Below are 71183 nucleotides of genomic sequence, written 5' to 3' on the forward strand. Positions count from 1 at the left end.
AACAGCATCATGGCTTATCTGGACACTTGCTTTCTTTAGAGCCTGAAAGGTAAACAGGTGCCAACACAGCCAGCCCCAGTAACAACCCCGGGTATGATTCTGCTGAGTTTCCTGGGCAGACAACATCTCCATGTGTTGGCACAACTTGTGGTGGGGAGAGGAAAGCATGGCCTGTGACTCTGGGAAGAGACTCTAGGCTTCCCCCAGACTTGGCTCCATGAGGTTTGTCCCTTTGCTGATTTTTTTTTTTTGTGTCCTTTCACTGTCATAAGTGATAGCTTGGATCTGAGAGTACTGCTGAGCACTATGAGTGTTCCTCATGAAACACTGGGTGATCTTGGATCCCTCCAATGTAGGCTGTCTTGGTGATATTCAGGAAGTGAATGTCAAAATTACCAAAGAAAGTTGATGGTTTTTACCATAGAATGTATGAAACTCCTTTTTCTTTATAGTACAAAGTTATTCTTTATTTGATTTTTATTATTATCATTTTATGACACAGTTCCATGGGCCCTAGGATTCATAACACTCTTGACAAGTGTATTTTCTTTCCCTTCCCAGTCAGTCATAAGGGACTCCTGCAATGTGGCTAGCATCCGATGTGCATACAGTGTTGGAGACGACTGAGTCCTTAACTTGTAGGGCCTGCGTTAAAGCTGGGTGGTTAATGCTGGAGTGAAATGGTGGGACACAATTTGGTGTTATCTATTTGAATCTTCCAATGGCTTCTTACCCCAAGGTGTAAGCAAACCCGAGGATCTCATGAAATACTGAATTTGGAATACAAATATTAGCAGAGACTCCTTAAAGGCCCTATAGAATTACAGCTCTGTTTCATGCCTTTTCTTACTAAAGGACTAAACCTTTTTAATTTTTTAAAAATTTTTATTGCAGAGGTAGATTTACAGAGAGGAGTGACAGAAGGATCTTCCATTCACTGATTCACTCCCCAAATGGCTGCAACAGTCAGAGCTGAGCCGATCAGAAGCTAGGAACAAGAAGTTTCTTCCAGATCTCCCACACAGGTGTAGGGTCCAAGATCTTGGGCCATCCTCCACTACTTTCCCAGGTCACAAAGAGGGAGCTGGATGGGAAGAGGAGGAGCCAGAACACAAACCAGTACCCATGTGGGGTGCCAGGACTTGGAGGTAGAGGATTAGTTCATTGAGCCATGACCCTGCCCCCAAAGAACTATTCTTTAGAAGCGATGGTGACACTGGACGTGATATGAGAAAATCTCTATTTACAGATTTTGATGCATAGGTATTGTAAAGTGAGTTGTGGGGGTGATGACAAGTTTTATGTAAAGGTCTTGTTTCTTTTAAACCCTGATCATTATCAAAGACTAAACTCTTAAGGGAAAAGCCCATAGGAACAAAATAAAGCATCAGCGGAAAATACTGAAAGTGACAGCTTGAGAACACAAAGCAGAGATACTGACACAGCGACACATAGCAACGTGCTCACGAGAACTGGGAGAAGTCTGCTTTGGTTGATTGATGTCATAATGAAGCCTGGCTCTGCTGATTAACTTTGAAGTGAGATTTTTACATATATTGAATGAGACAGATGTGTAGTTCCGAAGTTTTGACAAAAATATGATTAAAGCTCATGAGAAGGATAAAAACGCTTAGATGAAAAATATTATATTGGCAACAGGTTCATAGAACTCGTCACATTTTTTCAACTTTGAGTTTAAAAACAAGATGATTTAAGATTGAAAGAGTTAGACTTTTATAAAAACTTGGAAAAATCTTTTATAAGTCATTTTGGTATACTCCTAGGAACTGAGAAAGTGACTAACTCAAATAATGGAGGACCTAAGTAAGGTGTCTAATGAAAGAGTACAAAAAGCAACTCTTGTTGAGAGAGTCCTAAGCGGTTCTCAGCACTTTTTTGGAGGACAATCAAAGATTTGAGTGACATTATCACTTCCAAATGGTTACCATAGCCATCCATTTTCAGACACATTTTCTTGATGTTTACATCTATAAAACTAAAACTAGAAGTACATCCAATACTGAACCATGCCTCATCTAGCAACAAATAATATTTCTTTCCTAATACATGAGCCACACAGCAAAATATATCAATATTCATTTCACTGAAAGATACATTTTCAGTAAGTTATGTCATAGGAGAGTATATTAGACTAACCCATCATTATGGATAAAAATGACTTTGAAGAAATTCAAGAAATTAATTTTTGATACTGGAAAATAATCAAAAACAATTGAAGGGATGATTGTTATTTCCACAAAGAAAGTACAACGGGTGCTTTTTATGCGTATGTGTTTTTTCAGCTGAGGACTCTTCCCAATATGTAGGGGAGGTGAAACTCCACTGGAAGGGTACAGTCTTTTTATTTATTTAGTTAGGATGTATTTATTTTTATTGGGAAGGCAGATTTAAAAAGAGAAGGAGAAACAAAGATTTTCCGTCCACTGGTTCACTCCCCAAGTGGCCACAATGGCCAGAGCTGACCTTATCTGAAACCAGGAGCCATTGGCTTCTTCCAGGTCTCCCATGCAAGTGCAGAGTCCCAAGGCTTTGGGCCGTCCTCTACTACTTTCCCAGGCCAAAATCAGGGAGCTTGACTGAACTGGAGCAGTCAGAACACAAACCAGTGCTCACATGGGATCCTGACATGTACAATGCAAAGATTTAGCTACTGAGTCATCACACTGAGCCCAGGGTACAGCCTTCATAGTTTCAGGAATTAAAGGATGCAGTTGGGTTTCTCAGAAGAGCTGGAGCTAGAGCAGAGAAATTCTGGAAAGGAACAAATAACAAAGAGAACACCAGGAAATGCACATAGACCCTGTCAGAATCCTTGGTTGTTTTTCCTTACCTGTGTGCACATGGTGGGAGCCACAGGGAGCCCAGCAGAAAGTAGCAGCTGAAGTGCTGTAAGCAACCATCAGAAACTTCAGGTGTTCCATTTCAGCCAAGTTAACTACATTAGAGGAAGACATCAGAATTTAGTGGCTCCACAATGTAACATCCACAATGCTTAGAATACAGCAAACAACTAACAGATTTCTAAGAGAGACAGGAAAGTTTGGCCCACAGTCAAGAGAAAAATCAAAGAAGAGAAGCTGACCCCAAGATGATGAAGATGTAACAATTAGCAAAGACAGAAAGTTTTATATCTATATATGAAAACTTATAAATATATACACTTATGGTTATTATGCTTATAATTATTAAACATTTGTGTATAGTCATGATGAACTAATACATAGAAAATATCAGTGGAGAAAAAGAACAAAAAATAAATGATAAAATCCTAGATTGAAAGTATAGGATCAGGCCTGGTGGCGTGGCCTAGTGGCTAAAGTCCTCGCCTTGAATCCACTGGGATCCCATATGGGTGCCGGTTCTAATCCCCGCAGCTCCACTTCCCATCCAGCTCCCTGCTTGTGGCCTGGGAAAGCAGTGGAGGACAGCCCAAAGCTTTGGGACCCTGCACCCGTGTGGAATATCTGGAGGAAGTTCCTGGTTCCTGGCTTCGGATCAGCATAGCATTGGCCATTGCGGTCACTTGGGGAGTGAATCATCAGACGGAAGATCTTCCTCTCTGTCTCTCCTCCTCTCTGTATATCTGCCTTTCCAATAAATAAATAAATCTTTAAAAAAAGAAGAAGAAAGTATAGGATTGTAAATAAAAAATCATTAGAAGAGCTTAGCAAGTGAATTAGTCTTAGTGAATTTAAAACAGATTATTAGAAAATATACAATGTGAAAACAGAGCTAAAAGATATTTTAAAAAGAATAGGTAAGTTGAGCTCTATTAACTTTTGGGGACAATCTCAACAAGAATACCATATATGCTTAAGGAAACTAGAAGAAAGAAAGAATGGAATTAGGAAATATTTGAAAAAATAATGACTGAGATTTCCTCAAATTTTGTGTAAAATATAAATACATATATTCAAGAAGCTCGGAAAATCCAGGAAGGTCATGTATAAAATTATACCCAAAATACCATAGTCAAACTATCAAAACCAAAAGATAGAGAAAATCCTAAAGGCAGCTTGAGAAAATGACACAGTATTGTTTGGGTGGGTCAGGGCCAGCATCATGGCATATTAAGTTAAGCTGCCACCTGCAACCCCAGTTTCCCACAGGACGACTGGTTCAAGTCCAAGTTGGCTCTGCTTCCATCTGACTTCCTACTAATGTGCCTAGGAAAGTAGTGAACAACTGCTGGGTCACCACCACCAAGCACTTGAGAGATCCAGATGGAGTTCCTGGCTACTGGCTTCAAATTGGCCTAGCTGCAGCTGTTGTAACCTTTGGGGAAATGACTAGTAGTTGGAAAATCTGTCTTTCAAGCAAATAAAAAAATTTTTTTTTAATTTGTGCTGAGTGAGTGGATAGAGAGACATGTCTCTTAAATAATGAAGATTTTAGAACATTGGACTGACTTTGATACAGTTGAGCTTGAACAGATGAGAGTATAAATTAGCCCAATTTCACCTCCACACAAAAATATTTTACAATGATGGTGAAATAAGGATAAGTTCAGATAAGTAAAAACTTAGAATTTATCAATAACATAACTGCATTACTAAAATGTATTATTTATTTTTCCTATCTGAAAGGCAGAGAGAGACAGAGACCTCCTATTCTTTGGTTACCTCTCCTAATTCCTGTAACAAGTGGAGCTGGGTCAGGCCAAATTCAAGTGCCAAGAACTCAAACCAGGTCTCCCATGTGGTTAGCAAGGGCCCAATATGAAGGCCGTCACCTGCTGCCTCTTTGGGCATACACTAGCAGGAAGTCATAATTAGGAGCAAAGCCATGATTCCAACTCAGGCATTCTGAGATGGTGTGCCAGTACACTAAGCAATGTCTTAACTGCTGCATCAAATGCTCACCCCAACATTTTTTTTTTAAATAAAATAAGTAACCTAAGTGACACCTGCATTGTGGCATAGTGGGTTGAACCAATGACTGCAATGACTGGCACCAATTCATGTCCTGCCTGCTCCACTTCCAATCCAGTCCACTGCTAATTTCCTGGGAAAGCAGTAGAAGATGGCCCAAGTGATTGGCCCCCTGCCTCACACAGTAGAGATTCAGATGAAGCCCCTGGCTCCTGGCTTCATAATAGGCAAGCCCTAGCTGCAGAGGCCATCTAGGGAGTGAACCGATGGATGGATTATCTCTCCGTCACTCTGTCTCTCCGAGGCAACCAGCTCATTTGGGCCAGCAGAGGACGTCAAATTCCTCATTCGAGGATGGAAAGCTGAATAGGTTGGCCACTCTCCTGGCCAAGCTTTACAACATGTTCCTGGGTCTGTGAATGCACTAAAGTGAACCTGGTCAACCAACAGACCTTGGAAAGATTTCCTCAACTCTGGTGCATAGAAGCCAACGACATCAGAACTATCAAAACTGCTCAAGTAACACTCTGAGAACACTCTTCCCCACAACAGGGTATCTAAAGCTTCATCAAAGGACCATTAACTATTTCTGGATGCCGATGTAGTCTGACAGCAAAGGGTGGTCCCCTCTCCTTTCTGTCCTGCAGACACAGGGAAAAAAATGAAGCATTTGTCCTATCCACCTTCTTCCATTCCTCAACCCTCCCCACTCTAACTGAAGACTCACATGGGTGTGCATCTATCTCAACTATGTACACAATATTAAAAATTAAATTAAAAAAACAAAAGTTCATAAATATAAGACTACAAGTCGTTTTCCTAATTTATTTAAAAGACATCAAAACAAGAATGACTGTATGTATGTCTAAAGATATGTATATATAAAGATACTTCAAAAGTCTGTGCATAGCACATCTAAAGTTTATTTCACTGCAAAAAGAATTTAGAATTTATGTGTAAGGGGTTTTGAAAAAGTATGTGAAAATATGCCATTTATAAAAGATGGTATTATGTGACACCAATCGCATACATGAAAGAGGATAAATGGAACTAAAATTTTGCAAGATTTTTGCAGTTTATGTTAAGCAGCATACGGTTTCTCAGAACACTGAGATAATATAAAGATACATATTGAAAACACTAGTAGACCACTAAAATTAAAGTAGCATAGCACAAATCCAACGATCAAATTCAGATGAAATAGTCAGATACATTAGATTAACCTCAAAGAACATGGAAAAAGAGAAATAGAAGGCAAATTTTGAAATGATGTATCTAAATACAACCATACTAAATGCAGATGGACTAAAACTTCCGATTAAAAGACAGACATTATCACAATAAATTCTTTTAAAAATCGAGAATAAACTACAAGCTATCTGAAAGTCACATGTACTTTACTAAAACACATGTAGGCTAAAATGAATGGGAAAAGTTTTACTAGGCAACTGGAAGAATAGAGTGGTTGTATCAACACCAGACAAAATAGACTCCAAGCCGTTAGTATCAACAAAGATAAGATACATTCAGGACAACAATTTTTAAAGAACCCTAAGCTGTGAAAATCCTATGTACACACTGAACCTCAACATACACAGAGCAAAAACTCAACTGACAGAAGTCAAAGACAGATTAACCATAATTACAAAGACTGTCATAATTTCCTCTCAGTAAGTAACAGGATTGGACAAGAAAACTCATAAGAATACAAGCAATTTGAGCAACAGTATCAATACTTGATATTTATGTGAGCACTCAATGGCAAAATATACATCTGTCTTGAAGTGTACACAGGATGCTCATCGTGATATTGTGGACTTTGAAATAAACAGGTATGAATTTTTTTAAAGATTTATTTTATTTTTATTGGAAAGGCGAATATACAGAGAGGAGAGACAGAGACGAAGATCTTCCATCCGGTGATTCATTCCCCAAGCGGCCACAACGGCTGGAGCGAGGACTTCAACCACTACACCATCGCTCCAGGCCCAATAGGTATGAATTTTAAAAGACTGAAATCCTGGAGACCTCTTTGGACCACCACAGGCTTAAGTAACACCCGAAAATAAGTCCTTACGTGTGAACTGGGCATTAAACACAATTCAAAGTAGGTCAAAGAAGCCGTCACAAAGGAAGTTAAAATTATTCTAATTAAGTGAGAATGAAAACGTAACATATCAAAAATGGCAAAAGCCAGCTATAGCAATATGTGTAGGACAACTCATAGCCTTACATGTTTATATGCAAACAAAAGGGTATCCACAGTCAATCATTTTCTGCTCCAAGCAATCAGAAAAAGAGGAAATCAAACAACAGGTGAGTTAATAAAGAACAAAACTCCTTGGACTAGGAAGCAAAGCCAATGGAATCAAAAGATGACCTTTGGAAAAGATTGCTTAAACTGATACACGTCCAAACACATTGTGGCGTAGGAGGGTTGCCAAACAAAGATAACTACCTGCTTTCAGGAATGCCCGAAGCCAAGGTTCCTGTTCTCACTGAGCTTCAGCGGAAGAATTAGTTACATAGATTAGGTGCTCGTACAGCTAGTGGCAAACTGTGCATTCTGTAGTGAAGGGAGGGGCCTACTAAGGTGAGAAGATGTGCCCACCCCGTTGCCCTCCCCACTCGCGCAGAAGGTCCTCGGGACCCCGCCATGCTGCGGAGGTGATCCAGGTAACCTTCCTGCTTCCGGGATCCGGGAGACAGGTGACGCCCCCCGCCGCGCCCACGCCCCGCCCCGCCGCCGAGCCCCGCCCCGCCCCGCGCCGCCCGGCCCTTGTGCGCAGGCGCAGGGTTGCCCGCCGAGCCTGGAGGTGTGGCGCCGCTGTGTGGCCGCCGGGCCGGAGCCGAGCGCTGGTGAGGTGGCGTAGGCTGGACCCAGCCGCTCCTGCTGCCCGCGATGCCGAGGCCGGATCCGGGACCCTGGGCACTCCGGTCGGTTCTCGGCGTGTAAGGCGCAGAGGGAGCCCATGGCGGAGGCCTGTGAGGCGGAAGGCGGCAGCCTGGCGGCGGAGGAGGAGGATGAGGAGCGGGAGCCGCTCCTGCCGCGGGTCGCCTGGGCCCAGCCGCGGAAAGGCGCCCCGGGCAGCGCCGTGCGGCTGCTGGAGGCTGCGGGGGACGCGGGGGACGCGGGCGAGGCCGGCGACGGAGAAGAGCTGCTGCTTCCCGGGGACTCGGCCGGCTGCGCCTCCCGGGACGTGGGGGTCCCGCGGACGTCACCCACCGACCTGGACCGGAGCCGCCTCTCGGGTGCAGGTGCGAGCAGCAGCCCCCTTCTCTCGGCCCGTGGCCCCAGCGCTCAGCCCATGGCTTCTGCACTCAGCCCCTCTGTCCACGCCCTCCCTGGGCGCGCTTGCCCCTACCTGGTGGATACACTGCCCGCCCGCCTGCCCGGGACACCTCGCCTCTCTCCCTCTCTGTCGCTCCCGGGTTCCCTCGCCGCGGTTCCTTCACCCAAAGCCCAGGGTTGTCATTAAACTTGGCTTCCCTGGGCCTCCACCCAAAGTCATTCTGAACTTGGGGGAATCTGACTCGGCGGGAAACTTTAACACTGGCAGGTGACGTCAGTTGTTCGTTCATTTTTGGCTAGAAGGGCTCTGGAGTGTCATAAACGTCCTGCGAATTGCCAAGGTGGATGGCAGGAGGAGGTGTCTACAGTAGCAGTATCCTACTAAATATTATTGTGACGTTGGCTGGAGGGCACAGAGGCCGTTCCTGCTTTCTGTCGGCCAAAGTTTTGGTGTCTTGAGTAGCCTGTGCTGAAAAGAGGGGGGCGAGATTTCTCATTGTTCACTAGACGTATAGCCTCAGGTGGAACAGATTAAATGGAAAGCTATGGAGGCTTGGTACATTTGCAAATATGGATACTTGTTGATGAAATGAAGTGGGTTTTGTTTTGTTTTTTGGTAACATTTATTTGTATTTATTTGAAAGAAGAGAGAGAGAGAGAGAGAGGCATTTTCCATCCTCTGGCTCACTCCACAAATGCAGTGGACACGCCCCGGCTGATCCAGGCCAGAGCCACAAGCCTGGAACTTTAGCCTGGTCTCACTGTGGGTTCCAAGACCCCAGCACAGGAACCATCTGCTGCAGCACCCCGGGCTCCCTAGCAGGAAGTAGGATCAGGATCAGACATGGTGCCAGAGGGCTGCCGGCTTCCCATGCGGCTTCACTCTGTGCCACAACACGGGAGAATTCATGGAGAAATGGAGTTAGGCAGTTTGGTGAAACTAGAGTGGACCTGGAGGAGCCCCATTTGGAGATGAAGAAGTGCGATGTTAGCCGGCCTTGTGGTAGATTTGACTGCTCACGTGACAGCTTAAAGCCACAGTAAAGGGAGTTGGCATTAGTACTGCGGAGTTGTTCTGGAGCTGTTTGATTTTACATGTCCTGCCTCAGTGCACTAATATACCTTCTACAACTGAAAGAATTTTGGATAGATGATTCATATTATGGTTGAATTTGCATTCACATATAGAGTAGGCCCATGGGAATTCATGTATCCAGCTGTTAAACTGCAGTAAGTGTGGCTGACATACAGTTTGCAGTGTTGCATGGCTGCTCCAACAAGTAGCAGAGTGGTACTTAAACAGCTGTGAAGTCAGAACCAAGTTCCCACACAGGCCTACACTGGCAGTTGGGATGTGCGCTGCCTGGACTGCAGGCTCTGGAGTAACTCAGATCCCTGCCCACCAGCTTGCCTTTTTTTTTTTTCTCCAAGTTGCCATGGGTAACTAGATTTTAAAATAACCTACAATCTGGGAAGTGTGTGTGCTCTGTGAAAATGAGGTCTTTTGTAAACAAATAACCTGCAGACCAGAAGGTGACAATGTGAGGACACAGTATATTAGAGCACAAATGGATTAAAGAGAATTGCTACTTGAAAGGATTGCTTCTTGAGTGTCACAGGTTACAGTTTGCTGAGATCTGGTTTTGTGAGCATTAATTCTTACAGCAGCACAGCCAGCTGTTACTGACTCTCATCTTTGTGAAGAGAGAAATCTACTAAAGCCTTGACCACTGGCAGTTCAGAGAATTTCACCGGTAGACGGTTTGCCTGAAGTCAAACCTCCAGGAAGTGGTAAAGGCGGGCCTGAGCCTAGTTCTTCCTTTTTCATGTCCTGCATTTTTTTCCATTTTGCTGTAGATCCCTAAGTATTATAAAAAAATTTTGCATGGGATTTAAAAAAATATTTAGTTATTAGCTAGTTAAAATGCAGATATTATAGAGAGACAAGGGGAGAGAGAGAAGGTCTTCCATCTGCTTGTGTACTCCCCAAATGGCCATGACAGCCAGAGCTGAGCTGATCCAAAGTCAGGAGTCAGGAGCCAGAACCTTCTTCCAGGTCTCCCAGGTTAGGAGACCTGCTGTCCCAGGCCATAAGCAAGGAACTGGATCAGAAATGAAGCAGTGGAGACAGGAACCAGCCCATGTGGTGCTGGCACTACAGTCAAAACCCTAGCCCATTGCACCACAGTGTCAGCCCCAAGTTTAGTTGCCTTTCAAATGAGCTCCTTAATTTCCTTTGTCCTTTACCAAGCAATTACCATAAAAATTCTCTAGTTCCAAAAAATTCTTGCCTTTAGATTAATTTTAACTTCATTGATGATGCTTAACTGTTTTGTTTATGTAAGCAGGAGCTCTATGTACTTTAACCAGTGAAAGAATGTCATACGTCTGTTATCTTTATTTTAATAAGACATGTGACAAAGTCTGGAAACATTCAGTTGTTGGGTCAGTGCCACAGTCAAAGGACTAATGTCATTCCTTAGGCTATTGATCACTTTAATCAGTACGTTGGGTAGTAATGAAGATGATAATAGCCACAGTGTATATCGCATTTAGTATCTGTTAAATGAAAACCGTCTGTCTCATTAATATAATACAGTGAAGTGAGTCCCAGAGAAGTGAACACTTCTGCATTTTCATTTTAGAAAGCACAGAGAGGCTAGTGCTATGGCATTGCAGGCTCATTCTCTGCCTGTCACAGCCACACCCCATATGGGCATCAGTTAGAGTCCCAACTGTTCTACTTCCGGTCCATCTCTCAGCTAATGTGCTTGAGAAAGCAGCAGAGGGTGTCCCAGTGCTTGGGTGCCCATACTCTCATGGGAGACCCAAGAGAACTTCCGGCTCCCAGCTTTAGACCAGCCCAACTCTGGTTGTTGGAGCCATGTGGAGAGTGAAGCAGCAGATGGAAGATCTCTCTGTCTCTCTCTGTGTAACTCTGCTTTTCAAATAAAAAGATATTTCCAAAGCAAAAAGCAAGCAGGCAAGCACAGAGAGGTGACGTAATTTCCCTGAGGTCCCAGTTCATACACACAGGAGCACCTGTCCTCCCAGACAGTGTGACAGCCAGTTAGAATTTGCATGGCCTCCAGAGTAAAGGAAAAGTGTGTGTGTCATTTCATTATTTAAGTACTAATGGCTCAAAAACGTATGAACAAAGTTGGAAAATCCTTTAAAAGTGAGAAGAAAGATAAGAGTGGGAAAGGATGGTGAACTAAACCAGATGGAGACTGGAACAAGAGTACACAAAGTGTGTATGAGATAGCTAATGCAGGCTGCACAGGTGGAAGATCACTGAGCAGTTAATGAGAGCACAGCAACCATATTCCCAGGAAGCAAGGACTGTGTACCGTGCAAGGTATTTGTAAGCAAAGTGGCTAATTTCATGGGTGCACGTGTTGCAACTTCCCTTAAGGTCATTTTAGAAGAAGTGACTAAAAATAAATAAAATAAAATAAAGCCTTATTTATTTGAAAGTATGGAGAGAGAGAAATGTTCCATTTGCTGGTTCACTGGCTAAATGGCCACAACAGCTAGGGTGAGGCTAGGCTGGAACCAGGAACCAGGAACTCTGTGCTGGCCTCCCAGTAGGTGGCAGGGACCCAGGGACTCTGGCCAGTTTCCACTGCCTTCACAGTGCAGCCACACTTGAAAGTGGCCCTCTGGCATGAGATGCTGGCATCATTGCAAGGGTTTGATCTAGGTGGAAGACACTGAGAGTGTAGAATAACTAAGAAGAAAGTTTCTAGAAGAGTACATGTTCACTGTGTTTTGACAATCCTCCGTAACTGGAATTTTGAAAGTGACACATTGGAGGTGATGCCACAACCACTGCTCAAAGTGCAGCTACTCTTTGTTTTCCGTTTATACGTCAGTGATCAAATGTTTGCTTGCCAATGGAAATCAAAGTCTAGAGGAAACAATATGAACTATATCAAATGGATGCCTGGTTTCCTACCCTATCTCCATATATATTTATTAACCTAATGGATGTGACAGTTAAACACTTTAACCTGCTGCTAAGGTGTGAGGGAGCTGAGGGTTTAGGAACCAGAAAGACTTAGTGGCAGAGGTGGCATCCGGTCTGAGACCTGAAGGACAAATAGCACTGGAACCTTTCAGGAAGGAAATGAAAGAAAGGGAAGGAGGAAGGAAGAAGAGAAAGAAAAGAGAATAGAGAAGGGAAAAAAATTTTAAGGGAAAGTATTCAGGATGGTTGTTAGTTCCATGAAGGCAGCAAAAGCAGGTTCCCTAATGGACTCATAAAATGTTACTCAAAAACCAAGTAGATAAAATTTAATAATGATAATGTCATGGCCTGTACACATTAAAAGCCCTGCAAAAATTTCATGGAGGGACTGGCACTGTGGCTCACAGGCTAATCTTCCACCCTCAAGTGCCACCCTCGTACAGCCTAGGCACAAGCACCCTAATCATATGGGTGCAGTTTGTGTCCCAGCTGCTCCTCTTCCAGTCCAGTTCTCTGCTTGTGACATGAGAAAGCAGCAGAGCATGTCCCAAGTCCTTGGAACCCTGCATGCACATGAGGGAGACCCGGAAGAGGAGCCTGGCTTTGGCTCAGCTCAGCTCTGGCTGTTGCAGCCATTTGTGGAGTGGTGTGGAGGCTGAAAGATCTTTCTGTCTCCTTCACTCTGTAATCTGCCTTTATAATAAAAATAGATGAATCTTTTTAAAAACTTCATGGGAAATGAAATTAAAAGATTATTTTGGTGCAAAAGATTTTTAAATCCATGCATAATTTTTCATTTTCTATGAACTTTCTCAAGAAAGTTTTTTTTTTTCCCCACCAAAATAAGCTTACCTTTTAATTCCATTTTTCTAAAAACTTTTGACTTGGTATCCAAAAAGATCTGCTCAGCTACTGAATGGGAACTAGCAGTGTGTCGCTAGTGCAGCGTTAGAGGGCTTCTTGTTCTGGGTTAGTGTCGAAGCTGGGTCTCTGTTCCCTGCGGTGGCTCTCAGTTCTGGAGACTACTTTAAGGATGCACAGTGAACTACTGAGGCTTGAGACAGGAGGACTTGGGAACACTCCCATTTGAAGGAGACAGGAAAGAGAAGAGACCTAGGGGAACATGAGATGGTGTTAACTGTTTGGCAGGAAGGAGTACATCGACAATTATTTCTACCTAAGTAGCGATTCTAGGACAGAGGGAGAAACTGCTGAAGACTTAGTTCTAGAAAAGAAGTTTATTAAATTGCCACTTCCAGGGCCCAGCGCGGTGGCACAGTGGTTAAGGTCCTTGCCTTGCACGCCTGGGATCCCATGTGGGCGCCGGTTCTATCCCGGCAGCCCCGCTTCCCTTCCAGCTCCCTGCCTGTGGCCCGGGAAAGCAGTCCAGGACGGCCCAAAGCTTTGGGACCCTGCACCCGCGTGGGAGACCCGGAAGAGGCTCCTGGCTTTGGATTGGCATAGCATCGGCTGTTGCGCTCACTTGGAGAGTGAATCATCGGACGGAAGATCTTGCTCTCTGTCTCTCCTCTGTGTATATCTGCCTTTCCAATAAAAAAAATAATAATAAAAATAAATCTTTAAAAAAAATACCACTTCCATACAAACAGAAACAGTTTTAAGAAGCGATCTCTCTGAATGGTTTGAACATTGGTCCAAACACCGCTTGCCAGTGATGTGTTCTGGCGGTTATTGCCCTGGTCCTAGGAGCAGGGTTGAAGCATAGCTGTCTAGATTCATTCTTTTGTTCTGAGCCCACGAATGCTTGATGTACAAGAAAAATCATTTGGCTGGTAGTAACGGTTACTGGCATGTTCATGTATTCTGAGTGCCCGCTGAGTACTGTTCCCTCTTCCAAGTGACCAGGAAAAACGGAATGTTGAAAAGATAAGCAAGGGTAATTTTGTTTTTGCATACCAGTTTTATGTATATGACCAAAATACTTTCATTTTTTAGTAAGTTAAATATTCTCAGTAGCCCTTTTTGTAGTAACTTTCTCATCCTGAACTTTAAAAAATTAGTAAATGACAGCTTTATTTATTTCAAACTAAATCAATTTAAAATAAGTTTTATATCAAGCAAAATGTTGAAATGCCTTCCAAATTAAAACGTGAAAAGTTTTTTGGCCTGTCTGCCACTTGAGATGAATGATGATAATCCATCCAGCAACTACTCATTGAGTTCTTATGTTGCAGGAGTTACATAAGCTCCAGGAATACAACAGTGAAAATCCTTGTCTTCTTGGAGTTCAAACAATAAATTACACAGTGTATAGGTGATGAGTGCTAAATAGGAAAAGACAGTGAAGGCTGGAGATAGTCAAGTGCAGGGCTTGGGGTGGAGTGAGACGGGAAGCCCTTGAACTGTCTGAGCTAATGCTGTAACAGGTTACTGTAGCATCTCTGTTGAATGTAGAGAGGCACAGTGAAAAACACCAGTTAGGAGGCATTTGTAGCAATTTAGGTGATAACAGAATAATTTAGGTGAGAGCTACTTGTGGCCTAAGTCATGTGGAAGGAATGTTTCTCAGTGACAAGGGGCTGGGAAGCTGTGGCACTGGTCCTGGGGATAGATAGTGTTTTCCTATTGCTGGCTTAGAGGCTAGATCATCTGCCGAGTGGATTAGAGAAGTAATATTGGCACTTCAAAGAGAAATCAGTTGTGTTTCTTTGATCAAGTTCAGCTTGAGTCAGTGCAGGCGTACAGTGTGCAGACAGCTGGGTTTAACTAAGACTAGGATTTTTGCAGGTGACCATGGGGAAAGGAGGGAGCAAGAGCGATCCTGTAGTGATTGGCCGTAGTTCAAGCTGGCCAGGCAGGGAAGTGAGTATAGAAGCAGAGACCAGTCGCAGTGTGCATTAGTGCTTCATGGGTTATTGGGGATGGCAGAACTTGAGTGCTGAAGGACTAAACAAAGAAGGTAGGCGGTATTTGAAATTTCAGGTATGGCTGGGAAGAAGTTAATTGATTATGACAAGATCTGAGGTGTGATTGGAGTTAGGCTGAAGAGGGTTGGAAGATAGAATCAGTGGGGCGGGGCCGAGTTCTAAGAAATGGGAGAGATTAGTGTGATTATTTCAAGAAACAGTAAAACTGGAAGGGAATTGGGAGGGGCCATGATTGTGGCCAGTGGGGTTCAGCAGTCACCCGCCTACAATGCCACCAGTGGACATACTGGCTGCTCAACTTAGAATCCAGCTCCTTGCTCATGCTCTTGGGAGAGCAGTAGAGTGGCCCAATGCTAGGACTCCTGTACCACCTCAGACACCTAAAAGAAGCTTCTACCTTTAGCCCAACCCAACCCTACCCACTGCAGCAATGTGCAGAGTGAACCGGTGGATAGAATGCCTGTGTCCCTCTCTTTCTAATTTTGTCTTTCCAATAAATAAAATAAATCTTTAAAAGAGAGAGAGAGAAAGTAGGAACATAAAGAAAAGAAAATAGAAAAGCCAATAACCTGTTGTGATTGGTTTACACTGTGTGGTAATATTTAAGTATAACTCATAAAAATATAAAAGTATTGCAAGTTAATCCAAAATTCTAGAAATAAATACATCATTTCTTTCTTTTTTTAAAGAAACAGCATTGTGGCTCGGGAAGGATAAACAGTAGAATCAGAGCAGTCTGGACAGTACTCTATTACATTTTGTGTCCTTTAATATTCTGTCAGTAACTTATCTCATAAGCTGGTCTGTCTTCTTCATGCAGCAACTACTAATATCTCAGAGATGAATGCATTCTTGGATGATCCAGAATTTGCTGATACTATATTGAAAGCAGAGCAAGCAATAGAACTGGGAATTTTTCCTGAAAGAATCTCTCAAGGTTCAAGTGGAAGTTACTTTGTGGCAGATCCTAAGGGGGTAAGATCTTCACAGAACTACTGTGTGTAACTGAATCCTTGTGAGTGTCTAAAGGTATTTTAACTTTTAGATCTGATTGTACCCTGTTTTCCAGAATTCTCAGAATGCACATTATAAATTGTCTGTCTATAGGGTAAAAGTCTAATGAGATTTTACCTTTTTCCCTGTATAGAAAATTATTGGTGTGTTTAAACCCAAATCGGAAGAGCCATATGGTCAGCTGAACCCCAAATGGACCAAGTATGTACATAAGGTCTGCTGCCCTTGCTGCTTTGGCAGAGGCTGCCTGCTTCCTAACCAGGGATATCTTTCTGAAGCCGGTGCCTACCTTGTGGATGAAAAACTTCACCTGGGCATTGTCCCAAAAACAAAGGTAAGGGAGGATTTGTTTGGACTTGTGTACTTCTAATGTACAACCTGATTGTGTTGGCAGTCATTCCTACTGATAAGGCCTCACATTGAGCCTGCAACAGAATGCCTGCAAGGCAAGAGTCATGAGTGCCTGGCAGATTGACTCTAATATAAATCCACGAAGTGTCAAAGGGAGTGTCCTTGTCCCTGTGAGGTCAGACGACACTCACACGCCCAAGGAGAGAAGATTAACACAAGGGGGATGCAGAAAGCCTGCTGAAGGTAGAGTAGCCAGAGTGCTCAGGGCCTGCCCTCGCCTGGCCTGCCCTCGCCTGGCCTGCCCTCGCCTGGCCTGCCCTCGCCTGGCCTGCCCTCGCCTGGCCTGCCCTCGCCTGGCCTGCCCTCGCCTGGCCTGCCCTCGCCTGGCCTGCCCTCGCCTGGCCTGGGGCTTTGGGGTTTGTGACTTGAAGCCTGCTTTAAAATACTCATTCCAGCTCTGCATTCCAAGACATGTTATTCCTTCAGCTGGAAAATTTTAGGCTACTTTTATATTCCCAGAATGAAATGTATGCCACTGTTAACAAGCTTTGCAAAATCTCTTCCATTCTGTTATAGGTTTTCCTGGGCATTTATTACAGGAATAAACTTGGCCAATTTACATTAGAGTGATTTCATGGTGAATAAAAATACTATAATGCAATTCCTAGCCATTTGAGGACAGTGTTGTGGCATAGTGAGTTAAGCCAGCACTTGCAATATCAACATCCCTTATAGAAGTGCCATTTCGGGCCCGGTGGCGTGGCCCAGCGGCTAAAATCCTCACCTTGAACGCGCCAGGATCCCATTTAGGCGCTGGTTCTAATCCCGGCAGCTACACTTCCAATCCAGCTCCTTGCTTGTGGCCTGGGAAAGCAGTCAAGGACAGCCCAAGGCTTTAGGACTATGCACCTGCGTGGGAGACCTGGAAGAGGTTCCCGGTTCCTGGCTTCAGCTTCGGATTGGCGCAGTACCGGCCATTGTGCTCACTTGAGGAATGAATCAATGGACAGAAAATCTTCCTCTCTGTCTCTCCTCCTCTCTGTATATGTGACTTTGTAATAAAAATAAATAAATCTTAAAAAAAGAAGTGCCATTTCAAGGTCTGGCTACTCTGCCTCCTGTGCAGCTTCCCACTGATGTGCCTGACAAGGCACCAGAGGATAGCCCAAGTACGTAGGCCACTTCCACAGTGTGGAATTCCTGGCTGCTGGCGTTAAGCTGGACCAGCCCTGGCGGTCAGAGTTGCAGGCATTCTCCACTCACTCTCGCTCTTTCTCTGTTGCCATACACCTTTGCCTTGCATCTTCTCCCACTGTCCTCTGCCTTTCTCCTCTCTCTGTTGCTCTGTGTTTTGAATAAACTAATCAAGTAAGAAAACTCTAGGCTTGTTTCTGTGTCTTTCTAGGTTGTTTGGCTTGTCAGTGAAACATTTAACTACAGCGCAATTGATCGTGCAAAATCCAGAGGCAAGAAGTATGCTCTAGAAAAAGTGCCAAAAGTGGGTAGAAAGTTTCATCGGATAGGGCTCCCTCCTAAGGTAAGTTGCTCTGAGAAACTTTACTGGAACAGTGGGACACATGTGCCTGAGGGCCAGCTTGCTGGGTGTTGTACTCTGAGCTGTGAACATAAGTGTAAAGAAACCATGTTTATCTTTAAGGGGTTCCTAGTAAGCAGTTTCAGTGCTGTGGAATGAAACTGTTGGATGTGATGCTAAATGAAGGAACCCGTAAAAGGACCGAAAGGGGATGACTGACTTGAGTTTGAATTGATGGGACCGTTTCCCAAGCAACTGCATCAGAGGATTTGTAAAGTAATGACTCAGAGAGCGCTGGTCCAGAGCCAAACCTAGGTTCCAAGCTCTCTGCTAGGCTCTACCAGGCTTGCGCTCTACTGGCTGGCTCTGACATCCGGGGCAGCAGGTTCTTCACTGCCTCAGTTAAAGGGTTGTTGTGAGGATAAAGTTAACAGGTTCATGACAAGCGCTTGGCATGTGGTCAGGGTTCCAGCAGTGCAAGTCACTGTCTTACCAACTGCATAAAAACCTGAAAATGGTTAGCAGCTTAGCTAAGGGATCAAGAAAGGCATTCTAGAGAAACTGTAGGATTTATTTTTTTAACATACATTTATTGTTTTGTTGATGTTGTACATTCATCTAGATCAATGGATAATAAAGCTGCATGGTTCATTTGACTGTTTTATTTATTTGTACTTGGAGAAGCAGGCAGGAAGTGAAAGGATTTACAACACCTCCTCCAGATGAGCTAGAATAAGTGTGACTAGAGGGTATGACATTTCCGTACTTTGGACTACTAGTACTTAATTTGAACGTTTTAGAAAGTAATTAAAGTTTCGTGGGCCCAGCAGAAATGTAACTGCCTGTGATTTGCTTGTCTGTGAGCGTGAGACAGACTGGGTTACCTGTGAGCCAGCCGCTGTTCACATTTGTTTTCCTTCTCTAGTAATTGTTGAATATTAACTGGCAATTTGGCTAATAAAAATGCTTACAAAATGGGCAAATCTGTAAAGGAAGGGAATTAAAAAAATTACTACCCAGGTTATGACTAACTGATTAGCTCTTTAAAATTTTATAACAGATTCTTTCATCTTTATGGTGAGTGAATCCATTGTGTTTGTTGACTAAAATTAATCCTGAAATGTTTCTGCAGTGAGATAAAACTGCACGATTATTGAATAACCAAGATAAGGATAGAGCTTGGCCTCCGTAATTAAATTCACTTGGATGGGTATTTTTAGAAAACGGCCTTCTTAAGAGTGTTGACTTGAAGTGTACATTTATTCTTTTTTTTAATTGTTCTGAAATAGTTGTATGCTCCTTGGAAGACTAAGGTTGAATGTCTCTTATTTGGTATATTGTTCATGTGATTATTTAAAATCAATGTATAAAAATAGCTTCTTGATATAGGTGGCTTATCTAAATTAGCATTAACTCTTCTGTTTTTCTTACTGTGTTTATATAACATATTTCGTGCCAGTACTGCTTGGAAATTAAAAATTAATCCTTCTGTTTTTATGCTTCTCTTTTCTAACTGTAGTTCTTAAAATTATAGATTGGTTCCTTTCAGTTATTTGTTGAAGGTTACAAGGAGGCTGAATATTGGCTTAGGAAATTTGAAGCTGATCCTTTGCCTGAGAATATTAGAAAACAATTTCAGTCACAATTTGAAAGATTAGTTATTTTGGATTACATCATCAGAAACACAGGTATTAAAATCTCTCATTTGTTTACTTATATGTTGTGAGCTTTTGAACTTTATCCTTGTCACCCGGAAGAAAGCGGTTCAAGTAAATGTCTTGAGTCCCTTGCTGCTTTGTGCAGCAGAGCTGCGGAGCTGAGCAAAGTCAGTCCTGCAGGCACCTGCCCCTCACTCAGAGCACAGCTTCTTCCCCGGGACCCCACTAGGCACTGGAAAGGGGATCTGTGTAACATAATGGGGGACTTCAGAGAGTTACCTTGCTTCCATTTTGAAATCAGTGTGTAGTTTTTTTCATTATATGCGTATGGATGTTTTGAAGACCCTGTGTGTGAATAATTGGAACTTGTGGTGTAACTTATTTCACAAGTGTGTTTGGATGTGATATTACTGCTCTGGGTTGTAAAGAAGCAGTGGGGAGCATAATCCATAGGATGGCTCCCCGACTCTGAGTCAGCCATAATGAGAACTTCCTGAAGCTCCATCTTCTCCCACACCACCCAGACCTCTCCAAGTAGGAAGTCTGCAAATGAGCCCTGTGGACACTTCTGATTCACTTGCAAGTTTGAAAACTTGTTTTTGATGACAGTGTTTTCAAGGTGGCGTTAAGTGTAGCTGCCAAGGTTCTGGTTCCGAGTGCTGGGTTTGAAGCCCACTTCCAGCTCCCAACACCAGCTTCCTGCTGGCGCCAGTCCTGGGAGGCCATGGCACTCACATGGGAGTCCTGGATGGAGTTCCCAGCTCCTGTTTCAAGCTGACCTATCCTGGCCAGTAAGGCATTTCAAGTAGAAATGGAAAGTGAGCAGGTTTTTTTTCTCTCCCCCCTTCTCAAATGAATACATTGAAAAAACGTTTTCTCATTATATTAGCTTTTGAAAAAATGTCATGTAACTTTCTAGATTTACCCTTTTAATTAATGTGGTTTTATATTAATACTAAAGCCTGGTATACAATAGTATACTCCTAAATTAAAATTAGTGAGCCTACTTGGAAATTTGCCTAGCAATATGAGTAGCTGCTTTTTGTCTCAAAGAGGAATAGAAATCACCCTTGATTTGATTTAAAAATTGTACCTGTCTCACTAAATGTTAAATGAATTGGTACATAGTTAGTGCTTTCAATAATGTGTGACAAAGAGAAATCATTTAATTAATGTTAGCAAGGTAGTTTGTATTAAATTGGAAATTTTAATGTGGAAAAATATATGCTGTGGAGAACCAATGGAAGTTTTAAAATTTGGGAGATTGCTAGGTTCTTTCTTCTTGATATTTAAGCCATAATGTCATAAAAATGAAGTGACCGATTTTTTTTTTTTAAAGACAGGGGAAATGATAACTGGTTAATCAGATATGAAAAGGAGAAATGTGCAAAGAAAACTGACTGTGAGGTAAGGCCATTTAAAAGGAACAAAATACATAATGTATATTCCATGTCAGTAAAGTCATCCTTGGTAAGACTTTTCACCATTTCCTCCTTTGCTCTTTAATCTCTTTTTATTTTTCTCATTATTTTCTCATTATTTGTTCACATTGCATTTCTTAATTTCGTTTTGTACTACTACTTCTAAGCTCATTTTTAAAGGTTTTGTAATAGAATGATATCAACTCAGGACTCATACATTTTTTTTTTAATTTTTTTGTATTTACTTGAAAGGCAGAATTACAGAGAAAGCAAGATCTTCTGTCACTGGTTCACTCCCACATGGCTGCAGTGGCTGGCGAGCTGCTTCTGGGTCTCCCACATGACTGAGTGCTGAGCCATCTGCTGCTTCCTCAGACACATTAGCAGGGAAGTGAGTTGGAAGCAGAGCAATCTATGTGGGGTGCAGACAGCAGCTCAACAACTACGCACCAGCATCAGCCCCAACTCAGTACTTTTTTTTTTAGCGGTTGGAAAATTTGCTGAACTACCAAATTTATTTGTTTTCTATAATAAAAGCTTGTGGGTTTTTTAGTCACTGTGTTTATATTTTCTTAATTACTTCCTGAGTCTCTTGTTTCACTATTAGGTCATACTATATTACCTAATAAAGTGGAACATGTGTGCTCGGCGTGTGAGTCTTGGCCACTAAACTTTAACAAAGTACTTCTACTGCTTGCAAGAAGCTGTTCTTAAGTTACATGTTGGATTGCAGAAACTCTTAACGCTGTTAGAATTTTAGATTTGTATTACTTGCTTTCAACCTTGAGTACTTAAGCTTAAATTTTAGATATTTGCATGAGATGTGTTTAGAGTGTTTTAAAAGTTTGAAGCATTACGCAATTGAGAACATTTTAAGTGATTAAAAAACTTTCTCCAGTGCTTATAATCTCTGCTACAAAGTGATTACTTAAAACAGTTGCATCACTTCAAAGTTTGTCTATCAGGAATTTAAAAATACATATTAATAGTGCAGTAGTAGTAATAGTAAAAAACAGGCTGGCTACACACAGTAACATGGATGATTCTTAAAACCATGCTGAGTGAATTAAGCTAAACATAAAGGAAACATACTTTATAATAGCATGTGTATAAAATTCTGGAAAATGCCAATTAGTCCTTGGTGATAGAAAGCAGATAAAATGTGAAGGGGATGGGGAAGGGGGGATGGACTGGCCAGGGATCCAGGGAAACCTTTGGATGAAGACTTACCCAGTTCTACACTTTAATATATGAGCTTTGTTGTGTATACATTATTTCCAAATAAAGTAATACATAGAAAAGAATGATAGAAATAAATACAAATGGCAGTTATAGCAGAAGTGGCTATAAAATACATATTTAAATATGTGTTTTGTCATATTTATTTCATTAACATATCTTGAGCAATTAGATTTGGCCATGGTCGTTATATTTGTGCATTTAGTTGTTTGTGCACTTTCATTGAAGTGAACAAATTTCATGTTAGCTAAAAGAAGCAAAGAAACCTGATACGTCCATCGCATGAGTCTTTATGATGGGACCTTCAGTGTCAACTCACCCTTTGCAGAGCAGGTGTTGTGAGGCAGCAAATGACATAACTGCCTGGGATGCCCCTATTCCTTATTCAAGTACCTAGTTTGGTACTCTGCCACTCCACTGCCCACCTGGCTCCCTGCTAATGTGCCCGGGAAGTAGCAGGTGCTGCCGCAGGCACTCAGGCATCTGCCACTCACACAGGAGACCTGCATGGGATTCCTGGCTCCTGGCTTCAGCCTGGCCTTGCCCCAACTGTTGTATCCTCATTTGGGAAGTAAGCCATCAGATCTTCCTGTCCTTTCCCTTCTCTCTACCACTCTGCCCTCAAAGAAATGAGCCTGCAGGAAAAAATATTTCAGCTAAGCCACTTAGTCACGACAACCACATCTTCAAATACTATGGAATGCTTTCTCTAGAAGTCTTCATCTCTGCTGAAGAATGTGAAAGTTAGGGTTGGCCCAGTGACATAAAAGGTTAATCCTCTGTGTATAAGCCCCAACATCTCATATGACACTGGTTTGCATCCAGCTGCCCCACTTTCCTTCCAGCTCCCTGCTTGTGGCCTGGGAAAGTAGCAGAAGATGGGCCAAGTCCTTGGGACCCTGCACCCATGTGGGAGACCTAGAGGAGCCTCCGGACTCCTGGCTTCAGATCTGCTCAGCTCCAGCTTGTGCAAGCATCTGGGGAGTGAACTAGCAGGTGCAAGACATCTCTCCTGTCTCTGAAAATCTGGTTTCAAATAAAAATAAATTAATTTTTGAAAAAGAATGTAGAAGTTAGCAGTGACCTCATTCTGTGATTAAGAATACCTGAAGATTGCTTTACCTGGACTTTATTATATTTTATTATGGCCTTTAGGGGTGTTTGATTTAGAGCCATTTTATATTTGACCTAGTTATCTCTGTGGAATCATAAGAAAGATTAATTCCCAAGAAGGTAATTGCATTTTGTTACCTTTAAATAATGGTAATGTTTTGCAGATATCAAACATCTAAGCAGTACATCCAGCAATTGATTATCTAGAGTTTAGGTTTTTAAAATTTTTGTTTTTAAGTCCTCTTCTCCAAAAAGACAGGGAAATGAAACCATTATTAATATATAAAGGCAAATTATTGAACTCATGGCTACAAAATTCTCAATTTTTTAATTTTTTAAAAAGACTTATTTATGTATTACAAAGTCAGATATACAAAGAGGAGGAGAAACAGAAAGGAAGATCTTCCGTCTGATGATTCACTCCCTAAGTGAGCGCAGTGGCCGGTACTGCGCCTATCTGAAGCCAGGATCCAGGAACTTCTTCCGGGTATCCCACACGGGTGCAGAGTCCCAAGGCTTTGGGCTGTCCTCGACTGCTTTCCCAGACCACAAGCAGGGAGCTGGATGAGAAGTGGAGCTGCCGGGATTGGAATCGGCGCCCATATGGGATCCTGGGGAGTTCAAGGCGAGGACTTTAGCCACTAGGCCACGCCGCCAGGCCTGAAATTCTCTATTTTTTTAAAGAAAAACTAGTTTATTCATGTTCATTCCTTTTGAAATGCAAAAAAAAAAAAAATAGAGACAGAGCAAGTGAGAAAGAATCTTCTGCTTGTCTACTGACTTAACTCAGCCCAAAGCCACGAGCCTGGCCTCACACATGTCTGCAACAGCCTGAGAACACACCAGGCCAAAGCCACGAGCCTTCACCTCACACATGCCTGCAACAGCCTGAGAACACACCAGGCCAAAGCCGGGAGCCTGGCTTCACAAATGTCTCCCACCCAGTTGTCTGGAATTACATTAGCCCAGCAGTATTAACAGGAAACTGGGTGCAAACTAGAGGACCTGGCACTCCAGTGTGGGATATAGGCATCCCAGGCAGCAGCTTAACCTGTTGTGCGCCTACCTGTCCCCACTGTCTTTTAAACACTCTTTCCCTCCTGGGCAAGTTATATTCCCCATGGAAACTTATTTTTTGTTGTTGTGGGCTCTTCAAAAAGAGTATATCCTTACACCTCAATTTTTTTGGTAATTAGCCTTTGGAAATATTTATATAAATTATTTCATTATTTTTATCCTCTTAGGAATCAAACTGGACCAATGATGAAAAGTCACTTATTAAAATAGCTGCAATTGATAATGGTCTAGCATTTCCTTTTAAACATCCTGATGAATGGAGAGCATGTGAGTATCTAGAACCTTCTACAGATTCTATAATGCCCTCTTTTCTAGAGTAAGAGGGGAACAAAATTTGTGGATAGCAAAATAACAATTAAAAAATGGAAAGATAAGCAATGACTGAGGCTCACTCTAGACACTGGCATGGAAAGGCGCGCGCAGCGTGGGTCAGGTGTGTGTGTTGCTGGATACTTGTTTGGTTTTCATTTTTAGATTTTTGTTTGCCTTGGTAGTCTTCCAGTTTTAAAAATGTAAGAGGGAAGTTGTTTCAGTATCTTGTTGGAAGGATAGTAGTGCTTTGGGCTGTACCCCGCCTATCTCCCATCGCCACTCAACCCTTGCCCCTTGGAGTCAGAGAGACTGTAATTGCCTTCCCACTCAGCTGGAATTTCACGGTTGGGTTTCCTTGAGCCACTCTTAGACATTTGTTTTCTTAAAGTCATCTGTGAAATATTTCATTTTAGATTTATGGCATATAGAAGAAATGTTTTACAATTAAAACAAAATTTTCTCCTCTCTGCTTGTCAGATGTTTAGGGAGTATCCTGGGATGTTATCTGGAATTTACTTTAAAATACTTGTAGAAGTAGGACAAAGGGGAATAGATGAGAGAAGTTTTGTAAAAATGTGATACTAATTAAATTTGCTTATTGCGTATTTTTTGTGAGTTTAAATGTGTAGTAAATTTAATTTTAAAAATTTTAAGAATTATATTCTTTAATATTTTTCATTGTTAAGCTCACCAAATATTTGCCTGTCATTGTATACTGACTATATTTATTTTGCTTTCTTCAGATAACAGGCTTTTTATTTTATTGAACATTCTTTTTAATTTATTAATCAGGATATATTTTATTGATCAGTGTATTTACTTTTTCCTTTCAATTGATTTTTTTCATCTTTTTTTATCACATGTGTTTTCTGTTGCTTGCTTATAAATGCATTTTAGGCCAATATCTTCTCCTGGGTATCATCTTGGCAAATCCACAGATTGAATTGGTGCTACTTTATTGTTCTGCTGTGTATATTCATACCTTCTGATTTTCTGGTTTTCTCTTTGACAGAAATAACTTACATGTATTTTGTGTGGTTTTAAAGTTTCTAGGTTGGTTGATTCTTTTTACGTCCATTCTTACTATTTTTTTTTCTAACTATCCATCATTGTCATTTGACTTGTCATTTGCACTGTCATTTATGAATATGATATATGTAAATTTTGGTTTTTGCAGTTTATTAATAATATTCGTTAAGATCTTATGTTAGCCAACTTGGAGATTTGCACAGTTGGCCTTTGTATAACATGGATTTGAACTGCATTCCCCTTAGATATAAACTTATTTGAGATTTGTAACAATTAGAAAAAATAAAGATGAACTATGTAGTTTATAAATATTTCAAAATTTAACAAAAAAGTGTCACAGATACATAAAGTATATGTAGATTATGGTCTATCACTACTATAAGACATACAGAAATCTTTAAAAAGTTAAATTTGAGACTGGCATTGTGGTGCATTGGGCTAAACTTCCACGCAGACACCTTTGTCCCATGTTGGAGTGTTGGTTCTGGTCCTGGAGGTTCCACCTCAGATCCAGTCCCCTGCCAATGCATCCGGTAAGGCAGTGCATAGGACTTGAGTCCCTGCCACTTGTGTGGGAGACCAGGTTGGAATTCCTGGCTCCTGACTTCAGCCTGGCTCAGCTCTAAGCCATTACAGCTACTTGGGAAGTAAACCAGGAGACCAAAGATCTCTCTTTTTGTGTGTCTATTCTGTCTTTCAGATAAATAAATATATCTTAAATAAACAAATTAAGATTTGTCAAAACTTATACACAAACATTTATCAAATTGCAATATTCACAGTTGAGATGCAGTATTAAATTGTAGCTGTGTGAAGTGTATTCTAGGTACATACTGTTATTTTTATTTTTTTAAGATTTATTTATTTCCATTGGAAAGGCACATTTACAGAGAGGACAGATAGAAAGATCTTCCAACTGTTAGTTCGCTCCACAGGCGGTCACAATGGCCAGAACTGAGCCAATCCAAAGCCAGTACAGGAGCTTCTTCCGAGTTTCCCACATAGGTGTAGGGTCTCAAGGCTTTGGGCCGTCGTCTACTGCTTTCGTAGGCCTGGCTGGATGGAAAGTGGAGCAACCAGAACGTGAATCGGCCCCCATATGGGATCTTGGTACATACAAGGTGAGGATTTAGCCAGTTGAGCCATACTGCTGGGCCCTAATTCTAAGAGATAATTTTAAAAGATCCTTTGATTGTAATTTTTGTCATTTTCTTCTTGCATTCCTGTACATTATTTGGTTTGCATCCTGTATGTATAAAGGTCCAGAGTTTTATCTTCCTGGTTGCTTTTTTTAAACAGTGTGAAATATATACACTTTGTCCTTTTTCTTTGCTTGTTTTGTCTGTCGTGACATTGCCCCTCATCCTTTCTTTTGGTTAACAGATACATGGAAAAGTTCTATGCTTTCATTTTTAACCTCCATCATTTTGTTTTAAGCAAATGACTTACATAATACTTAGCTGGATAGCTTTTAACTCAGTCTATCTTTTTATTGGGTGAATTTAACTATGTAGTTTAAACTGATTTATTTGAAGTTTTCCTACCAGCAAATTTTTATTTCTATTTTCCATGAGTGAAAATTTGTTCCTTTTTATTTTTCCCCCCTCTTTTGTTGAACTGATTTGATGTATTAGTTCTACATCTTCATTTACCTCCCAATAGTTTGGAACTCATAAACAAATTATATTCATAAAGTATAAAATTTGAAGTTTCCACAATCATTTTAGGTAATTTTCCCAAATGTGCAGTTAGGCATAACGAATCAGAAGCATGAGAGAGGCATTGATTGGTACCAAGGTTTTTAAATGGTCTTTGTGACAGCGGACACCGTGGTGGCTTCCAGGAAATAAAAAGAACAAACACCATCTCCAAGTACCATGCTAAATGCAAAACCACCCCCATAGGGCTGGTGCTGTGGTGTAGTATGCTGAGGTTCGACCTGCAGTACCAGCATCCTGTGTGAGTGCCAATTCAAGTCCTGCCTGCTACGTTTACAGTCCAACTCCCTGCTTATGGACTGGGAAAGCAATGGAAAGTCACCCAGATCCTTAGAACCCTGTAACTTTGTGGGAGACCAGAAGGAAGCTCCTGGCTCCTGGCTTTGGATCTACTCAGCTCCAGTTGATACAGCCATTTGGGAAGTGCATCAGCAAGTGAAAAATCTCTCTGCTTCTCCTTTCTCTTAAGGCTGCCTTTCAAATGAAAATAAATATTTAAAAAGAAAGATCCCATAAACATTTCATGAATGCTTAATAAGTGAAGAAGAGAATGGTCCAATTACAGAATTGGGGGAACGGTGACATTGAAAGAGGAGAGGGAGAGCTAGCCACAAAGAGAAAGGGTGGCCTACAATAGAAAGAAAACTGTGAGTGGTGTCTTCAAAGCCATTCTCGTTAAGGAGATGGCAGAAAACACGCTGGTTATGACTGGGTGGTAATGTGTAATGTCGGGTGAGGGATAAGGACTGCAGGTGGACCTTTAAGAGGACCCTTATGAGATGACTGGCGGTCTTAGAGTGGGAGTGGTAGAAGTTAAAGGAGAGGAATTACAAGTAGAAGCAGGCAAGGGATAAAGTTTTTTCTCTTGGGAAATCGTTCAGGGACAAATCAAGAGGAAGTTGAAGCCAGCTTCAAGGATCCATGAACCAGAGGACAGGCGTTCTTGAGCATGGACAGTGCAGCTCCCAGTAGCATGCCAAGAGCAGAGGACGAGTGTGGGAAGGAATGACTAGAGAAGCCGACTGTGTCCCCAGGCTCTCTGATGGTGGCAAGCCCAAAAGGGGATAGCTCCTGAGCACCCACAGTAGCTCCACAGTGGCTCAGAGGGTCTCACACTGTGCTACAGGAAGCTGAACAGGGACCCCATTTAGACGATTCTGCTCTTACTCAAATTTGTCTGGTTCCTCATGGTGTTCTTATGGGGTGACCTGGACTTAGCCCCAAGCTGTGGCTCCTTTATCTGTAAACCCGTTCACCTACTTACTGCTTCCTGTTGTAATATTTTAGAAGAGCTGTATGTCAGGGGCTCAGTTCCTGATTGATAGCTGTGAAGGGCAGGGGCACCTCAACCATGCTGTTCAGTTTGGGGATGTGAGCAAAGTATAGGTATCCATTGATATTTCTGGACTCGGAAACAGAATAATTCCTTGGGTATTTTTTGAGGAAAGGCTGTTTGAGACAAACCTGTTACTGAAATTATTATTCTTGACTACCTAAAACTTGGAGATATACTGATTCTAGTACTACCTGTCTCTGCTTTACCGTGTGAATTGGCTTTTGTAATCTGAATGATGCAGATTACAAAGGGAGTTGAATACTGATAACTGTCTCTCATGTCCTTTTGTTGGCGGAGAGAGCCTACCAGTTGTGAGAGAAAGGGGGATAAACCTGTGTCTAGCTGAACTGTTTCCTGCTATTGATTAGAATACTTTGTTTCTGTTAGATCCATTTCACTGGGCATGGCTTCCCCAGGCAAAAGTTCCTTTTTCTGAAGAAACAAGAAACTTGGTTCTTCCATATATTTCTGACATGAACTTTGTACAAGATTTGTGTGAAGATCTTTATGAACTCTTCAAGGTAAACGTTTAGCACTTTGATTATTGCAGAAAGTGAAATCTTAAATGAGATTGTTTGTAACAGAGCTAACATGTAATTTATTACTTCTTATTTTGCTACTTGCAGCAGAACCTGACATACAGGGAGGAATTAGCAGTTTTACTTTACAGGAACATAAATTTTAAAGTTACACTTCCTGTAACTATTCTTTGAAGTGAAATTACGATAAAACGTCATAAATTGAATTTGTACAAAATCATGATATAAATTATAATATGTGTTTAGTTACCCGTTGTAATTAAGTTCTCTTAAGTCACCTTATATTTTCTGGAAAAAGTTGATCTATAAATAAATAAAAGTATTCTTACCATCCTGTGGGGTATACAAAATATGTTAGGTAAACATATCCTTTTAATATTATATTATTGATTAGGAAAACTTCCTGCTGGCTTTATTTGCTAAGTTGAAGAATTCCACTTGTCAAATATTGTTTCAAAGATCTTGATTTTTTGCAATTATAATCATTTTTCTCCATTCTTTGATAGACTGACAGAGGATTTGACAAAGCCACTTTTGAAAACCAGATGTCTGTGATGAGGGGTCAGGTGAGTGACCATCGATGACCTTGTTCATTAGGGGAAAAAGTCTCTCTGGAGAAGCCAGAATTTTTTTTTTTGTTTGTTTGTTTTGCTGTGACTCAGAGATGAACTCTCAAATGCCACCTGTCCCACGAGCCACAATCACGCAGATGACTAGAACTACAGTTGACACCAGTAGTCTCCTTCCTGATTTGTCTTATCGGTTGGGTCTTTTTGCCATTGCTCTGTGGTGTTTGTTTAACCAATTGTTTCTCACTATGGTGAGTTTTTTATCATTTTTCCTGGGTGCTGCTGCCTTCTTCAGATCCACCTGACATTTCAACACCAGTTCTTTGTTGGTTGATGATTTTCTCTGGACTTGGTGAAGCCAGTCACTAAAAGGCCGAGGCAGCAGCATGAAATGGTCACTGGGAGTGATGGGGCTGCCTCATGTCCACTTGGTTGTCTTATCTCCTCCTTACTTCCTGCCACTAGGGACAGGGTGTGAGATGAGGTCTGTGGGGCTGACCTGGGGGTGAGATGTGCTTCTTCAGTTCATGTTAGTGTCTCTACATCCCAAAAGGAGATGAGAAGTGAAAACAAATTAAACTGAATTATCTTTCATAACCTAGGAATTAGCATATCTGTTCCTACAACACTTCTGGCAAAGAAATTGAGCCAGGTTTTCACACTAATTGTCATATTACAAAACATTAGCAGATAATCATAATTGAGACAAATGATCATTCGTTCATCAAATATTTCTTGTTAGAACCAGTGCCCCAAACTGCTGTGGTCATAGGATAGAGCAGTGAGGAGAACTGTAGTCCCATCCTCATGGAACTTTGAAAAAAGACAGATTGTTAGCGAATCCGTCTCTCAAAGCTGTATCATATTTAACCTCTGCTTAACCGGAGTCATACATTTTATATAGTGAGAAAAATGGCTGGGGAGGTAGGACGGAGCCAAACTACAGAGGTCCTTGAGAACCAAAATTATAATGTAAATTTCCATGTTTTACCTTAGGAGTATATTTAAGGTAAATGAATAATGAAAATTGGGGGCGCAGAGTTGTGGTGCAATAAGTTAAGCTGATACCAGTAACACTGGTATCCTGTGTAAACACCAGTTCAAATTCCAGCTGCTCCACTTCTCACCTTATTAACATGCCAGGACAAACAGCAGAAGATGGCCCAGGTGCGTGGGCCCTTGCTACCCACCAGGGAAGTCCAGAGAAAACTTCTGGCTTCTACTTCGTCCATCCTTGGCAGCTGTAGGCATTTGAGAAGTCAACCAGCAGATGGAAGGTGTCTGTCTGTCTGTCTGCTTCTCTCTCTGTGTCTCTCTCTCACTGTGTGTGAATATAACTCTGCTTTTCAAATAAATAAATTAAAAATAATTCTGTAAGCTTTAGCTGTGGGATTACAGCCACAGTGCCTGACTGAAAAAATAGAGGATAGTCCAGTTCTGAGGTGTGGCTTTCTTGTTTCTTGGATATATTTTTTCCTGTCCCATCTCATTCACAAAATAGCTAAACTACTACAGAAAGGCATAGAATATAAAAATCAAAAGATGAAGATCTGGGGAGAGAAAAAAACATAAAACCCTGCATCTTGGTTGGACGTTTTAATTTTATTGTCTGCTTCTAAATTTTTAATTTGATTTTGAGCATTCTAATAGCCAAAAAGAATAATGTACTCTGATGATTGTGTAACTCTCTGATTTTATCCAGTTTTGTCTTTATAAAGCTTGTCTTTAAAATCATGTATTATCCTGTATTGCAAAGTACCTGTGGAAAAGAAGAAATATAAAATCAGTGCCTGTGGAAAATGCAAAGTTACAAAATCCAAAAATAACAGTATCCAGCTTTCCAAACAACAGAATTATCTCAACTGGTTTGTTGAGTCAGAATATTACATTATTTGTCATTTATAAATGTCCCTTAAAATGTCTCTCTCCTCCAGTTTTGCTTTTTAACTTAATGATTTGTGCTTTATACCATCAAGCCTTTGCCCTAGTTTGTAGTAAGCCTTCAGTTTTATACAAATAATCAGTGACATGCTCTCATTCTTCTCATACAAATATAGACTTGAATTGTTTTGATGCTGTTTCTTTTCAAATTTAAAAGTGGTACCAGGAAACAAAGAATAATTGCAGTATATATTTCTACTTCTGAATAAAAGAAGGCATCCAATTAGACTGTTAAATATACCTTAACAACAAAATACTAGACCGCAGCTTATCCCTACTGTGTCATGGCACACACAAAGAGCAGAAAGCTGGAGTCGAGGCTGCAACTGAAGGACTATATTAATGTAAAATACAGGGAACAGTCGGGTGGAAAGGGAAGAAAAGAGGGTGGGGGAAGCCCGATACATACAAAACTGCATGATGAAAAATAAAATTCTCTTAAAATTGTGAAAAAGTGAAAGAAAAGGTGGCTTTTTACTTCATGAAAGTCCAAAATAAATATTTTGAATTTTGTACTAAATCTCAGGTCATTATCGGGTTCAATAAAATTCACGTCTTATTCTCCTTGAAACATTGAACTTTATAGACTATATTACCTTATGGAAAATATGAATTGCACTTTCTACATACTTTTTTTAAATAGCAAGAATAAATTGTTTTATGAACTAAATTTATAACCCATAAGCTCATTTGCAGATTCAGCAGTAACTGATTTTTTTTTAAGATTTATTTATTTTTATTACAAAGTCACATATACAGAGAGGAGGAGAGACAGAGAGGAAGATCTTCCGTCCGATGATTCACTCCCCAATTGAGTGCAGCGGCCGGTACTGCACCGATCCAAAGCCGGGAACCAGGAACCTCCTCTGGGTCTCCCACACGGGTGCAGGGTCCCAAGACTTTGGGCCGTCCTCGACTGCTTTCCCAGGCCATAAGCAGGGAGCTGGATGAGAAGTGGAGCTGCCGGGATTAGAACCAGCGCCCATATGGGATCCCAGTGCATTCAAGGCGAGGACTTTAGCCGCTGGGCCACGCTGCTGGGCCCAGCAGTAACTGATTTTGAAGAAAATGAAACTAGCATTTGAGTATCTCCTGAGTAATCTGGCCCCATACAGAAAATTTTAATGTTCACTGTCATTCCTCCATAGCTCCATGCCTGCGTGTATGTAGAGGGAACTTGGCTTGGGGGCGGTGTTCAGTCTGCAGTCCAGATGCTGTATGGGAGACCCATGCCCCTTGCTACACTGCCTGGGTTCAAGTCCTCACCCTGCCCTTGAGTCCAGCTTCCTACTGATGCTCCGCCGGGCAGGCAGCAGAGGAGGACTCAGGTCCTTGGGCCCTGCCATCCAGTTCCTGTTCCCTGCTCTGGCACCCGCCAAGGGCCTTGGGGGTGTGCAGGGAGTGAACCAACAGGTGAAATTGCTCTTTGGCTCTCCACCTCCCCATCCACTTTCCTTGCCGCATTTCCAGATCAACTAAGTAATTACATGTTTAAAAAAATAATAAAGAAAGAAAATGAAAGGAAACCTGGCTCGTATAGGTTAACATACCGCATCTGTGAAGTAAAGGAATCTAAGCCTGCATGGCTACAACATGCAGACATTGCCACTGCTGGAGTCCTTGTCTCCGCTCCGGATTAACAGCATCTGAGAGGCCTCCTCCTCTCTTCTCCCACCCCTCTTCCACAGTGAGGTGATACAGCACTTCCATGACATGGCTGAGTCCAGGCTTCCCGCACAGTCAGCCAGGCGCTGCCCGGGGTGGATCTGGCCAGCATGCCTGCCGTTGTCTCTACCCTTGGCAGCTCAGACGTCCTCTCCCACCCCGGTTCCCAGGAGTGCCCTGCACGTGTTCTCTCTTTAGCGAGCACTTCATGCTCCAGCCCCTGGCAGGCTCCTGCTGCCACACAGGATGGCAGTGATCTGATGTTGGCAGCTTTCCCTGGGAATGATTTCTCAGAAATTTGCCATTATTTCGGTGTATCTGGATACATGACTACTAAAAACTAGCTTGAAATCAACCATGAGGTTAAATATATGTGATTTTACATATACAGTAAGTATTCGCCCAGTGAAATTTGAGGACCAGTGAACTAAGAAAACTACGAAGTCTACCTGCAGAAATTTCCAAGTTTCTGCCATCTGACTTTATCGGAATTGTCATGTCTCTCTCCAGCTATCAAATGTGACATCCATGGCGGATTCTAGTATTTTATTTTACCTGCAGTGTTTGATCCACTCTGTGGTTTATTTGTTCATTTATTTTTTAAGATTTAATTTTTTTATTTGAAAGATTTACAGAGAAAAGAGACAGAGAGAGATCTTCCATCCCCTGGTTCACTCCTCCAAATGGCTGTAGTGTCGGAGCCGAGCCAACCCAAATCCAGGAGCCAGGAGCTTCTGCATCTCCCAAGTTGGTGCAGGGGCCCAAGAACTTGGACTATCTCCACTGCTTTCCCAGGCCGTAGGAAGGGAGCTGGATCAGAAGTGAAGCAGCCAGGACACTAACTGGTGCCCATATGGGATGGTGGTGCAACAAGTGAAGGGAGGATTAGCCTGATATGCCACCATGCCGGCCTCTAATTATTTTTAAAGATTTATTTATTTAAAGGAGCAACAGAGATAGGGACAGAGGCAAAAAATATCTTTTAACCCTACTAGGTTAGTGCACCGGGCCCAACTTAATCTTTTTGTACCTGTTTTCCATATTCTCTGCTACAATCAAGTATTGCTCTTTTGAGACCGGAAAACATTAAATGTTACTGACTGAAATCGGTATATTTAGACTGACATTTTTAGAATAGATTTTTTTTTTTTTAATCCAAAGAGGAAACTGGCCATAACATTTCATTCCTGAACCATGCTGGTACATAATTTTATTTTTGTAGCACAAACAATAATTATCAAGCAGACTTTCTAAGATTTTTTATTATTTATTTTATTTTAAAGGCAGAGAAACAGAATCCAAGACAGAGAGTGGGATGCTCCATGTGCTGACTCATTGAGCAGATGCCTGCAACACCCAGGGCTGGGCCCATGCAAAGCCAGGAGCCTGCAAAACAGTCTTGCTGTCCCAGGGATGAAACTTTTGAACTGTCTCCCATGGTGCATGTCAGCAGGAAGTTGTAATTGGAAGAAGAGCTAGGACTCAGCACTTTGGAGATAGGATGCAGGCAGAAACGACAGCTGCTACACCAAACACCCTTTCTCAGTTCTATTTTTTTTATTAATCAACTACAAGCACCCCAGAAAATTTAAGGGAATTTTTGAGGAAACTCAAAATGTAACATCTACAGCTACCATTTCCTTTAAAAGCTTATTCTCTGGGCCCGGTGTGATAGCCTAGCACCTAAATCCTCACTTTGCATCTGCTATGAGCCCAGCTGAGTACCAGTTTGTGTCCTGGCTGCTCCACGTTCCATCCAGCTCCTTGTCTGTGGCCTGGGGAAGCAGGAGATGACAGCCTAAGGCCTTGGGACCCTGCACCCACATGGAAGACCCAAGGAAGCTCCAGATTCTGACTCTTGTGGCCACTTGGGGAGTGAACCAGTGGATGGAACATCTTTCTCTCTGTCTCTCTTTCTTTCTCTGTAAATCTGACTTTGCAATAAACATTAAAAACATTTTTTTTTAAAAGTCTTGCTTTTTGAAGCAGTCCACCGGTAGATCTGTTTTCAGATTTTCAAGGAATCTCTGTGCTGTCTTCCATAATGGGTATTCTGGTTTACATTCCTACGCAGTGTACTAGGAGACCTTTCCACCCATATCCTCATCAGCATTGAATTTTTGGATTTTTGGATGATAGCCATTCTAAGTGGGGTAAAGTCAAACCTCACTGTGGTTTTTATTTGCATTTCCCTGATGCCAAGTGATCCTGAGTGTTGTTCGTGTGTCTGCTGGCCATTTGTATTTCATCCTTTGCAAAATGCTTTTTCGTGACACTAAATTTGTTGTTCTATTGTCCTTGAGGGTTCTTTTTTTCTTTGTAGATCCTGGATTTAACCATTTATCAGTTGCATAGTTTGTAAATAATTTCTCCTGTTGCGTCAGTTGCCTCTTTACTTTGTAGGATATTTCCTTTGCAGCAACAGAAGCTTGTTAGCTTGATGTAATCCCATTTGTCTGGTTTTGCTTTTATGGTCTCTGCTTCTAGGATCTTTTCCAAAAAGTGCTTGCCAGTACTTCTGCAGTATTTCTCTGAAGTTCTCCTCGTATAACTTGATGGCATCATCAGGTCTTAAATTTAGATCCTTGATCCATTGTAGCTAAATTTTGTATCAGGAATAAGAGTCCTGTTTCATACTTCTCCATTCCTAGGTCCAATTTTCCAGCATCATTTGCTGGAGTTGCTGTCTTTTTTTCCAGCAACTGATTTTAGCTTGCTGTAAAAAAATAATTGATTCTAGCTGCATGGATTAATTTGATTAATTTCTGGAATTTCTCTTCTGTCCCATAACTCTACATGTCTGTTTCTGTGCCAGTACCAGTCTGTTCTGATGATAATTGTCCTGTTTTCTGTTTTGAAATCTAGATCTTAGAAAAAAAAAGTCTTTAGTGTTTTTTAATTTTTTTTGAGATTTGTTTATTTATATTGGAAAGTTGGATATGCGGAGAGGAGGGATAGAGAGGAAGATCTTCTGTCCACTGATTCATTCTCCAAGTAGCTGCAATAGTTGCAACTGCACTGATCCAAAGCAAGGAGCCAGGAGCCTCCTCCAGTCTCCCACATGGGTACAGGGTCCCAAAGCTTTGGGCCGTCCTTTACTGCTTTCCCAGGCCATGAGCAGGGAGCTGGATGGGAAGTGGGGCTGCTGGCATTAGAACAGGCATGCACATAGGAATCCCAGTGCGTTCAAGGCAAGGACTTTAGCTACTTAGTATTTTGATTGGGATCACATTGAGCCTGTAAATTATTTTTGGTAATGTGGACATTTTGGTATCAATTCTTCAAAGTCACAAACATGGAAGATTTTTCTTTTGAGTATGTGTTTTCTTCCATTTCTTTCTTTAATGTTTTATAATTTTCATTGTACAGATCTTTCATATCCTTGTTTAAATTTATTCCAAAGCATTTAATTTTTTATAGCTGCTGTGAATGGTACTCATCTCACAAGTTCTTGCTTAGCCACGGCATTGTTTGTGTATACCAAAGCTGATGATTTATGTGTTGACCTTATGTGTGGCGGCTTTATAAGCTCCACTATAAGTTTCAGAATGTCTTAGCGGAGTCTTGATTCCCCTAAACAGGACCATGTCAAATGCAAACAAGGGTAATTTGACTTCCTCATTTTGTATTTGTATCTCTGATTTCTTTCTCTTTCCTACTGGTTCTAAAATTTCTGTAACTATATTAAGTAGCAAAATAAAAGTAAATGTCCTTGTCTGGTTCCAGATCTTAGTGGAAATACTTCCAACTTTTCCCTATTCAATAAGCTGCTGGAAGAGCTGGTGCTGTGGTGCAGTGTGTTAAACCTCTGCCTGTGGACCAACATCCCATATGAATACCTGTTGGAGTCCCAAGTACTCCACTGCCAAGAAAAAAAACAGAAATGGCCCAAGTGCTTGGACACCAACATCCATGTGGGAGACCTAGATGAAGCTCCTGGATACTGTGTCCTGGCTTCTGCCTGGCCCAACCCGCAGCCATTGCAGCCCTTTGGGAAATGAATCAGTGGTTGCAAGCTCTCTGTCCCTCTCTCTCTATAACTCTTCGTCTCTTTTTTTCTCTCTGTAACTCTGCCTTTCAAAATAAAATAATCTTTAAAAAAAAAAAAAGTTATGTTTGGGCCCAGTGCGGTAGCCTAGTGGCTGAAGTCTTCACCTTGCACATGCACGGATTCCATATGGGCAGCAGTTCGTATCCTGGCTCTCCTGCTTGCCATTCAGCTCCCTGCTTATGGCCTGGGAAAACAGTTGAGGACGGTCCAAGGCCTTGGGCACTGCTCCCATGTGGGAGACCTGGAAGAATCTCCTGGCTTCAGATCTTCGTAGCTCCAGCCGTTGCAGCCACTTGGGGAATGAAACAGTAGATCGAAGATCTTCCTTTCTATCTCTCCTCTCTGGATATCTGACTTTCCAATAATTTTTTTAAATTATGTTGCTAGCCATGGGTTTATCATTTATTGCCTTAATTAAGTTGAGAACTGTGCCTTCTATACCCATTTGCTTAAGGTTTTTTTTTTTTTATCATGCAAGGATGTTCTGTTTTATAAAAATGCTTCCTCTGAACCTATTGAGATAATCATTTTTATTCTTCAGTCATTAATGTGCTATGTCACGTTTGTTGTTTTGCATGTATTGAACTGTCCCCCACATACCGGGAGTGAATCCCACTGAGTGAGTGATCGTTCTGATGGACTGCTGAAATCCGCTAGCTGCTGTTGGTTGAAGTTTTTGCATCTGTGTTCATCAGGGCTATTGGTCTGTAGTTCTCTTTCTTTGTTGAATCTTTTGCTGGGTTGGGATGAATCTAATGCTGACCTCCCAGAAAGATTTTGGGAGGATTCCCTCCCTTTTAATTGTTTTGAGTAGTTTGAGACGATTTGGAGTCGAGTTGTTTAAAAGTTTGATAGAAACAAGCATTTTCAGTTGGTCTGCCTGTTGGAAAGTGGAGTATGGAAGTCCCCTTTGTTGCGCTTGTGGCCTGAGGCTTCCTGCAGTGCGCTGCCGTGAGTCGGGAGCGGCCCGGGCCTGATGCCGGTGCGTGGACACTGAGTGTGGTCATGTTCCTCTTGGTTCCTTCCATGATTCTGTAGTGCCCTCTGTCTCTCGAGCAGCTCGTGTGTCCATCTCTGTTGTGTCTGGTGTTAGGATGCCAGCTTCTGCTTGTTTTTGCTTTCCACTAGCGTGGCATGTCTTTTTTCATCCTTTTTTTTTTTCAGTCTGTGTATTTTTGTTAGAGAGCTGTTTTTCTTGCAGGCAGCAAATACGTGGCTCTTTATTTCCCACTTCTATTCCCTAATATAGGATGTAACTTACTTTTTCAGTTTTAAAACTTTTCTTCCTTCTTAAATTAAGCTCTGTGAATGCAAGAATTTTTTTTTTAACTTTTATATCTTCAGCACTATCAACAGAGCCTAACACATTGTAGGAATCCAATAAATTTATTTGCTGAATGAGTGGATAAGACAAGTGTTAGTTAAGACCAGACTATTCCAGCCATCCCCCCCTTTTTAAGGTTCTTTGTCAAATTGAGTATGTAGATTTCTTCACTTACTCAGTCTTCATACTGCTCCTGGATGAGGGACATTCTAAAATATTTTACTTAGTTACCAGTAGTCAAGAATTTAATTCTGAGATAGTGTATTTGTGTGTTTGTAATTATGTACATTTCAATGTATATTTTAACTTTTATTTGATATACGTTTTAAATTTTTTATTTAAAGTTCGAGAGCTCCAGTCCATTTCTCTCCCAAATGACTGCAGTGGCTCTGGGCGGAGAACCGGGAATTCAAGGCTCGTGTCCACCTGGGTGTTAGGAGCACGGTTGCTTGCGTCCTCACTGCTGCCTTCCAGCGTGAGCATTCGTGGGAAGCTGAGTCAGGAGCTGGAGGTTGCCATCGCACGCAGGCCCTCGGGTGTGACGTGCCAGGCCCCATGCCTCCCCAGACACACATTCTCAGTCGGTAGTCCTCACCGTGATCTCTGGGGTGATGAGATGAGCCGGGGGTGAAGGGATGGCTAAAGTAATGTCCATGAATGAGCTGCTTATAACGTGTAAATTGTCCACAGATCTTAAATCTTACTCAGGCGTTGAAAGATGGGAAGAGCCCAGTGCAGCTGGTTCAGATGCCCTGTGTGATCGTGGAACGCAGCACAGGGGGAAGCCAGGGTCGCATCGTCCACCTCGGCAGCTCCTTCACCCAGACCGTGCACTGCAGGAAGCCGTTTTTCTCCTCCTGGTAGCAGATGTAGGAGAAGCAGAAACAAACTGGTACCATCGTGTTGTTAAAACATTGCAGTCACGTAAATCCATTATTAAGGTCTCCGGTTGCCAAAACCTCAAATAATCAAGCCTCTTAAAATGTTATATTTTGAATGTAATCAAAAGTTTACAGCTTTTTTGTCCAAATATTACATTTCTATTTCAGGGGGAAAGTGATATATCTCCCATATTATATTTTTGCAGAAATTGTATGTCTTATGTGTTATTAAGATAATTTCATGGTTTACAAACGCTGGAGTATGGGATTCCAGGTGGAAAAATATGTTTGTTGGCCTTAAGTTGAGTGACTTTTTACATCCTTTTTATACACTGAGCAGACTGCACACTCTTATTTACAAAAGGCCTTGGAGGGGCCTGCGTTTGCCCCACTAGTAGGAACCCTAGAGTAGCTAGTTCAGAACAACACAAGGACATAACAATATTGCCTTAATTTTTAAAGCTGCTATTTTAGAACTTGCAAGAGAGTCCTAAGTGACCATTATTAGGGACCAAAATCTTATATCTTGGTTAAGCAACTAGTGAATTTTTTTTAGCTTTACAGTGTTTTTAGTGAATTTTACTCTAATGAGGGGAGAAAATCTGAAGATTCTGTCCCTTTAAAAAAGTTGAATTGCTCTAGTGAGATTTGAGGGAAATAATATCAAATTAAGGTAGATCCCTAATACTTTGAAATTTCTAAAATATCTTTAGAAATTCTCTAGTTTTTGTCATGGGATCAAGTAGTTGATCAGTTAGAACTTCAGAGTACTGAATCTGTTCAGTTTAATATTTCAGTTAGTATTAGACCTCACTGAAACATAAAATCTATTCAACAGTATATATCACACTATATTTTAGGACCCTAAGTTATAAATTCTTAAAATAATGGTAGAATTTGAACTGAACAGATTTTTTTTATCATTCTAGTCAGTTTCAGATTATCAGCCTAAATGCAAGGGGAACATGACAGAAATAACCAGGAAGTGACTTAGGATTGGTTCTGAGTTAATGGGCTGCTTAGAGTATGAGAATGGCTGACATTCCTGGCACTCGGAGCCTGCTTGTTCAACAAGGGTCAGGCGCCACTTGGCGAGGGCCTGGTAGCAACTGACAAGGGCCCAGTGCTGCACAGCAAGGGCCTGGTATCACCTGACAAGGGCCCAGTGCCACTCAGCGAGGGCCTAGTCCAGTCGGCCCGAGAAGCAGGTGCTTCCTTGTCTTTGCAGCCTTGGAGCCAGGATCATCCCCTGCCCAATAGACTACACTGGATGCCCTGGGGGTTGGGCCTCTTGTGTGCTAAGCTTTTACTCTCTTGTGATTTTTATAATGGATTATTTTTGTGTAAAAAGTGTTTGCTGATGGCTGCATTAGAATGAAGACAGGTGTGCAGTCCTGTCTTGCTCTCTCTTGGTCTCTGCAGAGGGCATGAATGAGAACACTGCTGCCCTGCGGGGTCCTTGGGGAACCTGCGTTCTCCTACCTCTCCAGTGCTCCCTTAGCTCAACTGGGAGATAACGGAAACTTAACTGGAATCCGAAAACTCAGACTATGGGTACTATTTTTAAAATAAATACTGCTAATTAAAATATGTAGTAGTCAAAATGTGCCTTTTGAAGATGTGTTCTGAAAGAAAGGAAGCCTTTCACTGTGCTGTGGGTGTAACTTTCTTAAAATAGTTCTTACAGTATTTTAAGAGTGCTGTATTAATTATTATAATGGGGAGCTTAGTAAATCACTACTGTTGCATACCCTAAAATTAAAATAGTTTGAAAATATTTTTACATGTCTGAGAATGCAGTAAAGTTGAATTATTTATCACAAGTCAAAATATGTTAGCTGTATTTTATAAAGTTTCATGAGCATAATTCTCATTTAAATATTGTATTTTTTAATGAGTATATTTATATTAATAAACATAGTAGACTAAGGGCAATAAAAAAGATTGTATGAAAGCTAGATTTCTCCTGGATGTATGTATATGAAATATTTAGGATGTTTGTGAACACATAGACATTTGTAAATGGTGCCAGACCATTCTTTTATTACTTAGTAGTATAGTGTGGTTCTTTATAATTCCAAGAGAAAACATTGAAACTGGAACTTTTCTTATCAAAACATTTTGACTTTATGTAAGTATGTGCTGCCTTCTCCAAAATTTATTGGAAATTGAAGATTGTGGGTTTTTTGCAGACTTGAAAATAATTTAATTCACATATAAAACAGACGAAAAAAACATTTCAATGTAAGGTTCTATGCTGACATTAAAACCTTACTCAAACTGCTGGTGAATGTTCTTGAATCACATTGTGTCTTGCATCCTTCTGCAGATCCGCGAAGAGACAAGGCAGTGGCTGAGGTTTCAGAGGCTGCCTGCCTTCTCCGCGCTGCACAGGCAGCCCCACCCAGCATGGCAGCCCTCGTGGGCTCCCACCCTCCCACGCCGCCCTCACAGGACACAGGGGCCCTGTGACTAACCAGCAAATTGTAAATGTGACTTCCGGGCTTCACAGTAAAACTCACCGCCACAATTCACAGTTCTCTTGACTTGCCATTTGAGTTTAAACAAAGACTTTCCCAAACGGAAGCTGCCAAGCAGTGAGCTGGCCACTGGAGAAAGCTGCCAGGAGAGGCTCCTGACCACATTGGATTGGGATGTGGTGAGACAGAGGTGCTTCCTGTCAGGCACTAGAGTTTTGAGTTTTGTTGTTACTGTGGCATTGTCTATCCTTTTCTGGGCATTTTAATGTAAGTAGACAAATATAAATTATAATAGAAATCAAAAACTAGTAATAGGAGGCAAGATGGCAGCAGCATTTGAGGCGTTGATAAAATCTCCCCAAGTCCTCACTGAGCAACAAGGATGACAGAGCGATACAGTGACACCATCTTGACTGAAACCCAGTGACTTTCTTTGTGAATCTTGGAATATGAGTAATTCAGGTTAAAACCATGGAGAGTAACTGCTAACACCTAGGCACGGCAGCTTGAGGGGGCAGCAACTCTGGAGGAGTGAGCAGAGACAAGACAAGGGAGGTGGGATGGTCTCCCGATCGACAAAACAAGAATTTGGCACCATGTAATCAGCCCCAAGCTGATGTCATGTCAGGAGTCACCATAAACCCAGAAACCAGAGTCAGAGCTGAGAGGGCTAATCAGCATTCAGTTGGCAAGCGAGTGGCAGGATGTCAGAAAGGTCTGAGGGTGCTGGCAGTCACCAGTGAGCACACACATGGCCCATACTTTGGGTCACCCCCTGAAATAGGTGGCACACCAACAGGGGAAGGACTTGGGATAGAAGAGAGGGCATTCAGATGTGGATAGAAGAAGGGAACAGATGGGATTATTTGAGAAGTACTAAAGGGAACGTAACACACAAATCATGTGACAATGCTTTGCAGTGACCACAAGAGAGAACTCTAGATCCATGAAGCTAGAAGCATGATCCTGGCCCACCTCACCTCCTACACAGCAACCTTTGATAAAACTATTGGAGGAAAAAGAAAAGAAAACCCATCTTATTCAAACATGAGTACATCTAGCCATATGGTGTAATAAGATTATAGCCTGCATAGCTTACCCACAGAAGGTGAAGATATCCCAGGAGCAGCTATGAAGCGGAGGAAGAGTCATCCATGTTTTCAAACATGCTGAAGAAGCTTAAGAAAGCTGTAAAAAAAGATGGGCAAGAAACAGAAGGAAATAAAATGAGAGCTGACAGAGCTCAGAAGGAATAGCAGAATTGAACACATGTTTCCAGAATAAACTAGAAGGAACCCAAGAGCAAGCAGACAGCAAACATATTCACAAAAATCTGACAGTAAAAACATCACACTGGGTGTTAAGAAATCTAAGGTTTCAGCACACATTTTCTATCACTGCTATGGTAAGTTACCAAATACTTGCTGGTGTAGACCAACCCAAATGTTGGGATTCTTGACACAGTTCTCAATGGAGCTGAACTCCGTTCTTAGTGGGGATGCGAGCCCCTCTGGAAGCCACAGGTTGCAGTCCTCTTCTGCCAGCTTCTTGAGGCCACTCACTGTTGCTGCCTGCAAAGCCAGCAGCAGTGAGTGGCGTCCTTTTCTGCCCGTGCTACTTGCTTTGATGCTGACATCTGCCTCACTCTCCCACTGACGTTTAGGACTCTAGTGGGTACATTGGGTCCGTGCAGATTATCCAAGATGTAGCTCAATGTCTGCTGTTGGGCAAGCTGAATTCTATCTTTAACCTTAACTCCCTTGACCTGGATGCCTTTGGGGAACACTAGTCTGCCTTCTGGGTTGTTTTCTTCTTTTAAAGATTTATTTGTCCTTATTAGAAAGGCACATTGAAAGAGAAAAGGAGAGACAGAAAGGTCTTCGATCTGCCGGTTCACTTCCTAAGTGGTCACAGTGGCCAGAGCTGAACCAGTTCAAAGCCAGGAGCCAAGAGCTTCTTCCAGGTCTCATGTGGTTGCAGGGTCCCAAGGACTTGTTCCATCCTCCACTGCTCTCCCAGTCCATAAGCAGAGAGCTGGATAGCAAGTGGAGTAGCCAGGACATGAATTGAGGACCATATAGGATCTAGCACTTGAAGGTGGAGGATTAGCCTGCCTGTTGAGCCATTCTGTCTTCTTGCTTTCCCTCTTGCATAAGTAATGAGAGATGTGTTCTCGCTTTTTTTTAATATATTTTCATTTTTTAAGATTCGTTTAATTGAAAGGCACAGTAACAGAGATTCACTCTCCAAATGCCCATGACCACCAGGACTGCATCAGGCCAAAAATGGGAGACAGAAACTCCACTGAGGACTCCAATGTGGCTGCAGGAATCCATGTAGTTGGGCCATTATCTACTGTGTCCCAGGCACGTTAGCACGAAGCTTTATAAGAGGACAGACTCAGGGGGGACTTGAACCAACACCCTCATGTGGGGAGGCAGGTGTCCCTGGTAAAAACAATAAACTGCATTCCAGTGCCCACACATCTCACTGGTTTTTTTTAAAATCAGGAATACAAGGAAAAAATTAAAAAATATATATAAGGACCAGAAAAGAGAGAAAACTTATTGGTTATAGATGATATAATTATGCACATAGAAAAATGTAAACTATTTAGAAATCACTATTTGAATTAAGTGAATTTTGCAAGGTTTACATACAGGCAACATAGAACATTTAAAAGATGTCATTTGCAGCAACATAAAAATATCAGATTCCTAGAAATCAATCCAATTAAGCATGTATAAGAGCTCTACACCAAAGTATAAAGGATGTTTGCAGGGAAAGGAAATTTAAGTGAGGGTTATACCATGCTTATGCTTTGATAAAATTAGAATGTCAGCCCTCAAAGTTTTAAAAAAAATTTTTTTGGAAGGTAGGAAAAGATCTCCCTACTGTTGGTTCACTCTGCAAATGCCTTGGATTGCACCCACCTGAAGCTTGGGGCCAAGAACTTCATGAGGGTCTCCTGTGGCAGGATGTGTCGCCGCCCAGGGAGTACATTAGCATGAAGCTGACATTGGAAATGGAAGCAGGACTTGAACTCAGACCCTCCAATACGGGCTGCCGGAATCCCAAGCAGTTACACTGAACACTCTCCCTCAGTCCTCCCAAGTTGACAAATTCAACACAAAATCCTATCTGAAGTTTTTGTGGAATTTGACAAGCTGATTGTAAAATGATATGGAAATGTTTTGATCAGAGTAACTAGACAGGAAACATAAGGATCTCAAAACATATAAAGCCCCTGTAATCAGATGCATAGCATTGATGTAAAAATAGACATATAGTTCAATGAAGCAGAGAACCCATGAACGAAACACTGCACATACAGTATGTACACTGGTCCTCGACAGGGTGCCGAAATATTTCAGTAAAGGTAGTGTTTTCAATGAGCTGTGCTATACTAGTTAGATAGGCGCATACACACAAAGGCAACCCTTGATATTCAGACATCCACCTATACGTTTTGAAAAACTCACAAGAGGGGCAGGTGTTGTGCTGTAGTGGGTTAAGCTGCCAGCTGCAATGCAAATGGTAAACTGGATTTTTTTTCTTCAAAAACTTCTAGACTTTAAACATTTTTAAGGAAAGGACTTGGACAGCCACAAATCAGGAGAAATATTTGTCAATCACACTTGATAAAGATTCTTTATCAAATTCCAGAATGTATAAAGGAACGTTCTCAAGAACATTCACCTTGAGAACTCAAGAATATTCCCAATTCAGCACTCTACTCGAAAGACGATGGAGCATTGGCAGTTGCACACATGGAAGTGTGTTTACTATTAGTCCTTAGGAAAGCACAAGAAGAAAGCAATTCCTGGGTGGGCATTGGGCACAGAAGGTAAAATGGCTGATCCCTTATTGCAGAACATGAGTTCAAGTCCCAGCTCATTTCCACTTCCGGCTTCCTGCTGATGCATGCCCCGGGAGGCAGCAGATGACGCTTCAAGTAACTGGGTCCCTGTCACATAAGTGGTTAACCAAAACTGGGTTCTTGGCTCCTGGCTTCAGCCTGAGCCAACTCCGGGTGCTGCTGAGTGAGCTGAGGTCATGCTTATGAGTGATATGTCTTTGCCTCTCAGAGGTCAATTGATGAATAAACAAACAAGCCATGAATGAAGCTGAACATACATCTGTCATTCTACCCAGTCAGTCATGCTGCTGCTTTGTGCTCACTGAAGAGAAATGGATGCAGATGTCCATGTAAAAATATTCAGAGCATGGGGCCAACTTTGTGGCATAGTGGATTAAGCACTGCCTGCAGTGCTAGAATCCCAATATCAAAGTGCTGCTTTGTGTCCCAGTTGCTTTGCTTTCCATCTAGTTTCCTGCTAATGCACCTGAGAAAGCAGCACATGATGGTCAAGTGCTTGGACCGTTCATGAAGAAGACCCAGATAGAGTTCTGGACTCTTGGTTTTTGCCTGGCCAGCCCTGGCTGCTGGAGCCATTTGGGGAGCAGATGGAAGCACCCTCTCTGTGTCACTGTGCCTTTCAAATAAATAATTCTAAAAGATAAAGAAGAGAAAGATTTTTTGATAACACTGTAATGGTGGACAACCCAGCTGTCCACCGGCAGGTAAAAGGACAGCACAAATATCTGTACAGCAAAGGGACACAGCACTTGGATGACTTTCAAATCATCCTCACGGAAAGAATCACACATCTTCTCTACCTCTTCTTCTTCTTTTTGTAGACTGTATTGTTTCTGAAAAGGCATTTCTGCAGAGAGAGAGAGACAGATAGTCCATCCTCTGGTTCACTTTCCAAATGGCCGCAGTGGCCAGAGCTGAGCCCATTCATAGCCAGGAGCCAGGAGCTTCTTCCAGGTCTCCCACATGAGTGCAATGTCCCAAGGCTTTGGGCCGTCCTCCACTGCTTTCCCAGGCCACAAGCAGGGAGCTGGATGAGAAATGGAGCAGCCAGGACACAAACCAGCACCAATATGGGATTCTAGTGCATGACTAGGCTCCTTCTTCTTCTTACAAGGACATCATCATACTGAGTTAGACCCCCACTCTTATATCTTCCTTTAATGTTAATGACTTTTTTTCCCATTTAAAAATGTTTTATTTTGTTTTATGATAGAGTTCCATAGGCTCTGGGGTTACCTGTGCCCTTCCCCAAGGTCCTTCCCTGCCTCCATTGATTTCCCGTCTAGTTTTACAGTGGATGTCCTTCATGAAGGACATTATCCACTGTATGTTTTTGGCCTTCTTGTCAAAAATTGGTTGACCAAAAATACATGGATTTATCTCTGAGATCTTTAGTCTGTTTCCATGGTCCTCAAGTATGTTTTTATGCCATTTCCATGCTGTTTTGATTTTCCTAATCATGCAGTAGTGTTTGATGTCACTGATGTGGTTGATACTAAATAAGCATGAAATCTCAGAATAAAATATGTATATCACAGCAGAGTACTATCTGACTCAGAATTGTTTGAGCATCCTTGCACTGATGTGAGCTGTTCTGCTTTTGGCCAGCACTTCTCATTTGAAGATCCCTTCATGGAAAGTGGGCCTAAGTCCTAGCTCTTAGTTCAGGTTCTTTCCATCCCTAAAGATAAGAATCTAAGGTTTATATACAAATAAATTGCACAAATGGGAGCAGGATTTACTTAAGACAGAGACGAGCTATCCATTCATATGAGTTAGGTTGCCCCGCAAGGAATACACCTGTCATGCATGCAGCAGAGACACCTGTGGGACAGAGTGTGTGGCAGAAGGCCAGAGAACAACACTTATGTGTGGTTCAAAACCCAGATGAAAGCGAAGGGCCCCTCCCACATGCTCGGTCTAATTAATGAGATGGGGCATGGTGCCCTAAGTGAATACGCAAATGGAGCAGAGTTTAGTGTCCATAAGGCTTTCTGGGAGTTTTATAGCATTTAAACTCTCCACGTAGAGTTTGACTTCCATGTGGCCATCTGGCCGCTTTTTCTTCCTGGTACCCAAAGAGACAAAAATGGATCATGGGAAAATGGTCATACCACATAGACAAGTAAGAGAATTGAGTAACAGTGAAGGGATGGCAGAAACTGTGACCCCAGCCACTTGCTCCTACCTCATCTTCGTGTCTCATTCCCCATAGACCAAAGCAGGAAATATATCACAAAAACACATTCTGTAAAAAACTGATTCCTAATCAACATCATTTTATATAGTAAATGCATTCTAACAATTTCAAAAGATATGTCAAAAGGCCCTCAAGAAAAAAGTTTTGCATTTTTAGTCTTCCAAAAAGCAATGTAGATAAAGTTATCATTTGTCATTTCAAAATGCTACAAACCTACACATTAAATATTGTTTATAGTCAGTAAATGGTAGATATGGACAATTCCCTTTAGAGTTTGGAATAAGAACTTGAATTTAAATCCCGATTCTGCCTCTTCTTGGCAAATGTCCGTGGGCAGATCTTGCCATCTCCCATGCCAGCTGTTTCTCCCATGTGAAAATCGTGAGGTTTGCATCAGGCTGAGAGGAGGTGTGATTTGTGGAAAAGGTGGTACAGGAGCTGTTGTCAAGGTGTATTGGTGGCACATTTTGATTTGGGGTTTGAGATGAAGAAAGAAGGCAAACTTGCTATGTGTATGGCCTTCAAGTGTCAATTTCTAGCTTGACTACCTTTCTTAGAGTATTTTAACACATGTGGAGTCATAAAGCAATTTCCTGTGTTTTTACACTGTATGGGGTTAATTGGACAATCATCCAAACTTGCATCCCTGAGAAACTGTGCATCTTTTCCAAAGACAAATGCCTGGCGCCTGGGTCAGCCTGGTGACATGCTAGGCTGGCAGTAGGTGCTGGTGCTTTGACGTGTCACCTTGTGGACTGTGTTTTTAGACCTGAAAACTGAAAGCGTGTGACTTACGGCAGCAGCTCCTCTCTGTAAGCAAGGGGTTGTGCTGACTGTTCCATTGACTCTGGAACTCTGGCCTGCTCCCCAAGCTCTGGTTCCTCCTCACCTGGCTGCCAGGGAGGTCTTGCGCCCTGCAGCAGCAGCAGCCACAGCGCTGCTCTCACTTTCCCAGGAGTTGGGAAGTGTCTAAGGCTGTTGGAACCAGCATAACCGGATGCTTGTGCCCAAGGGTGTACACCACTGCCTTTTTTTCTTTTTATCTCAATGTGGCTTTGGAAACATTCCAGAAAGTTATCCTACCCTTCAAAGGTTTGTTTTAAATTGCGGTACTTAAAGGTAATCAGGAACTGCTTTTAAGCCAAAGTGCTGGCTTAAAGCAGGGTGGCAATTGTCCTGGCATAGCTTCCAAGCAGTTTAACATCTTGCTGTCTGGCTGGCTGTCAACATGCTGCTTCATGTCCTGAATCTTACCGGCCAGCATCCTCTCTCTCTGTCTTGAGGGCAGATATGATTATGCAGGACAAGTTCTCATGAATGTGATGGAATGAAGCTCATCATGGAATGAAGACCTGAATAGAGGCTTGACTCATAATTTGGAGCAGGTAATTTGTGCTTCTTAAGCACATGTATGTACATGTGTGTGCATGTGTGTGTGTGCGTATACTTCCTTGGTCAACAACGCAACCAGATGTAAGTTCCTTGTTGGCCAGGTGCTCCACCTTCTCCATGCTCTTTCTCCTCTGCATGCTGGTGGCACCCTGCCCCTGCTTCCTGGTCTGGGAGACCAGCCCTTGTGATTGCTGTCCTCAGCCACCTCCATATCCCCTAACTTTTTTTGCCCTTAGGATTGCTAAAGTCTGAATGTCTCCTCCTGCCTCCTACTCAGCCCTCCTCAAACCAAAAAAATTGGGTCTGGAAATCTGATTGGAATTGTGATGGCACTAAAAGGTGGGGCCTGTGACTGGACTAAGAAATCTGTCCCTTCAGGGTGAATACCACTGCTGTGGGAGTGGTTTGTTGTGGTGGCATGGGCCCCTAATAACAGGCTAAGCTCGGTCCCAACTCATCCTGCCTCCTCTCCCAAGTCCTCGCTTGCCTTTCTGCCATATTAGGAGGCAGATGCCACCGCCATGCTCCTGGGCCACTTCCTCTCCTTGAGTCCACACTGTCTTCCATGGCCTAGTGGGTGGAAAGATGGAAGTGGCTCCCTGTTGCCAACAGCCCTTCAGTGATGCTTGAGCCCCAAGTGGTTGACCTTAACCTTGCCCATAACCTAGCGAACAGTCTGTTCATGAAACACCCTTCAATGTCTGGGATGAAAATGCCATCTCTTCCCTGCCAGGATCCTAAGAGTCACACGTGAGCTCTCATTGAATTCTGGCCCTTTTCTGGAAGCAATATGTGTTAGCCCTCTTGCAGTATACTTGAGAAAGTCCCAGGGGATCTGGAGTTGCATGCAAGTCAGAGGGAGCACTCTGACTCAAACCTGCTCTTCTGCCCAGGAGTCAGAGCTGCCCTGGATCGCACTGCACGGTATACGACTCCCTCTACAATTCCCAAACATGGAGGCTCAGTGCCCCCTTCCTTATGAAAAATACTTTGCAGGGAGGATGTCCCCTGGAACCGTGGCATAGCACGCTAAGCCTTTGCTGCAGGCATCCCATATAAGCTCTGGTTTAAGACCTGGATTTTCTACTTCTGATCCAGCTCCCTGCTTATGGCTTGGGAGAGCAGTGGAGGATGGCCCATTTTTGAACCCCTGTGCCCACGTGGGAAACCCAGAAGAAGCTCCTGGCTCCTAGCTTCAGATCAGCTCAGCTCTGGCCAGTCTATGTGTTTAGAGAGTGAAGTAACAGATGGAGGATCTCTCTCTTTCTCAGTCTCTCTCTCTGTCAGCCCCTCTCTCTTCCTCCTTCTTTCTTTTTAACTCTGCCTTTCAAATAAAAAATAAATAAAAATCTTTTTTAAAATATTGTGAGAAAAAAATACTCGGAGGAGACAAAGTTATAATAATCTGATTTGAAGATCTGCACTGGCTGTGTTTGGTTCTGGAGTTGGGCAACACTTCATTCCACAAAACAGTCAGTGTGCCAACGAGCAGGAAGCAGGAGCTGGTTTTATAGCAGAAAAGTTGTGAAGTAAGAGAAATACAAATAAAAGGTGAATCAATCCTTTCAAGGTTACTTTGCTTGTGGGGCAGAGACAAAGACAACAATGGTCAGTGAATCTGCCAGCTATGCCAAGGGCAAAGGACTTAGAGAAGCACCAGACGAGGTGTACTTAGTTCCCGAGCACCCAAGCAGAGGGCTTTCAGGTGGCAGAGGGCCAGCCTCTCACCTTTCAGAGAACGGAGGTCTGTAGTCCAGGAGTCACAGGGCCACATGTTCAAGGGGAGAATCCTTTCCAGCCTCTTCAGCTGCTCCAGGCCTTCTGGAAGCTTCTTCTGCTCACCCCAGGTGTTTCTCAGTGGGGTGTAACTGGAATCTCTGCTTACCCTGTCTCCCTTGACCTAGGCCATGCATTCCCCTCTTCTCAGGTCACTGGCACAGATTTAAAGCTCATCCTAATCTGTCGTAAGCTCATCTTGGTCCTTGAGGGTAGGAATTTCTCCTCATTCATCGCAAGATGAGGGGGAGGCCTACAGGGCAAGGCCTGCAGGGGTCTCAGAAAATCCCACAGCTTATTTCCTTGCTTCTTCCTGTCCATCCATACACAAACGTACTGCTTTTCTCCACTCTAAGCAATTGTCACCTACTCTGGTGTGGCTTTTGCAGTTGCAGATGTGACAGCAAAACTAACATAAATTGTTTTTATCTGCTTCAGTTTCGCAAATCCAGAGGGTCAGTCTTACCACCATCATCTTCAACCTTACCCTATGATTTTTTCTAGCTCCTTGAGCATGTTTAATGCTTCATGTAAAGGAAGCACTTGATCCTTCTCTTTGGCATTCCAGGCAGGCCAGCATCCTGCATCCCGCACTTGGGGGTCATTAGTATGCAAACAGGGTGACGGGAACATAGCACCGCAATCCCATGACAGTGGGTCTGATAACAGGGAGGGCTGTGAAATGACCAGTGGGTGGGTAGTGTATACAGAGTGGATACTCCAGGCAAAGGGACAAGCCACATTCTGGAAGAGATAGAGGGAGCAGGACACTTGAGATTTCATCATACATTTTACAACTTGTGAATTGCCTAGAACTGTCCATTTAATAATTTCACATCACTTACATTGTGTTTTGCACTTGAGAGCTGGACACGCACATGCATACACACAGAGCGATAGAGAGGTGGAGGGAGATAGAGTCTTCAAATGCTCTCTGGGCCATGCCAAAGCTGGGAGCTCAAGATTCCATCCAAGGCTCTCACACGAACGGTGGGGGGTTCTAACTTCTTGAGCATTCACCCACTTCCAAGTGTACGTTAGCAGAGATGGGGTAAAACCCAGGCACCCTGACAGGGCTGCAGATGGCCCACTGTCAGTGTTAATTGTAAAGGTGACTGTCCCCCTGGAAGTCTGGAATCTCCAGAGAGACACCTGCATCCTGTTACTAGCAAAGCTCCTGTTTGCTGAAAGACCATGGGCAGGCAGGGGCTAGGGAGAACCCTGGTGTTTTTGGATGTACAGGAAAGACAGCTACCTTTGAGGCATGCTATTTTATTACTGTCTGCATTGAAGTGATATGATCAGGACCCCCAAGCCTGTACGTTGTAAATTCCTATTGCATGCCTTCTGTTGTGTGTCACTGCTAGCCCCTAATCATGTACCTGCTCACTGTCACTTAGCTTCTGATTTCTTACTATAAAAACCCCATGATTACTTCATTCGGGGCTCTTCTTGCTTATGGCAAGAGGTTGCCCTTGGACTAGACAATAAAATCATCTCACTTGCTTTGGAGTCTTGCTTGGATTGAATCCCAATACCCACTTGGGAAACCCACACACTCTGATAGGGGCTGCAGATGGCCTACTTGGTTTCTTAACCTCTGCACCACCAGTTAGACCACTGCCTGGACCAGGGTTGGCCATAAGTAACTGAGCCTGAGGAAAACCACAGAGAAAGGGGTTCTGTTGCATTTATACAAGAACCCCGATTCAAAGGAGTGTCACATGGTATGATTCTAAGTAGACGTGACTCTTTGAGGACATTGTTGAACCCATTACACGTGGAATTCTACTTGTCAGCAGACTCACAAGGGTATAGCAATTGTTCAAGGAAATTTCCACTGTCTGGTAATCCCATCCCCCATGCACTTTCTGAAGTGCCTGCATGCTTATCTCAAGATTCCAGTTCTACATATTTACAGGGTAAATCGCTTTCACACACATACGTGTATACTCTTTCTTACAACTGTTCCTGGCTCTCACACCAGACGGTCACACCGGGCAGCAAGGAGAGCCAAGGGGCTCTTGGTCCCCAAGAGGCTGGTGTTAGCTGTCTACAGGCCTGTCAGTCACTGAACCGTCCACCTCATTCCCATTACTGTAACAGTGAATCGATCTCAGAAGCTTAGCAAATGGCACCTTCAGCTTCAGGATGCTGTTGGGCCAGCGGTGTGGTCCCAAGGGGAGGTGACACTGTGTCTAAGTCCTTCCCCAGCTGACTGTCATTGCTAGGGATTTTCACAACTGGCTTTACTGTCAAAAACGAAAGCTGAGGGGTGGGCATTTGGGACACCCACATCTCATATCATGGCTCCTAGTTCAAATCCTAGTTCTACTGTAGACTCAACTCCAGTTTCCTGTGACATTAACCTTGGAAGGCGGAGTGAGGACCCGAGTAGTTCGGTCCTTGCCATCATTTTGGAGAGCTCAGTGGTGTTGTAGCTTCCAGCGCGGGCCTGCTCCAATCCCAGCTGCTGCAGACGCTTGGAGAGTAAGCAGTGGGTGAGCGCTGCTCTCTGTCTTAACTCAGTGAAAACAAACAAGTATCTTAAAGGTGAAAGAAGGATGAATGTTGAAATCAAAGGGCTTGAAAGCAGAGAGGACTGCAGGGAAGCAGCATTTCTCGGTTCATTCACACGACACTGAATGTGATGTGCTTCGTTAACTCCTTTAATGATAGGAGATATATGACGATTTCGTCATGTAAACTACCCGTGCATGTGACATAGTTTAATTACTTCGGGTGGAATGAAGTGTTGATAGTAGACTTAATTATATTGTTCTTTTTCAAACTTAGCTTAGTTCTTCCCATGCCTTTCTACTTAAGTTCATAATAATGATGTCTACATTAAAGAAAAATCTGGCGGGGACCTTGCTGGAAAGTGTGCTAAGCTGTATCTACTCAACTTGTGAGGAATGGAGATTTTTACTGTTTAGTCCAAAAAAAAAAAAAAAAAAACCACCACGCACTCTATGTTTATGAAGATCTTCTTTGATTTCTCTTTAGTCAGCATTCTGTAATGTTCAATTCACAGGTGCTGGATGTGGTGGCAGATTTCTTTGAGCAGCTGTAAATGGTATTTTCGCTTTAACTTTAATGTTCACATGATTATTGTCAGTATACAGAAACACAATGCGTTCTTGCATGTTTATTTCATATCGCTCAACCTGGAGGATCTCACTTTAGACTGGAAGTTTTAAAAAATGTAGCGTCTTGAGAATTTTCTTATAGACAATTACATCATCAGCAAGTAGAATGGCACTAGGGTGCTGGCTTAAGTCCAGCTGCTCCACTTTTTGTTTTTATTGCAAAGTCAGATATACAGAGAGGAGGAGAGACAGAGAGGAAGATCTTCAGTCAGATGATTCATTCCCAAAGTGACCACAATGGCCGGAGCTGTGCTGATCTGAAGCCAGGAGCCTTGAGCCTTTTCTGAGTCTCCCACATGGGTGCAGGTTCCAAAAGCTTTGGGCCGTCTTCAACTGCTTTGCTAGGCCACAAGCAGGGAGCTGGATGAGAAGTGGGGTTGCCAGGATTAGAACTGGCACCCATATGGGATGCAGTGGCTGCTAGGCTACCACGCTGGGCCCTCATCAGCAAGTAGAAAGGCTTTCTTTCCTATACACAAATGCCAAGGGCATGCAATTATGTGTGTGTGCGTCCTATAACCCATGTCCAATGTTTAGAGAACATTTTGGCTGTGGCTTTGACAAAAGGAGGCCGTTTCTATCATTTCAGCCATGGTGGCCGTCCCTGCATTTGTCAGCTGCTGCTGCTTGATAATGGATCCCTTTTAGACATTAATACCCGACCCAGCATTGGTTCTGATGGGTCACGCACGTGTCCGAAACAGTGGGGCCCAACACCAGGCAACCCATCTCCCAGCTCCGACATGTGACCTGCGAGCCCTACCGCTAGGGGCCGCTAGGGAGCAGCCGCGGGAGAGCGGGGTGTTGCATTTCGGGGCGTGGCCTCTGTCGCCGCGGCAGCTCGTTCCTCCAAGGCGCGCGGGGGCGCTGTGGTTCCCGCGCTGCTCCTCAGCGGCGCTCTTTCTGACTCCGGCGGCGGACGGAGGCTTTCGGGACGGCGGCAGGGAAATGGCGGCCCCCAGGGACCATCCTGGGGCTTTGGAGAAGCAGGGGCGCGAGGGGAGACGAGGGGGCTCGGGAGTGGAAGTGGTGTTTCCTCCGGATCCCGCCGCCCCCGCCCCGCTGTGCCCTCACGGTGGGTCCGTGTTTGGGCCCAGCCAGGCTGCCGGGCTCCTGGGCCGCGGCTGGCTTAGAAGAGCCTTGGGTTTTTAGGACTCTTGGTTTTCATGTTTTCCCCAGTTGTTGTGTTTTAAGTTATTTCAGAAACCCTCCGAGGGAGAGACCCTCACTGTTGGGCTTTTGGCACCGAGGCTGTTCCGTTTGTATATTCCGGAGGTACTAGGTGGAGGATATGCAAAGGAGATGAGGTTTTCAATACTTACTGTGGGCAAATTCCTGAGGATTTCGTTTGTTGGTTTGCTCTCTGTCACTTGAGTTCTGGAGAGCGCTCCACTTTCCCGCTTGAACTGACGACAGAGGAGAGGGTGTGTCCGGGATGACCTCGAGGAGGACGGCCAGGTGCCCGACTCTCCGGGGGCCCCCTTGGCCGTTTTACTGTTCACCCTCAGGTTTGTGACATTCACTGTGTGGACACAGCTAAACCGACTGCAACACAGCAGTTTTCAGAAATGCACGCGTGCTAAGCTGTCGGTGCCAGAACCCTGGGACTGGGAGTCAGAGGGCACGGTTAACTGACGGCAGTGTTGGCTTTGGTTACCATGCACTGTGATCTAATCCCAAGCGAATTCCACTTCAGGGCAGTGAATCCTAAGAACTTGATGCTGTTGTTTGACATGCTTTTTCCCTGTTCTGGAACTAGGACCCACTCTGCTGTTTGTCAAGGTGATTCAGGGGAAGGAGGAAACACGGAGATTTTATGCCTGCTCGGCCTGCAGAGACAGGAAAGATTGTAATTTTTTCCAGTGGGAAGATGAAAAGGTCTGTAGACTTCTTGAGTCTCTATAAATACACAGCTCTTCACCTGTGGAATATTGAGATGGTCTCAGTAAAAACATGTAGGTGGGACATTAAATGAGGGAAGTGTCCAGCACAATGACGATAGCATGGCTTCACCTTAACCGTGATGCCTCACTGGCTCTAACTTCAGGTTTCCTCAAGTGTCAGTACTAGGAGTCAGGCCCTCTGGGTCTTGGCCCTGGCTGCCCTGTAACAAAAATAATGTAGCCAGGCTTAAACCACAGCCTTCCCGTTGATTCTGGTAGATCTTGCATTGCTGAGAGCTTGCTTCCTTGTGTACAGATGGCTCTCTCTTCGTTTTATCCCCATTTGGTGCAAAAAGAAAGATGAAGCTTTTTTTTTTTAAGATTTATTTATTTTTTATTGCAAAGCCAGATACAGAGAGGAGGAGAGACAGAGAGGAAGATCTTCTGTCCGATGGTTCACTCCCCAAATGACCACAACGTCTGGTGCTATGCCGATCTGAAGCCAGGAGCCAGGAACTTCTTCCAGGTCTCCCAGGCAGGTTCAGGGCCCCAAGGCTTTGGGCCATCCTCGACTGCTTTCCCAGGCCACAAGCAAGGAGCTGGATAGGAAGAGGAACTGCTGGGATTAGAACTGGCACCCATATGGGATCCTGGCACAATGAAGGCGATGACTCTAGCCACTAGGCCACCACGCTGGGCCCAGAAAGACAAAGTACTAAGAGTCCCATGCACTAGGTCCTTTTCTCATGACCTAATTGCTTCTCCAAAGCCCCACTCTAGTTATAGGTTGGATATTTCCTTAGCTGACATGCTTGAAACCAGACATGTTTAGGTTTTGGATTTTTAGAATTTGAGGATGTTTGCATGGTCTTTGCTGGTTGAGCATCCCTTATCTAGAAGTCCACAGTGAGAAGTGTGAAAAGCTTTGGATTTAGGGTTTGGGGCTTATGAATTAGGGGTGCTCATGCTGTACCATCAACTTGGAGGTTGTGCTTTGGCATGTTTCATTTTGGGGGTGTGCATTATTCATTTCATAACACTGCATGTGCAGATTCCCTGTAGATATCTTCCTCAGTAGTCTAGGTCTCAGTCATTGATGAAGTGTTAGAAAAACACACTCTTGAGGCATTTGCATTGAGCATCCTTCATTTGGCTCTTGTTGCGATGTAGCTTTCTCTAACTCCTGTGGTTATATAGCTGTATCCAGCTCCTACGGTCAGGAGCGTGATATGCCCTTGGATTCAGTTCCAGTTAGAGTTTCTGAAAGCTGTGACCAGAGATTTTTGGCTGTGTGCCGTTTATTATGCTACTCCTGGGAATGTCTCTGCTTGCCCTGTGGGAGTTCATCTCAGTGCTTTCGTGTGTTGGGTGTTACTTGAAGTTGCCTTAGAGTTTTCCCAGTCTTGTTTTCTTTTCTCCTGAAGTGGATGTTTGCATTCAACATCGTGCTGCTTGAATTTCTAGGGCCCATTGTGAGACTGTGAGCCCAGGCTTTCTGGGCATTCAGCCCCTTCTCTAGAATACTGAGTGGATCTTGTCCTCTTTCCAGCTGTCACCTGCCCGACTTGCTGCCCGAGAAGCTCATCACCGAAGATTTCTGCCTCCCCTGTCCCGAACACAGTGTGTAGACAGGTACAGCTGGGGGCCATTTTTCTGAATTGTTCCAGCTGTAATATGTTTCTTTTCTTTGTTGGCTCTATGCCTTAAAGTTTGCTTTTATTTATGTGGTAAAATATGCATCATATAAAACCTGCCGTTTTAATTATTCTTGAGTGTACATTTGGTGACATTAATTGCGTTCACAGTGTTGTGTAACCACTATCTACTTCCAAATGTTCTTCGTTATCTCAGACACCAACTACCACCATGGGGCTGACGTTGTGTGTGGTACAGTAGGTTAAGCCACCATTTACCATGCTGGCATCCCATAGCGGTAGATGGTTTGAGTCCTGGCTGCTGCACTTCTTATCTAGCTCCCTGCCGATGTGTCTGAGAAATCAACATAAGATAGACCAAATCCTTGGTCCCCTGTACTCATATGAAGTTTCAGCCTAGACCAACCCACTGTTGCCATCTGGGGAGCGAGCCAGCAGGTGGAAGATATTTTTCTGTCTTTCTGTGTAACTCTTGACTTTCAAATAAATAAAAACTGTAACGATGAAGTAGTAAATCCCCTTCCCACATTTTTTTTTTCTTTTTATTGGAAAGGCATGTAAGGTCAGATTTATAGAAAGAAGCAGAGACAAAGAGAAAGATCTGTCTGCTGGTTCAGTCCCCAAATGCTGAGTTTGTTTGAAGCCAGAAGCTTCTTCCTCCTGGCAGGTCCCAAGGTTTTGGGTTGTCCTCAACTGCTTTTCCAGGTCACAAGCAGGGAGCTGGATAGGAAGTGGAACAGCCAGACACAAACCAGAGCCCATATGGGATCCTTAACTTTGCAAGGTGAGGATTTAGACATTGAGCCATCACACCAACCCACCAACACCCCCCCACACCCAGTGTCCCACTTTTGTTATAAACTTGGGTGACCTGTGGTCTACTTTTGGCTGCTGTGACATTGGCATTCCTACTAGTGTATTGAAGTTTCATTTTACAATATTTGTGTTTCTGTGTGTGCCTAATTTCTCTTATAGTGTTCTCAAGGCTCCTCTGTGAGATAGCATGTATGCCAGAACTTCCTGCCTGTTGGTGGCTGAGTGGTAGTCCTATGTCTAGCATTCTTTCCACAGCACACTTTGTTGATTCACTCACCTGTTGATGGTCTCCTGTGTTGTTCACAAATCCTGGGTTTTTCTGAACACCACAACATCCAGATACAAAATATCTGAGTCCCTGTTTTCCATTCTTTGGGGGATATATTGTCAGTAGGGGCTAGTGCCACTGAAGTGGAACTGCTGGCTCATATGGTGGCTCTGCTTAGTTTTTTGAGGTATCCAGCATCTCTCACAGTGGCTGCCCGTTTACATTCCCAGCAGCAGTGTCCAGGCACTGCTCCACATGCTTGCCAGCACTCAGCTTTTACTGTTTTTTTTTTTTTAATTCATAGCTTTCATAGTACTTGTAAAGTGGCATCTTGAGGTTTTGATTTTTATTTCCCTCATTACTAATGATATTGATCATCTTTTCATGTGCTTATTGGCTATTTGTGTCTGTCTTTAAAGAAATCTCTGTTTGAGTCCATCATCTGTTTTTGAAGAAAGGATTTCTTTATTGATGTATTTGAAAGGCAACCACAGAGAGAGATGGAGAAGAAAGAGCAAGAGCAAACAAGCTTCTATCCCCTGGCTTACTCCCTAAATTACCATAGTGGTTGTGGCTGAGCCAGGCTGAAGCCAGGCCCCAGCAACTCCATCTTGGTCCCACGTGAAGGCAGGCAGCCAAGCACTCAGCCATCTGCTGCCTTCTCAGAAAGGCAGAAAGGCAGGAAGCAGGACCGGAAGCAGAGCAGCCAGCAGAGGAAGAGGGCCCATCTCCACTGAGATGAGGATGGAGTTTGAGGCTCTGCTCTGGTTTTTGTAACCATTAGGGTGTAATGAGCCAACAAATGGAAGATGTTGTTGAGTTATAGGAGTTCCTTTTTCCTCCTTCTCCTTTTTTTTTTTTTTAAATTAATTTGTCATGACAGAGATATCTTGTGTCTACTGGTTCACATACCAGATGCCCACAACAGCTGGGGCTGGGCTGGGCCAAGCTGAAGCCAGGAGCTGAGAGCTCCAACTGGATCACCTACACAGATGGCAGTGACTTAGTCCTCTGTACCACCACCTGCTACCTCCTTTAAGAAGCAAGTGGAGTGTGGAAGCTAGGCTGTCAACCCAGGTACTCTACAATCGGATAAGGTCACCCCAAGCTGTCCTAGCTGCTGAGCCAAATCCTCATCCCTACTGAAGTGTTTGTTTTGTTTTGTTTTAAAGACTTATTTATTTTTCCAGGAAAGGCAGACTTACAGAGAGAAGGAGAGACAGGAAAAAAAAAATCTTCTATCCACTGGTTCACTCCCCAAATGGCCACAATGGCCAGAGCTAAGCTGATCTAAAGCCAGGAATAAGGAGCTTCTTCGGGGTCTTCCACATGGGTCCAAGACTTTAGGCCAACCTCTGTTGCTTTCCCAGGCCTCAGGCAGGGAACTGGATGGGAAGTGGAGCAGTGGGACATGAACCAACATCCATGTGGGATGCTGGCACTTGCAGGAGGAGGATTAGCTAGTTGAGCCATTGCACCGCTCCCTTGAAGTTCTTTATGTGTTCCAGAAATTACATCTTACTCAGGTGATTTGCAAGTATGTTCTTTCATTCTGTAGATTGTCTTTTTTCTTCCTTGATATTTTTGGATGTGTAAGGATTTGAAATGTTCATGAAATTCAGTTTGTCAGCTTTTTCTTTTGATATCGTAATGAAGAATCTGTTACCAAATCCAGTGTTATGATGACTTAATGTAATATTTGTTTTGAAATACTAACCTCTAATTTCCAATTTGTTAAGCTATAAAGTAGATACTTTTTATGATCTTCATTGTCAAAATGTTGTATTGGGCAGATTGGAATTGAGTCATTGATTTGCTCCTTAGTAAACTTGTAAAAAGGGTCCACCCCCATCCTGTATTGTGAATATTTTGCTGTGCGCAGAAGGCATTGTTAGGAAGTCCCTAGTCTGGGGCAGACCAGGCCAGGCTGGCCTAATAACCTGCTGGTTCACATAAGTGTTGGGGCTGAAGGTGGGCCATGCCAGGCTGTGTTGTAGCACCTGCCAGCATGTGCAAGAATTGGGGTCGGGAGTGGACCTGGTAAGGGTTCTTTGGAGCTGCCTCAGCTAGGCCACAGCATCCACCAGGGGGTCTAAGAACTTGTGCTGGAGGTGGGCCAGGCTGGGCTAGGCTACAGCACCTGCTGTCAAAAACAGACTGTTAGTGGGTTGGCCAGGCTGGACTGCAGCACCCAGCAGTGCCCACAAAAGCTGGGGAATGGGGAATACCTGGGCTGGGCCGACTAGGCTGCAACACTTACCAGCATGAGCTGGGATGGAGGCTGGGTTATGGGTTATGTTAAGCCACTGTACCAACCAGGGTACAGAAATACCAGGATTGGGGGTGGCCTACATGGTCTGGGCTGCAGTACCTGCTGATATTTGCATGTGCAAAAGCCAGGGCTCGTGGTGGGCCTGGTAGGAATTCTTCAGGATTGCAACTAGGCTGTGGCACCCGCAGGCACTTGATCAGAGCCAGGCCTGGGGGTAGGCTGAGCTAGGCTAGAGCACCTGCTGGTTTGCATGGATGTTGGGACTAGGGACAGGACTGTCCAGGCAGATACTCCCCCACTGTCTGTGCATGGCTTAGTGCAGGGGGTGAGCTGGGCTTGACCTTACACCAGCTGGGGTGCATAAGCGTCAGGTCTGAGGACCTCCCAGATGGGGTCCTTGGAGGGCTGCCCAAGTAGACCACTGGGCTTGATCCCTGACCTCAGGAAAAATCACTTTGACATGTGTTCCAGCCCCAGAGCACATGTTGCTCTGGGCCTCCTCAGTTGCTGATTCCCGTGTATCATCTAAGCCAACGAAAGATGCAAAGAAGGGCAGGTTGATCAACACTCCAGGCCAGGTTTTACAACAAGCATCTAGGTTTGTGGTCGCGCGCTGAGGTAGATGTAGTTGGCGTTAGGATTTCTCACCTGTGGTACAACAAAGCCAACAACAACTCAGAACAACCAGAACCACTCAAGTAAAACCCTTGGAACATTCCTTCCTCCATCAGGGTCTCTAGGCAACAAGGTCTGCCTTGACCTCTGAAGCTGATATAGTCTGACAGTAAGGAGTGGTGCTATTTTACCAACCGCCTTCCTCCCCCATGGATACAGGAGGGAAAACAAAAACATTTATCTCACTCACCCCCCCCATCGGCCCCCCTCTATGCTAATCAGAGGCCCACGTGAATCTGCTATCTCCTCATTTTTGTCATAAAATTAAGTTAAATTTTAGAAATAGAATTATTAATTTTAAAAAGTCCCTAGTTTGGGTTGCTATTGAAACATAAGATTTCATTTTTTAAAAATTATTTAATTTCATTTTATTTGGAACAGAGAAACAGATAAAGAGAGTTCTTAAATCTGCTTGTTCACTCCCCAAGTGCCTGGAGCAGCCATGGCTGCCCAGCTCAAAGCTGGAAGCCTAGAACTCAGCCCGCATCTCCTGTATGGACAACAGGGACCCCCATACCTGACCCAGCACCTGCCGTCTCCCAGGGTGGACATTAGCAGGAAGTTGCATTGGAAGTGGAGCAGCTGGGATTTGAACCAGGCACTGCATATGGGCTGTGGGTTTCTTGGCTGGCAACTTAACCACTGTGTGCTGCACGCCTGCCCCAAGTTTTCACTTTATGACAATTCCTTGTGGAACAACCTAAAATACTAATAATGGAGTTGAGACATATCTGAAGAGTATTTAGTCTAAAGCAGAATGTCTTTGGAAAGACCAGGTGCTCTGCATCAGGAGCTGCAGCCCCATGGCTGTCAGGTGATCCATTCTGTGGGAAGACAGGTGGAAGTTGAAGCTTTTTCAAATGCAGTGTCATTGATTTCACTACTCTGTAACTGATGCTCTTATGCTGTATTTTGGTTTTGTTTTGTTTTTTGTGGAGGAGAAAGCTTGTAATCTGAGGCAGACATATTAATATTAATATATAATATTTCCATCACACTGGATGTAGTCTCGCTCCACTTCTGACCTGGCCTGATGATGGGCCTGGGAAAGCAGTGGAAGATGGCTGAGTGCTTGCACCAGGTGGGAGACTCAGATGGAGTTCCAGGCTTCTGGCTTTTGCTTGACCCAGTCCCAGCTGTGAAGGCCATTTGCCAAGTGAACCAGTGGACAGAAGATTGCCTTTCTTATTTTTCCTTTCAAGTAAATAAATAATTCTTTTAACATTTTGTTAAACATTTAAATTAATAATTTCAATACCTTATGATAAGGGAGTTTTATTAACATATTGGCTTTTGTTTCTTCTTTAAAAAAATGTAACTCATTTATTTTCTTAGTGGGTTTGTGGTTTAAGAATCGTCTTTTTTTTTCTGTTGTGGGAATGCGCTGTTGCTGGAGATGGCCATTGTTTTCTGTGTGGATAATTTAGCTCTATACAACCCCTTTGTACGTAGGCTTATTGAATAATGACTGTATTTGAAAATAGCAAACTACATTTAAACTTTAAACCTATTCTATAACCCAAACTTCACCTCTTATTGCACAGTAACAATAGCTTTTCCTTGACTAATTTGTTCTGGAAATCTTTAGAAGGGAATGATTGTGGCTGGAAGATAAATTGTCCTTTGTTATGGGGTTTTTATTGTGGGGCTGACAGTGTTTCACAGATTCCTACATTTACAGAATGGGATTTGATGTTCATTTTTTTAATCTGACTCTTTGAATGATGCTTTATGTTTTAGATGTGGTGAGGTGAGAGATTTATTTTTCGTACCTGAGGTTTGCTTTTTCCTGACTGTTGTTAGCTGCCTGTTAGGTTCTAGAATGTGCTATTATTCTATTATGTAGTATGTTTGCACTCTTATTGTGACCTGGGAAGTGTTAGGGAAGATATATTTGAGTGCTAAAATCAGCATTAATTTATGTGTATCCGGATAGTTTTGTTTAGTTGGAGATTTCATTTGGTTATATAATTTTTTTCCAAGCTCATTTAAACGGAGATTTTCAAGGTCTGCTATTAGAGAAATGCCATAAACATAATTTGTATACTCCAGGAAAGGCAAATGGAACATCAAATGCAGATCAATAAAAATGACATTTCAAAATGCTAGCCTGCAGTTTGTGAATCACGCTGAGCCACACGGGGCGGAATGCATTTCTCTTCCCACAGGGTACGTGTTGTAAGGCCCATGGAGAAGGGGGGTGCTGTAACCCCACGTGCCTCCCGCTGCCCTGGGCTTCCCCCCAAACCCTTCAGAAGCCTGGCGTGGGAATGCTACCGCTAAAGCAGTGCGATCGAAAGGGTTTGTGGTGATTTTGAAAAGAGGAATGTGGACATGATCTTATTTTTTGTCAGCAAAAAAGGTTACTAAACTAGCAATAAGGCTTTCTGAGGGGCAGTTGGGAAAGCTGAAGGAAAAAGTGGTTGAAAAGGTGCAAGGCTGTATTGTGTAAGTGGTGGTTCCCTTAGCAGCATGATGGGGGGTGGGGGGATTCTGCTGTCAGCCCTCACTGCTGTGAACTTCTTTTTCTTACAAGAATGTGATAAGAGTCCTGTAGGCCATATGGAACTCACAAACCTGACCCCACTGCGTGTGTTTGCAGGTTCTTCCTTTGGTAGGTCCTGTTGCCTGGGATTGTTGCTGTGGATTTACTTGTCTGGTGTCAGACGGGCATCCTACTTGCTCTGTTTTGCATGCCAGCGTAGTTAGGTGCTGAACCCAGGGCTGTGGGAGTTGTCTTTGCGAGGTAGTTCCCAGTTCCCAGTTCTGACTTGAGGACATGACAGCGTTGAGAGCTAGGGCCGAGTTTGCTCATGGACAGACCTCCAGATGAGTTCAGACCAATGTCTGGCTGACAGCAGTCATGGTCAGACCTCATTGTTGTAGATGCGAATGTGTGCAAGAACAGCTGTCTTGGAAGTGACCAAATGCAGTGGTTAGATTTTATTACACCGTAGCATGGTCCCCTGTCTTTGTTTAATATGTGTTTCTTCTGGTTTTTTTTTTTTTTTTTGTTCCTCTGGGTGTCTATGACTTTCTGTGTCATTTAATCATTTTTGGTCCTCTTTTGTCTGAAATATGAGCCATGATAGACTTTGTCTGTTTCTCTTTCCTCTATTTTTCCTTCTCCATAGTCACTACCCTATTTAAGTTGACTGCTTCTTTGCCAGGGTAACTCTCACACCTTTGAATATTGCTCTTTTTTGCATTTTCAGTTATATATTTTGGCTTGAAGCTCTAAAATAGGAGAACATCGTTTTGCTCAGCGTGTTTCTGTTTGGGTCTGGCTTGTTCACGCCACGGGCCTGCCCTGGTTCTGTGGCCAGGTGTGGCCGGTGCTTTCCCACTGCTCCTTTGCTCTCTTTATCTCCTGGAGGTCTGCAGTTTGTCCCTTCACAATTTTTATATTTTAAAAGTCTTTCATTAATGAAGATTTTAGTTAACATCTCTATGTAACTGGTATATGGTTCTCGTTACATGAAACATCCAGAATGGGCAAATTGCTGGGGCAAGGAGCTTGTGGTTGCCAATGGGCAGTGGTCGAGGAGTGACTGTGGACAAGTGCAAGGCTTCTTTTGGGATGATGAGCAGGTTCTGGAGGCACCACAATACCAGATTTCAACATGGACTACAGGGCTGTTGCAACTAAAACCACATGATACTGACCTAAAAGTAGAACAGAATATAAACCCCAATATTGGAATCAGTGCAATGGTATTGCAGGCTAATTCTCTGCCTGTGGTTCTGGCATCCCAACTTGGTACTGATTCTAGTCCAAGCTGTTCCACTTTCTGTTCTAGCTCCCTGCTAGTGGCCTGGGAAAGCAGTGGAGGAAGGCACAAGGCATTGACCTTTTCACCTGTAGGAGACCCAGAACAAGCTCCAGGCTCCAGTCTTGGCATGTGCTCAGCTCTGGTCATTGTGGCCATTTGAGAAGTGAACTAGTGGATGGAAGAGCTCTCTCTCTGTTTCTCCTTCTCTCTATAATTTTGATTTTCAGATTGAATAAATAAATATTTTACAAAAAAAAAAAAAGGAAAGAGAAAAGAAGCCACAAAATTAAATACACATATCTACAATCAACTTTTCTTTGGTAGATATGCTAAAAACATTGCTTGGAGAAAGGACAGTCTCTTAAATAGGGGCTGGTAAAATTGGACTTCTACACATAGCAGATTGGAATAAAATCCCCTACACCTTATATAAAAAATGTTGAGGGTCTGTAGCCATCAGGGAAATGCAAATAAAACTGACAATTGGGTATTATCTTATTCCATTTAGAATGGCTATTATTCATAAGTTAAAAAAAATTAGCAAAACTAGGAAGAAAAAAGGAACTCTAACAGTATTGGTGAGAATGGGGATTGATACAGACACTATTTAAAACTGTATGAAGATGCCTCAGAAAACTAAAGATAGATATGCCATATGACTCAGCCAACCCACTTTGGGGAATCTATCTAAAAGAAATTCGCATATGATAGAGATGTCTAAACTCCCATATTTATTGCAACCGAATACATGATATCAACGCAGGTGTCTGTCAGCTGAAGAATGGATAAGATGTGGTATGTGTACATGATGGGTGATTACTCAGCCATAACAACTAATGGAATCTTGACGCATAGAACTATTGGATAGAATTGTATTCTGGAAGGAACAAGAGTGCGGCGATGGCATGGGGAAGCAAGAAAGTGGGTAACCATAAGGGAATGCTTAGTCAGAGAGAGTAGAGGTTTGTAGAAAAGGATAGATTAAAACCTAAAAAGAAAGAGGAGATCCCAGTGAGCTGAAGGAATGAGACCATATTCTGGTGATGCCAAGGACTTAGTGAGGTCGCTGATGGATTGTTTGTATGCCAGGTATGTTCCTCACGTAGCTGATGGTGTGATGGAGGGATTGGGGACTGATATTGAATGCCAGTGAAGATTGCCACGCACACACAGGAAGCTGCGTGGAGGCTTGCTTAACAGAGCGTGACTGACACCGTGTTACATGGCGGCCAGTGTAGACCAGAGAGCCTTGAAGTTCCTGTGAGGTTCATTTCTGACCACAGATACAACACGGAGTGGAGACGAGATGATTATGGAGTCCCTGGTTCTGATCCTTCCAAGGCAGTTTTCTAACCTGCCTATGACCAACCCTATCACTGCTCTGAGGCCAGGATGGTGAGTCCGGGTGGAAGTGCGCACTACAGTGCATGCCCTGTGTGAAGGCCAGGTGGTGACAGCGTGGACTGCAGGAATTGCCCCCAAGGACTCAGTTCTTTCTGTTAGCATTTCATGGCTAGGGGCCCTTCTCTACTTAAATTTTTATTTTGAATTAATAAGAAGTTTATTCTGGGCCCAGATTGATAGCCTAGGGCTAAAGTCCTTGCCTTGAATGCTCCAGGATCCCTTATGGGCGCCGGTTCTAACCTCAGCCCCTCCACTTCCCATCCAGCTCCCTGCTTGTGGCCTGGGGAAGCAGTGGAGTACAGCCCAAAGCCTTGGGACCCTACACCCACATGGGAGATCTGGAAGAGGCTCCAGGTTCTTGTCTTCGGATTGGCACAGCTCCGGCCGTTGTGCTCACCTGGAGAGTGAATCATCGGACAGAAGATGATCTTCTCTGTATATCTGACTTTGCAATAAAAATAAAATAAATCTTTAAAAAAAAGTTTATTCTAACATTCTCTACTTTTTCTTTCTAGACATAGGTAAGGCTGTCAAAAGGACAGTTATCAGAGAGATAAAATCCATTTAAATCTCTGACGTGATAGCTTATTTTTTGGTGCAACTGTTCAGAGTATCTGTTTATCTTTGCATTGGATGCTCTGAAACAAAACTGCTTAGACAGAAAGTGTTAATGCTCATTTGAATTCCATGCGACACTCAAGACCTTTTACTATGCATTTCTTGTATTTAGTTCTTTTCAAACTGTGTGACTCCTCTCAGATTTTTTTTTAAAGATTTATTTATTTTTATTACAAAGTCAGATATACAGAGAGGAGGAGAGCAGAAAGGAAGATCTTCCATCTGATGATTCACTCCCTAAGTGACAAGTGAACACAACGGCCAATGCTATGCCGATCTGGAGCCAGGATCCAGGAATTTCTTCCTGGTATCCCACACGGGTGCAGGGTCCCAAAGCTTTGGGCCGTCCTGGACTGCTTTCCCAGGCCACAAGCAGGGAGCTGGATGGGAAGTGGAGCTGCCGGGATTAGAACTGGCACCCATATGGGATCCCAGGGAGTTCAAGGCGAGGACTTTAGCCACTAGGCCATGCCGCCCGGCCCTCAGATTTTAAGATTATCTTACTAGTTAACATGTTTGAATTGTGGGTTTTGTTTTTTTTTTTTTGGTTAAGATTTATTTATTTTTATTGGAAGGCAGATATACAGAGAGGAGCAGAGACAGAGGGGAAGATCTTCCATCTGCTAATTCACTCCCCAAGCAAGCGAATGCTACAGCTGGAGCTGAGCCCATCTGAAGCCAGGAGCCAGGAGCCTCTTCCAAGGTCTTCCTTGCAGGTGCAGGGTCCTAAGGCTCTGGGCTGTCCTCAACTGCTTTGCTAGGCCATAAGCAGGGAGCTGGATGGGATCAGAACCAGAACCCATATGGGATCCTGGCACATTCAAGGCAAGAACTTTAGTCCCTAGGCTGCTGTATGGGCCCGAATTGAGGTATTTCTGACCTTCTATGGTCCTCAGTAATCTTACTTATTTTCCTTTGTTTTCTTACTCAAGGGTTCATAGCTGGTATCAAATATACAAAATCCCAGCAATTTTTGAAATATACTGACCATAATTTTTTTTCTCCACAATAATCTTGAATAAAATGAAAAAAAAAAGTCTTTTAAACGCTTTGGATATTGTCTTGCTAATTGGGGCTGCGGCTAGGGTTGTCTGTTGGTATTGCTTATACACTGGGGCTTGGCAAGAACATCTTTTAGGAGGTGATTTTTCTTGCTAAGTATGCCATAAGAGCTTGAAGAATGATTTTAATTTCTAATTTTAAAATGACTGTCACCTGAGCCAGGCTGTTTAACACTTCAAAGGTAGAGCATGTGGATTCGTCAATAAATTTAAACATGCTGGTAGTCACAGTTATACGAAGGTGTTTGAGTGATGTATTATATGCACATTTTAAATGGATATTGATCTTCATTCAGTGTCTAAATTAGAGCATCTCAATTCTTATGAAATTGCTGATTCTTTTTGACTTTATTGGCATGCAGCCAGTCATAAATTCTGGCCAACATTCCTTGGCCTTTTCTTACCTTTGCTTCTTTGTGGAGCATTCTTTAGGCTTTAGAATATGTTTGGAGCATAAAAAATTAGCAAAAAAGCTCATGTCTTTAAAGTAAACTTACCATCTGTTTCCTTGTCTGTGCTTGTGTCTTGAAGGTACTTGAAGTTTATTGCTCTGCCCTTGACTGAGAGGAAGTTTTGTCAAAGTTGTCAGCAGCTGCTGTTACTGGAGGAGTGGGATAAGCACCGTGAGCATCAGGTGCTGGGTGATATTTCTGTCTCCCAGTTACGAAGGCCCAGTCGACTCCTTTACCCACTAGAAAACAAGAAGACCAATGCTCAGTACCTGTTTGCGGAGAGGAGCTGCCAGTTCTTGGTAGACCTGCTTTCTGCCCTCGGCTTCCAGCGAGTACTGTGTGTTGGAACACCTCGGTATGTCATACACTTGTTCTTCGTTAAACTGTAGGATAATCCTACGAGGTGGGTGTGTAAAGGGTGCGCCAAGCAGCCCTGAGTATGCAGTGTGGTAATGCATGGCCCTTCTGTGATGGAGTTTGCAGCCTGTGAGCTCCTTGAGAGAATTGTTTATAAATTTCCTTCTCACATCATGGAAAATTTTTCAGTTTTATTCCTAATTGTTTATAATTTTAGACCTCTCTGTTACTAATAAGTCATTGAAACCTTTGTTAGACCTGGTGAATTCTCTGCAGTGTTTGGTTGGATGAGAACCTTGATGAGTTTTGTTGTTTGTTTACTTGCTGTCTTTGACATTTGTAGTTTCTGATTAGACTTTGTTTCACTGATTGCTTTAGTTTGCATGAGCTGATCAGACTGACAGCATCAGGTGACAACAAGTCCAACATGAAAAGCCTTTTATTGGATATCGATTTTCGGTATGTTTTCAAAATATGATTTATTGCCCTTTATTGTCTCTCTGGTTTATTTTTAAGTATTTTTCTCTTCTTCATGGTTTATAATTTGCTCTAGTGCTTTCATTAACATTTACAAGTAGTCATGAGCTACAAGGCACCTTTTTAGGTTTATATGTGCAGCGTATCATCTCTTTCTGCACAGGGAGGCAACTATTGTTCATTTTTGCTAATATGCCTTCTAGATTTTTGTCTATGGGTATATCTGGTTGTCCTTGGATTTTTAACTTAGAGATGAATTGCTACAGAATGAAACAACTTCTCAGAATTCTTGCATAGTTAGTCAGATTTCCAAGACTTTGTTCCATCATCAGATATTTAAAATGTGCTCATATGCTTCTTTGGCAATCTTTTGCATATGTGGTACATACTGTCTTTCACTGATTGTAACCTAACGTGACGGGATTAGATGGACTCAAGGCAGAGGATTAGCAAGCTTTCTGGGAGGGGCTCAGATTGAAATGGCACTGGCCACTGAACTTATCTGGACAATAAGATGCTGGACTTTATGCTAGGTATATGCTTGCAAGGAAGGAATCTCAACTGAACTTGAACTGTGGTTATGCAGCAAGGTGGAGGAATCCACCATGGGGGGAGGGGTGTGGGAGGGGTGGGGGGAATCCCAGTGCCTATAAAACTGTATCACATAATACAATGTTAATAACAATAAAAAAAAATTCTGGATTTTTGATTTTTTTAAACACCTTTTTATGCGTGTAACAGTCTCTTTCCCTCTTGCTGCATTTAAAGCATATTTCTTTTG

At 43.0% G+C, this 71183-nt stretch overlaps 2 protein-coding genes and 1 long non-coding RNA gene across 9 annotated transcripts in view; 2 read left to right on the forward strand and 1 right to left on the reverse strand.

Annotated features, from left to right (window-relative positions):
- Positions 1-2763: 2763 nt before the first annotated feature.
- Positions 2764-7562, reverse strand: LOC121146854. Its single transcript, XR_005882259.1, has 2 exons — positions 7351-7562; positions 2764-2956 (listed from the first exon to the last, which is right to left on the reverse strand). It is a non-coding gene; the product is annotated as an uncharacterized LOC121146854 (long non-coding RNA).
- A 198-nt stretch (positions 7563-7760) lies between these two features.
- On the forward strand, positions 7761-42102 carry PI4K2B (phosphatidylinositol 4-kinase type 2 beta). Of its 3 annotated transcripts, none has more exons than XM_040965848.1 (10): positions 7761-8150; positions 15863-16017; positions 16190-16390; positions 17813-17944; positions 19476-19629; positions 20939-21006; positions 24617-24716; positions 29232-29365; positions 29890-29949; positions 39624-42102. In XM_040965848.1, the coding sequence occupies exons 1-10, from the start codon at positions 7865-7867 to the stop codon at positions 39795-39797; spliced, it is 1464 nt and encodes a 487-aa protein (XP_040821782.1). In that variant the 5' UTR covers positions 7761-7864; the 3' UTR covers positions 39798-42102. The 3 variants fall into 3 exon arrangements, with proteins under 3 accessions (XP_040821782.1, XP_040821783.1, XP_040821784.1); XM_040965849.1 differs by having other exon boundaries at positions 19491-19629; XM_040965850.1 differs by having other exon boundaries at positions 15881-16017.
- A 13486-nt stretch (positions 42103-55588) lies between these two features.
- ZCCHC4 (zinc finger CCHC-type containing 4) overlaps positions 55589-71183 on the forward strand; it is a 44155-nt gene continuing 28560 nt past the window's right edge. For all 5 annotated transcript variants that reach the window (XR_005882223.1, XM_040965933.1, XM_040965934.1 and 2 more), the window contains exons 1-5: positions 55589-55766; positions 56451-56569; positions 58124-58206; positions 69648-69923; positions 70304-70384. Coding sequence is in view for 4 of the 5 variants with exons in the window: in XM_040965933.1 (XP_040821867.1) it covers positions 55640-55766; positions 56451-56569; positions 58124-58206; positions 69648-69923; positions 70304-70384 (686 nt within the window). In the remaining variant the exon portion in view is untranslated. The remainder of the gene's footprint in view (positions 55767-56450; positions 56570-58123; positions 58207-69647; positions 69924-70303; positions 70385-71183) is intronic.

The sequence above is a fragment of the Ochotona curzoniae genome, unplaced genomic scaffold (assembly GCF_017591425.1).
Source record: "Ochotona curzoniae isolate NIBS_2020 unplaced genomic scaffold, NIBS_Ocur_1.0 scaffold_4505, whole genome shotgun sequence".
Lineage (NCBI taxonomy): Eukaryota > Metazoa > Chordata > Mammalia > Lagomorpha > Ochotonidae > Ochotona > Ochotona curzoniae.

What these genes read in the sequence shown, in the direction of transcription:
- PI4K2B (XM_040965848.1), top strand. Translation starts at nt 7,865, where the DNA reads ATGGCGGAGGCCTGTGAGGCGGAAGGCGGCAGCCTGGCGGCGGAGGAG. An exon ending in GAGCCGCCTCTCGGGTGCAG is followed by an intron (nt 8,151 to 15,862) that starts GTGCGAGCAGCA and finishes TTCTTCATGCAG; the next exon opens with CAACTACTAATATCTCAGAG. An exon ending in ATCTTTATGAACTCTTCAAG is followed by an intron (nt 29,366 to 29,889) that starts GTAAACGTTTAG and finishes ATTCTTTGATAG; the next exon opens with ACTGACAGAGGATTTGACAA.